Here is a 72,089-nt window from a genome sequence, read left to right as displayed (position 1 = left end):
CCATGAAGGAATGCGAATTCAAAATCAATGAATGTGATAAAAATTCACATAGAATGACTATGTCGTCTTATATATATATCAAATCCACTAAATACATGTTAAATTCAAGATTTAACATGAAAGACATGAGCCTAGATGATGTGATTCTAGGAATTAAAATTCTTAGAACAATATAAGGACGTGTTCTTAGTCAGTCTCATTACATGGACAAGATTCTTAAGAAATTTACCAATGGCGATACTGCATTAGTATGAATGCCAATAGATACTTCTCAATTAAAATTCTTAGAACAGTATAAGGACGTGTTCTTAGTCAGTCTCATTACATGGATAAGATTCTTAAGAAATTTACCAAGGACGATACTACATTAGTATGAATGCCAATAGATACTTCTCAACATCTATTGAATAATCGAGGTGAAAGTATCTCTCGTATAGAGTGCTCTTGAGTGATTAGAAGTCAGATGTACTTCATGAATTATACACGACCAGACTTAGCCTACGGTGTTAGTAAACTAATTAGATACATTAGTAATCTCAATGTTGAGCACTGGAAAGAGATAATAAGAGTACTAAGGAACTTGAGGTATATGTAAGTACCCCGTGATGATTTTGATGTGATCAACTAAGTCAAGTTAGGTCTTGTTATGGTTTGATGTCTTGTGTCTAAGTGTGCAAGAACTCAAGAGCACAGGAAGTTGAGCAAAAGATGTAGCTAGCAAGAAGGACAGTATGAGAGAGAGTCAACAGGCTCGGTGCGTCTGAGGGATGAGGCACTATGGAAGAGTATGCTGATGGATGAGAAAGATGCAGGCGACATTTCCGAGGGATGAGGAGTCAAAGTTGAAGGTTGCTAAAAAAGGCTAAAAAAATGGGTTCGAGTGAGCCCTATTCTGAATGACCAAAATCACCCAAGCGAGCAGAGTTGAAATGGAGAGAAATCTAACAGTTAATAGGAAGTTGACTGTCCAACCCGGTCTGAGTGCCCGGATCGGGTTCAAGCGCCCGAACCCCCGGGAACAGTCAGGGCGCCCTAGGCTCGCACCCTGGTCGAGGGTTGGTTCAACCTGGTCCGAGAGCCTGGACGGGGTCCAAGCGCATGGACCAGAAAACTCTATCTGCGCCATGCTATCATGATTCATTGCGATGTGGATAAAGTTTTATCTATGCCCAGGCACCTAGAACTCTTCTAGGCGTCCGGATTAGGTCTATAAATACAATCCTAATTTTAGTAGTTAGAATAACACTTATAAACAAATTCTCTTTTTGTTCTACTACTTTTGTGAGTTGTCAATGTTGTAGGGAGGCTACTTTGCCTAAAGGAGATTTTAGTGAGCTTCATTTGCCTTAGATTAGCAATCCTCTGATTGCAAACCAAGTAAATCTTTCTTGTCTCTATCTTTAAAGGAGGTATTCCTAAAAACTAATTTCAAAATACTTTTAATAATCAAGTATGGTTTTGTAGTTCCTAAGGATCAATAAGGACTGGAGAAAGAAGAGTACCTTTGGATGAAGAAGGAGCAAAGTGACTTCATAGCCAACAGCAAAGCGGAATATCACTTACTATGTGTATTACTGCCTTAAGAAGTCAATCGCATTGGAAGCTACACATCGGGCAAAGATCTCCAGGAGAAATTCTTAGAACTCTATGAAGGCACATCCGAAGTAAAGCTTGTATGATAGGACATCCTTTGGAATAAGCTAACAAACATTCGTCTGGAAAAAGGTGAGAAGGTAGTCTAACTACACGTGAAGATTAAGGAACTGATCACTGGAGTGGTCAACCTCGGCGAAACGATAACTAATCGGGGCACGGTACACTAACTCAATGCTTTTCCCAAAACTCCATAATAGACTTCAATAATAGATGCCTACTACATCTCGAAGGACCTGGAGGTAAGTACCCTAGAGGATTTTTTTCGACTTTAGAATTACATGAAACTAGATGTACATGTACAACAAAAGAGTCAAGCCAGAACCTAGCACTAAGAGCTACTAAGAAGGACGAACTCGAGTTAGACCCAGATCTCGAAGCAGACCAAGAAGCTTATATGGTAAGAAGTTTTAAAAGTTTTTTAAATCTAATAAATTTAAAGAAATGCAGTACAGGAAAAATCTAAGAAATAAAAGAAAGGTTTGATGCTACTAGTGTCAAAAAGGACACATAAGGAGGACTGCCCATAGCTCAAAAAGGAAAAAGACAAAGACCCAAGCAAAACAAGCACAAGAATCTCAATGCTACTTGGGATGAAAGCTCATCATCCGAGTCAGAAATAGAAGCATACGCCGGACTAACACTTATGGCTAGTCACGAAGAATAAAGCACCTCAGAAGCCAACATCGATGAAGGGGGAGCAACATCAGATGAATGCAGCAAAGAAGGGGGAGAATCAAGATTCAGATCTGACATGATAAGTGAGGTATGCCTTTTACCTCCAGATCAAATGTATTATGGTATTAAATCAATGTCTAAATCAATGTGTAAATTAAAAACTAAAAATAAAATTTTAAAAAAGGAGAATTTAGAAATAAAAAAATTGATAAAATCTTGTTTAATAAAGGATCTTGAAAAATTGAAAACTGAAAATGCTAATTTAAAGGAATAAATAGAAAATTTAAAAAATTCTGCATGCTCAAATTTTAGTTATTATCAAGGACTAAATTAGTATTATAGATTTCACAAGGGTCAAATTAGAAAAGTAATAAAAACATACATTTCTAGAAAATACTTGATCAATCTAGTAGGAAAGAACCTATATTGGGTTCTAAAATCATACTTAGTTTAAATTGTGCATATTTATAATTTTAATTTGATTTAATATTTGCTTTTTAATTGCCTAATTACTAAAATAAATTTCTTCATACAATTTCTATTCAAAATTAATTGGTATTAATTTTTCCGAAAAATAAGGTTTCATTTCTTATCTATAGAAAAATTTTCAAATTGTTTGACCATTGTATTATTTTCTATGAATTTTTCTATCAAATATTATATTTTTCTAATTTCAAAATATTTTACTGAGTTATTTTTACAAAATTTATTTTTAATAAAAACTTATGATATTCTTTGACCAAAAAAATATTTTTTAATTTTTTTGACCAATATTTAATTTTCTATGATTATCTATTCAAATAATAATTTTAATATTAAAAATTCTTGAACACTTAATTTTTGAAAATTTAATTTTTCTGCAAAACTACTTACTCTATTACCATCTCAGAAAATTTCTCAAGATTTTTCAAACCTCAAAGCTATTTTTAAGCATTTTTAAGGAAAATTTATCTTCCTATAGTAAATAATTTATTAATACTTAAATTGATTTTATTTTTTCATGAAAATTTTATTACTACTTTAGATATGTCTGCTTAACCTTTATAAAATATTTCATAATTTTTCAAAAAATAAATAATTTTTAAAATTATTTTTGTAGAAAATTACTTTTTAATCACAAAAATTAAAATTTTGAGAATAAATTTCAAATCTTTTTTTCTAAGTGTTAGTCATTGTTTGAGTATAACTTAGACTTTAATTTTAATTTAATTTAGTAAAACCCCTATTTTTAATGTGATCAAAGGGCGAGAGTTAGAAGTTAAGTTTAAGGGGGAGGTACATTTTTTTTAAAAAAAATATTGCATATCTAATGTTTTGAACTTGCATATTCGTTTAATTTAATGTATTGTTTTACCCTAACTTAAGTTGGGTTGATCCACATCAAAAAGGGGGAGATTGTAATTACCCTGTGGTGGTTTTGATATGATCAACCAAGTCAAGTTAGGTCATGTTGTGCTTTGATGCCTTGTGTCTAAGTGTGTAGGAACTTAAGAGCACAGGAAGTCGAGCAAAAGACGCAACTAGCGAGAAGGATGACACGGGAGAGTGTCAACGGACTCAGTGCGTCTGAGGGATGAGGCACTATGGACGAGAAAGAAGCACGCGACTTATCCGAGGGATGAGAAGCCGGAGCGGAAGATTATTTGAGAAGGCTGAAAAATGGGTTCGGGTGAACTCTATTCCAAATGGTCGAAATCACCCAAGAAAGCAGAGCCGAAATCACCCAGGAAGTCGAGCAAAAGACGCAACTAGCGAGAAGGATGACACGGGAGAGTGTCAACGGACTCAGTGCGTCTGAGGGATGAGGCACTATGGACGAGAAAGAAGCACGCGACTTATCCGAGGGATGAGAAGCCGGAGCGGAAGATTATTTGAGAAGGCTGAAAAATGGGTTCGGGTGAACTCTATTCCAAATGGTCGAAATCACCCAAGAAAGCAGAGCCGAAACGAGGAGAAACCGGACAGTCAATAGGCAGTTGACTGTCCAGCCTAGTCCAAGAGCCCAGACCGGGTCCAAGCGCCCGGACTCCCTGGGGCAGCAAGGGCACCTCGGGCTCGCACCATGGTCGAGGGCTGGTTTAGCCTGGTCTGGGCGCCCAGACCTGGTCTAGGCGCTTAGACCAGAAAACTCTATTTGCGCCACGCTATCATGATTCGTTGTGATGTGGATGAAGTTTTATCCACGCCCAGGTACCCAGAATCCTTCCAGGCGCTCGGATCAGGTCTATAAATACAATCCTGATTTCAGTACTTAGTGTAGGATTGGTGAGGTCGAGAGAGGGGATGAATCTCTACTTGTCGCTTTCATCCGTTCTTTCTATCAAAGTCGTTAGTAGCAGCAGAATATAAAATTAAGTACGGGAAAAATAATACTCACGAGATTTACTTGGTTCTCAACCCCTAGGGTCAGTACGTCCAAGGCCTACGCACTCAAGCGCGAGTCCACTAGTGGTCTCCTTTCCAAAAACTTTTCTGAGGCAGAGAAACCCGTCTTACAGTTGATCAAATATAAGCATAAAAGAATGATAAAGTAAATACAACTTGTAATAAAAGAAATACAAACAAAAACTTTGCTGAGTTGATCCGGAAGTCCTAAGCGTAGAGCACCCTTCTTAGAGCTTCCCCGGTAGCAAAGCTTCACATTGTAACCTTCCTTTTGAGCACACGGAATATGAGTAGTAGAAGAAGCGATGTCTTGAACGTAGAGCCTTCATCTCCTTTTATAGAGTTGATTAGATCCTTATCTGGATCAACTCTTATCTAGATGAAGTTATATCTAGATAAAGTATATCTAGATAAAGGAATATATGGATCAAGCCTTATCTTTATCTAAATCATCTGGCTTATCCTTATCCTCATCCAAATCATAAAGATAAACTAGATCTTTTATCACATCATCTTCCATATCAACATTTCACAACTTAGCAATTTGGACCAAGCCTAGTCGGTTTACCAAATCACTAGTTCGGTCTATTGAACTAGTTTGGATCCGGTTCAACCCAAGTCAGTTTCGGTTTATCCATTTGTATTTGTCTTCTCTCTGTTTTGCTTCTAGCTCTAGATTCTTGCAAAACGATCATACAAACACAAACAAGCAACCTAACCTATATTTGTAAGTCTACCTGACCCATTAGACTTACCTTTTGCTTGGAGGTCTCTTATCTAAGTCTACCATCTAAGGGTCAATCCCTTAGAATCAAGCCATATTCTTGTAAGTCTACCCGACCTACTAGGCTTCATGCTTGGACAACATCCAAGACTTTACCATTACCTAGGGTTACGCCCCCCTAGGATTTTCATTGCCTAGCTTCACTCACTAGGACTTCCACCACTTAAGGTTACCTCCCCCCTAGTATTTTCACCACCTAGCTTCACTCACTAGGCCCTAACTTCACTCACTAGGACTTCCACCACCTAAGGTTACCTCCCCTAGGATTTTCACCACCTAACTCATTCACTAGGGTCTAACTTCACTTACTAGGACTTTCACCATATAAGGTTGCCTCCCCTTAGGTTTTCTACTACCTAGCTTCACTCACAAGGACTTACCCTTGCCTAAGTTAGGACTTTTGCTAGTCATCTATTCCTGACTAGACTTCTCTCATTCAAACATTAAGACCTGTTTGGATAAACCCTTGGTCAAACTGATCAGACTTAGGTATATTGTCAAACATCAAAACTCTTGAGGCTGATTGCACCAACAATCTCCCTCTTTTTAATGATTGACAATTTTCTTAAGTTAGGTATTTGGTCTTTAGGGTTTTATACCAAATTTAGGAGTCAAAATATTTTTAAACTTAAGATTACTCTCCCCCTTTGATATACATCAAAAAGATTACCTAAGGTTCCCTTGATTTTGTACTAACAATTTAAAAAACACTTTGAGAAATCTTTGTGAAAGCATTTATTTTCAAACATTATTTTTGAAATAGGATCATTTTTGAAAATATCACTCAAAAATTATAGTTAAAAAATAATTGTCAAAAAGTTTTCAAACACAGTTTTAAAGAATTTTAAAATTTAACTTTGAAAAGTTTTTGAAAACTATTTGATCTTTTAATCAGGATTCCCTCTCAATCTGACACTTTCTTAGGACCTTGTTAACCACAAGGAATACATCCTATATATCTTAGAGGTTGATCCAAATTAAAAGATCAGTTAAAATATTTTTTTCAAAACATAAATTTTCAAAATAGTGTTTCAAAAGATTTTAAAAAAAATTAAGAAAATATTTCTAGATTTTTCAAAGAGTTTTCAAAAATTTAAAAAGAATTTTGAAAGAGTTTTTAAACTTATATTGATCTTTTTATAAGGACTCCCTCTTATCCTGACACATCCTTAGGACTCCTTGTTAACCACAAGAAAAACTACCTATGTGTTTAGGGGTTGATCCAAATTAAAAGAATAGTTAAAATATATTTTTTATTTTTAAAATATTTTTTAAAAAGATTTTATAGATTTTTCAAATATTTTCACAAAAATAATTTTTCAAATGCTAGATTTTCAAATATTTTTCACAAAAAATAATTTTTTAAACACATTTCTTTAAAATTTTCAAAAACACCTCCCCTTAACCTGACATACCCTAGTTATCCTTGTTGACCACAAGGAAGTCTACCTAAGTGTCTAGGGAACTGAGTTCTAATGTGAATTTCTAAGTATTTGTCAATAATTAATATTTTGTAAGTATATAGATTTTTCAAAATTTATATATAAATACGCCCAATCAAACATGAAATTCATTAAAACATTATTATTATGTTAAATCACTATTTTTAAAATAATTTTTAAAAAATTATTTATGAATTTTGAAAACTTTTTCAAAATATTTTTAATTTAGTAGTCCTTATCATCTCACTCATTCTAACTGTTTCAACATAATCAATAGGTTTTGTGAGATATTTTGTCAATTTTATCTGATTTAAAATTTAAGTTAGAATTTAAGGATTAATTTATACTTGAGTTAGACTACGGTTTGACAGTTAGTTGGTTAAATATGCATTTCAATAATCGATTTTCAAGCTGTGGCGAGACATGAGACCTTCTTAGTATTGGAACAACAACTACTTCTAAACAAAGTCTTTTAAAGAAATTGAATATGTAACTTTCTTTCTAAGAATCCTTGGTCTAACTAATCAAGTATCGATCAAGCCTAAGTCCTTAATTATTCTAGATTAAGCAAAAATACTAATATGAATGACATGACCTTTATCGATAATTTAACATTTAATAATGTATGTACATGGCAAGTATGCATGTGTCAAACAAGTCAAACAATTTATAGTTGATTTCTAAGGATGCATCAAATTCTTGATTTAATGCATTTCGTGTGAACCCATGAATGTGTCAACCCACTTTGACACATTTTAATTATTTTAATTGTTTCATTGAATAAGATTTATTAATTAGTCTCATAATTAATTTTGATGTAATTTTTTAATTTATACTTCTTAAAATTTATTGGTTTATTGAAATTAATTTCAAATTTTAATCTTAAATTTATAGCTTTATTATAAAGAGTTAATTTATTTAAATTATAATTAAAATTTGAAATTTTGTATTCTAAATTTTAAAAATTTTTTATTTTAATTTTGAATTATCATGTATTCTTAATATCGGAATTAATCAAATTATATTTAGATTTATTTTAATTATTAATTAAAATTTTATCTTGGTTAGTTAAACCATTAGATTAGTTTTATCTTGATTGTTGAATATTTTTTTTGATAATTATATCTGAATTTTTAAGATTTAATTTCAAATTTATTGTAGTTAAGTTAAAGTTTATCATTTGATTTGAATTTAACAAACTTTTATTTTATTATTATTATTATTATTATTAATTTTGGTCTACTTTGTAAAAATTAGTAGATTCTATTTCTATAATTTTTTATTTAAATTTAACTTTATTATTCATTGTTTCAAATTGAATGGTACATTATTATAATTGATTAGGTTTGAATTTTTTTGTAATTAAATTATAATTATTAATATTTGAATTTTTATTTCCTAAATTTTTAAGATATAATTTTGAATTTTTAAAACTTGAATTATTTATTTTTTCATAATTAAAGGGCACTTTATTATAATTAATTACATTTGAATTTCTAACATTAACATTTGGATTAGTATTCTTAAAATTTGTAGATTTTATTTCTAGATTTTTGAGTTTTAATGTTGAATTTTTAAGATTTAAATATGCAAGATTAGAATTTATCTTATCTTTTGAATTTGTATCTTTAGATTATCTTGATCATTAATTAACTTAACATTTAATTCTGAATTATTAATCAACTTTTGATTTATTCAAATTAAGTTTGTCTTGTTTAGTTGAAATGTTAATTAAGTTAGAATTTGAATTATCTTATCAAATAGATTAAAAATTTTATTAAGATTTTGTGTAATCTTATCTAGTTCTAGAATAATTTGGTAATTTTCTTAACTAAATATTTCTGATTTTTTAAGTTTAAAGTTTGAATTTATCTTATTATTTATTTTTGAATTTTTAATAGTTTTATTAATTAATTTATCTGAATTTTTAGATTTATTAATTAAATTCTTAGGGTTAATAATTAAATTTTCAAAATTATTATTTTTAGAATTATTAATTAAATTACAAGAATTATTAATTAAAATTTCAAAATTAATAATTAAAATTTTATAATTATTAATTAAATTTTTAGAATTATTAATTAAATTATCAGAATTATTGTTTGAATTTTTAGAATTATTATTTAAAAAATTATGATTAAGATCAGAATTCATGTTGTTAAGATTTGAGGTTTTATCTTCTAAGATTTTAATATTTAATTTTAAATTTTTAGAATTAAAGTTGATCAAATTATTTTTAGGATTATCTTGATTAATTTATTCATTATTTAATTCCAAGTTATTAAAATTTTGAGTAATGATACGTAGTGAGAAAAAATATAAGGAAAAGTTCAAAAACATACACATAAATTAATGATCCATCATTTTCATTTTCATGGTCTATCCTTAGCTTTTTCTTAAATTTTTCCTTTGCGAATTATTTTTCTAAAATTTTTAAGATCAGAATTTGAATTAATTAAAATTTTACCTTCGTTGATTGAATTATTAATATTTATTTAGTTAGATTTATCTTGATTATTAATTAAGTTATTTGAATTTTTCAAACTAGAATTATCTTCATCATTCTTACTTGAATTTTTAATTAAACTTGAATTAATTTTATTATTTAGTTTTGAAATTTTTAGATTAACTTTTTTTGAATGTTTCTTTATATTGGTTGAATTAAATATTTTATTAAGTATTTTATCAATTTCATCCATATTGACTTGGTCATTTTCTTTAGTTGAGTTTTTAATAATTTTAATTATTTCTGATTTTTTAAGATTTAATTTCAAATTTTTAGGATTAAATTTTTTAAGAATTTGAATTTAAGTTATTAAGTTTATCTTGATCATTATTTAAATTAATTTTACCTTGATCATTATTAATATTGAATTAGTCAAATTATTTCTAGAATTATCTTGATTAATTAGATTTGAATTTTTAATGTTAATATTTTTATTAATTAAATTTAATTTTGAATTATCACAATTATAGAAATTTAAATTTTTTACGTGAATATTTTTATTAATTAAATTAAATTTTGAATTATCAGAATTATTCAAAATTTTTAAATCTAATTTATCAAGCACAATATTATCTAATTTATTAAAAAATTATTCTCTAAATTATCATACATAGGGGAAGTTTAAGAAATAATATCTTCATACAAATTTATTAACCTATTTTTGAATGTACTACGATTAGATTAAAAAACATGGGATTTGCATCAAATATAAAATTACTAACATTTTTCATAATTTTTCTTCTCAAAACATTTGATATGATCTTGTAGTGATTCTTGTAGCGATTCTTGTAGTGTCTGAACTTTTGGTACTTAAAACATTTGATATGATCTTTGCTCCTCTGAACTCCGAGTATCGATTCCTCCTTTGACACTGATGGTGTCGTTCGATTCTTACGAATATGACACTTATTTTTATAGTGTCCTCTCTTCCTGCACTTGAAGCATATAATATGTAATTTAAAATTTAATATTAAATAAAATTACCTTTTTACCCTTCTCCCCCTCAATTTATGGTCTACTTGCTCTGTCGGTGGTTAGTCCAATCAGAGCCTTTGCTTTGATACCAATTGTAGGATCGATGCGGCTAAGAGAGCGGGGGGATGAATCTCGACTTGTCGCTTTCTTTTTGATTTCATTCGTTTTTTCTATCACAGTCATTAATAGTAGTGAAATATAAAATAAAGTACGGGAAAAATAATACTCGCGAGATTTACTTGGTTCCTAACCCCCTAGGGTCAGTACGTCCAAGGCCTATGCACTCAAACGTGTGTCCACTATTGGTCTCCTTTCCGGAGGCGGAGAAACTCGTGTTACAGTTTATCAAATACAAGCATAAAAGAATGATAAAGTAAATACAGCTTGTAATAAAAGAATACAAACAAAAACTTTGCTGAGCCGATCCGGAAGTCCTGAGCGCAGCGCACCCTTCCTAGAGCTTCCCCAGTAGCAAAGCTTCTAATTGTAGCCTTCCTTTTTAGCACACGGAATATGAGTAGTAGAAGAAGCGATGTCTTGAACGTAGAGCCTTCATCTCCTTTTATAGAGTTGGATCAGATTTTTATCTGGATCAACTCTTATCTAGATGAAGTTATATTTAGATGAAGCATATCTGGATAAAGCAATATATGGATCAAGCCTTATCTCTATCCTAATCATCTGACTTATCCTTATCCTCATCCAAATCATAAAAATAAATTAGATCTTTTACCACATCATCTTCCATATCAACATTTCATAACTCAGCAATTTGAACCAAGTCCAGTCGGTTTACAAAATCACTAGTTCAGTCTATTGAACTAGTTTGAGTCCAGTTCAACCCGAGTCAGGTCCGGTTCATCCATTTGTGTTTGTCTTATTTCTGTTTTTCTTTCGGCTCCAGATTCCTGCAAAACAATCATACAAACACAAACAGGCAACCTAGCATATATCTGTAAGTCTGTCTGACCCATTAGACTTACCTCTTGCTTGGAGGTCTCTCCTCCAAGTCTACCACCTAAGGGTCAATCCCTCAGGATCAAGTCACACTCTTGTAAGTCTACCCGACCTACTAAGCTTCATGCTTAGACAACATCCAAGACTTTACCATTACCTAGGGTTACCTCCCCTAGGATTTCCATTGTCTAGCTTCACTCATTAAGACTTCAACCACTTAAGATTACCTCCCCCTAGGGTTTTTACCATCTAGCTTTACTCATTAGGGTCTAGCTTTACTTACTAGGACTTCCACCACCTAAGGTTACATCTCCTTAGGATTTTTATTGCCTAGCTTCACTCACTAGGACTTACCCTTGCCTAAGTTAGGACTTTTACTAGTCATCTAGACCTGACTAAACTTCTCTCTTCCAAACATTAAGTCCTGTTTAGATAAACCCTTGGTCAAACTAACCAAACTTAGGTATATTTTCAAACATCAAAACTCTTGAGGCTAATTACACCAGCAGTTAGAAACAATACTTGTAAACGAATTCTCTTTCTATTCTACTACTTTTATGAGCTGACAACATTGTAAAAAGGCTACTTCACCTAAAAGAGATTTTAGTGAGCTTCATTTGCCTTGGATTAGTAATCCTCTTATTGCAAACCAAGTAAATCTTTCTTTCCTCTGTCCTTATTTTATAAATTTACTTTTTGTTTATAAACAAGTGTTTTTTCTAACTTAGTTTGAAAAGTCGAGAAAGGTTTGTTTTTCATTTCAGGGCAATTCACCCCTCTCTTGCCGGCCTCTAAGGGACTAACAGTATACTCATGAATATGAATTGCCCTTACGAGATATCTTGTTATGATCGAAGGATACAATAATACAAATTGGATATCTAACATGAAAGATTAGAAGTCTACTAGTGGGTATATATTCACTTTAGAAAGTGCAATCATTTCATAGAAATCTTCTATATAAACCATAATAACCAGATTTACAATGGAATATGAGTTTATAGCTCTTGACAACTATAATAGTTCTTAGAAGATGTTCCTAGATGGCTAAAACTGATGCTGACAATTTGCATACATTGTGATAGTCAATCAACAATTGGCTAGACATAGAGTCATCTGTATAATAATAAATCTAGACATATACGTTGTAGATATAATACCATTAGGCAACCACTCTCAACAGTAGTTATCACTGTTGACTATGTGAAGTCAAATGATAATATAGCAGATTTTTTAATCAAAGGATTAAATAGAGAGTTAGTTGTAAACTTATTGTGAGGGATGAGCTTGATGCTGATGAGAAATGTCAGTGCAAAGGAAACCCAATCTATGCAGATTGGAGATTCCAAGAACTAGGTTCAAAGGGATAGCTTAACTGCACCCTTAAAATTACTTATTATGGGGAACAACCCAATAGATCAGTGAAGGATGGAGGTTAAGCACATAACTTTTAATGATCTAGTCAAATAATGTAGATTACTCTTAGGAGATCACTTATGTGAGAAAGAAGTATGACCACTTCGAAGAGAATTAAGGTACAATTCTTAGAATTCTTCATAGAACCATGTGTGTTCATGGCTAAAAATGAATATACTTATGAGAACTGAGATATATTAAGAAGAGTCCTAGGTGAGATATGCTAATATTTACACAAACGATAGTAAATGTCAAGGGCATCATGTCTATTGTCAGTTGTCAGCTAATAAGTAAATAGATCTTCACAAGGGGAGATTCAAAGGATAAAATCTACTTATCTTATACTGAACTCAACTGCTGAATGCTATTAGATACCATGTTTCCATTCATTTAGGGGGGGGGGGAGGGAGAGGATTGTTAGAAATATGAATGGAAAACAAGAGGTGGAAGAAGGAGACTTCATTGTGAATGAGATTTTAGTCTCACATTGGAAGTTTTATGGATTTAGTGTTGGTTTATATTGTTTCACATGTATATATGATATGAACAAATGCATGGGGCAAGACTCTCTCTCACGCGTAGGTGCATGGGGAGGTGTGCAAATCTAGGATTAGTATTGCACTGAACCAAGTTGACTTATATATGAACATGACCTGCGTGCACGAAAATTGGATCAGTCATGGCAAAATTTGCTCAAGTATAACAACCAACATTTTACTACATGATTTCTTTTTGCTTGTTGCTTAAGAGGGCAACGAAAGCATTAAGTATTGTTAATGATGATTTCGTAACCTCTCAGATAGTAATGACCGATCATTGAGGGTCGACGGCTATTATTAAGTCTTGGGCATTGAATAACCTTTTCTCGGCTTTCAATATAAATGAGGGATGATACTCCTATATAAAGAGACCATAGTCTTGAGCAGGAGAGTGATGCAGAAGCGAAAGCTATAGCAAAGAAGAGAATCTCCATCCACCTTCGTTCCCCAAATATTCTCTCTATCTTGCATTTCCACTTAGTGGTTTGCCCATAATAGCAATCAGATTCTTTTTTAGTTCACTACGAACAACTAGTATTTGGTTGTGTACGTGGTCCTATAGTTGTATCTTGGGAAACTACCGTCCATCATAACCAAAAGTACAGTCAGAGGAGGACAAATCTGTTTTAAGAAAATTACTTGAAAGCAGACCTCGACATCTTCTTTTTCACACTTGGAGTCAAGAGTTGATAGTCGGGAGTCTGCGCTCGGACTCGACACTTGAACTCAGCAGTCGGGAGTTTGCACTTGGACTCGATATTTGGGAGTCTGCACTTGGGAGTTTGTACTCAGACTTGGCAGTCGAAAGTCTGCACTCACACTCGATACTCAGACTCGACAATCAAGAGTCTGCACTTGGGAATCAAGAGTCTGCACTTGGGCATACAAAGCGACCCAATTTTCTAGCCAACTTAGTCATCTCAAACAACTCTTTCTTCCTTGCTTGACGGTATGAGATTATCAACTCAGATCAACTTAACAGATAAGTCTGAATTTAGTGTTTTGTAAATTTAGATCTTTTACTTCTATCTCCGACTACAAGATTGTCCAACATTCTCTGTGTGATCTCGCGAAGAGTGAAGTTCTTGGATTTTGTTTCTTCGTTTAGTGGGCTTACATGTTAAGATTATAACACACGGTATTGTCAATAAAGTGATCTAATCGATGAATTATTATGAGTTTGGTTTAATAGATATGGATTATGTGCATGGAAATCCATTAATCGGTTTTTTCTATTCTTTTTGAACTTAGATTAAAAGTTATTTAATTTAAAAGCCTGCCGTCTTCGTAGGGTTAAGGCATCGATTCATCTTTCATCCCATGGGAGGGAGAAATACAATTGTCGTCCGCCGCTGCAAATCTTGTCTTCTTTCTTTTACAGATTGAGTGGCGGCATGAAGGCAGTGATGACGAATCTCGATTTACAATATTTAGCTTCCGTTGTTATAATTCTGTTTTCGCAAATTGCTATATAAATCTACAACAGGATCCTGTATTTGAATTGTTTGATTGATTAGAAAAATTCTTTCAGAAATATGACATGAAAAGATGCTAAAAGAATGAGAGACACATTCCAAGTGCGTTCCAAATTCTGAGCAAGTAATGAAGCCATCAAAGGTTTGACTTCAGCTCCTGACTGAATGGCATAAAGTGAAAATCTGAGTGAAGCTAAAGATTTGTCGCAAGAAACAACATAGCGATTGAGGTAAGCAAAGTTCTATAGAGATTCCAGGGATGAACACCGGATACCACAAAACCACATATAAAGTTATCGAAAATGTAGTAATATTAACAACTTCACCTGTCATCAGACTGTGAGTGTTCAAATCAGGGCATCTATAGGTCAGGGTGAAGCTGAAACTCTAAAAAGAAAAATAAAATGCGCGGTGTGAGTTGTTGATAGTAGCCTTGGCCTGTGAAGTTCTTCCTACAAAGTGCCAACATTGAACACCCGTGCGACGAATGGATGGTCTAGTTTAGTCGCCGAGGAGTGGCTCCATGGTCTCACATTTAACAAGGCTCATGCTGCATCAGATGGCATCAAAGCAACTCAACCTTCGATAGTGCATCAGATGGCATCAATATGGAATTTATCAATAATTACCTTTTCTATACTATTTGATTCCTTGTCTGCAACTTCATCTAGTCCTAGAGGTGGACTGCCTTCTCAATGGGTAAATCCGAAATCGCGAGCTGCTTGGTCAAGTAGCCTAACTGTTCGGTTCTGAGATTCGAATCTCCTAGAGCCGCACCGTGCCCGGGGGCGAATGAGAATGTCATCATCATCCATGTAGGCATTGCCATGCCAAATCGAAGATCTTGTAATTCCTAAGCCAGATTATCACAGTGACAAGTGAGGAATTGCAGGGGGTATTTTGACAATCACGAAAGCCAGAGCGTATTTTAAAAAAAAAATTGCAGGCGATCAATTGCTTTACCTGGCCAAGAAGAAGGCAGAGTCAATGGAAGAGATGCAGCCCTCAAACTCCATGGACGATTCCAATCTGCAGCAGCGGCTTCCTCCTTTGCATTGTGGCAGATTCCTCAGTTTCCAATTTGGGGGGAAAAAAAATCGAAATCTTGTTTTCATGGCCTAGAAACCTGGGCACTGGTGTAGGAGCTCCCAGAAGGCTCCGGGGGAAGGAATGTAATTAGGGCTAGTCAGGAGGTTGCTGCCCCAATTGGCGTTGGGATTCTCGTCGGCGAAATCCGGACTCAGTCCCAGAGAGAAGATGGGATCGGACGCCGAGGGCGAGAAGATGTTCGGCGAAATAGGCGGGAGCTCCGCGGGCATCGGCGAGAGAATCCCCGGGAACAGCGCCGGCTCGAGATCCGCGGGCGGAGAGGATTTCTCGAAGGAAGCGATGCGGGCGGCGGGGGAGATCGCGGAGTCCGGGCCGGTCAGCTTCTGGACGAGCGCCATGAACTCGCTGGGGTCAGCGTGGATGACCTTGGGGGAGACGGAGTAGATGATGACTGGGTCGCGGTGGGGAGGCGGCGGGGCGGCGAGGGGTTTCCTGATCGTGTGGGAGTCTTTGCTGACCTTGAGGCTGAGAGGCGACGGGCGGGGGCCTTTGAGATGCATCTCCTGCCGGGGCGACGGGCGGAGGTCGGAGGGATCCATGGATCGGAGGAGGCTGGCTGGCGATCGAAGAGAAAGAGGGACGATAAAGGAAGGATTTGGGAGGCAGTTTCGACGAGTGCAAGCCGCAAGTTGGAGGAAAGCGCGAGGAAGATTTGTGGAAGTTTACGTTTTTATTTATTTATTTATTTATTTATTTTCTATTTTCTAAAAGACAATAATTAAAAATTCAGATAATTTCTAAAATAATTAAAAATATTAGTAAAAAATTAAAAAAAACGCTGGTCTTTTGTTTTATTTTTTAAAAAATAAATTAACAAGACATCTAATATTTTAAAAACAACTAACTTCAAAATTACTAAAATTGTAAATTAGAGTAATTTTTATTAATATTTGATACAAATTTTATTAAAAAAATTTGAATGAGCTTGATAAATAAATAAACAAACTTAAATGCAGCTATAATTACATGTGCAATGACAGCATTGATGTTAATCAACTTTGTCAGAGTTAATATTTATATCATTATATATACCGAAGTATAATAATTAAAATCTATTTTAAAAATAAAAAATTCTATCCTAATTGATTCTCTCAATCTAATCTAATAGATGTAATTGATATTATACAAAAGGAAAAAAATTATATCACTAAAGAAATCAGCAAAAATAATGATAAATAAAATCGTTCCTAATTTAAATGGGGGCATTTTTGTTCTTTTACTAAAAAGAATATTTCTCGTATTTGATTTATTCAACATATCGCACTATTTAACGTGCAGGTTAAAACGGTTTTCCATTACGTGTAATATAACGTCGTATCTGGGATACAGCGTAAAGAGCCCGACACGAAGAGAGGCGAGGAGGTGGAGCAACAAGCCAACAAGTCGTGGTCGCCTTCTGATTCTTCTCCTCCCTAAGGAAGAAGACCGACGCTTCCACGCCCTTCCCCTCTCCCTTCCTCCCCCGTCTCTTCTTCTAGGTCTGAAAACTCCGACTGCCTCTACCGGCCCTCCGCCTCTCCGCACTGGTAAGGCGAGGCGATCGATCGACCGATCGCCGGTTGATTTGCCTCCAGTCCACAGGTCAGGAATCGCTCCTTATTCGGATAGGGCAAGGAGATCCAGTGATAGAGCGCTGCGATGAGACCCATGGAGACTCTGCAAGATCTGATCGAGGAGGCCAAGGTTCGCACCGTCTGCTGGGGCATCTGCATCTTCGCCATCTCCTACTTCTTGACCCGTATGCCACCTATTTTTATCTTAATTTTCCTTCATTTTTTTACACGGCATTCCTGATTTTGGCGATGTGGGACGAACGACCTTTGTGTAGCAGTTGGAGGATCGGCGATTAGAATTGAGGCAAGAAAGAGATGCTTTTTGGACTGTAGTCTGTTGATTTCTATCGAGAAGTCATTGCCTTGTTATTGTACTCTCAGGAATCTAGTCATGGTCATCTGCAAAAAATTCAAATATCACTATAAACTAATAGCCCAAAACTTGTGTTAGCATGTGGATTAGACCTCTTTTAAAGAATCTAAAATAAATTAGGAAACAATCAAATTACAAAATAGGAACAAAAGTAATCTAAATTAAACATCTACTTACCATTTTCCTTCTTTCCGTATATGCTGATATTCAGTTTGACCCTGACAAAAAATAGGGATAAAAATTGCTTCAGGTAATAAAATTTACAAAATAGTTGTTGAAAGGGACATATACATATTTGGAGTATTATTAGAAGATTATGTTCTTGATTGCATTTTCCCCTTAATGCTTTCATAAAAACTTCGTCTAGAAACTCTATGATTTCTCCATTGGTCCATATCTATTGTGAGAAAATTGATATTAATGCTTTTGGTATTGACTTTGTTGATTGAATATTAGTCTAGTTTGTGATGTAGAGAACTTATTGGTATCAATGGACATTCAAGCCTTCCTCTTTGTCTAATGATTTGACCATGCTTGTGCTTCTGCAACTTTGACCACATATGCTTCTCGTTGTGGTGAAATCGACTCCCCAAATTGAGAGCATAATTGATAGTAGACTAACTTCGTCTCATTGTTCCCCAGATGTTCGATTTTGATGCAACAATAAGTGCTAGATTTATCTCTTTTAGAGGCACCTTTTCACCGTGCACTGCGCACCTATTCTCAGCATTTCAAAGTTTGATTTTGATTATCTTGTTCTCCTACACAACAAAGTTGAGTTCTTCTTGGTGGGGAGAGATTACAAAATATGATTTTTGTTTTATTTGGTGTTTTTGATTTGTAATAGTTTATTTAGGTAGGTTCTCCTCTCCAGGAGAATAAATTTTTCAGGAAGACTTTAAGTTGCTAATGCTTTGGCTTAGAGTGTAGGGAAGTATTGCTACAAGTTTAATTTATATTGTTTATTTTCTTTTTTTGTGAATTATTTATTTCCTACTTTGTATTGGTCAAAATCTTTAAGAGGTCTGATTCTTTCATGTTGAATCATCTTTGCATAATAAAATTTCCGGTATTTAACTTTTCTTTTTCTGTGTACCATGATTTATTTGCTAATGATAAATTTTTTATCCCTTATGCTGCATAGAGCAGTATTAGACCTCTGCATGACTTTTTATCTGTTTCCATACTACATCAATGTGCCAAGAGTTATTAATAATTAACAAAAAAAAAATGATTAAGATGTAGTTGATGGAACTTTTGGACTTAGCTTCATATTATATGTATAATTTTAATGTACTTATGCAGTTTTTCTTATTTCGTAGCTTTATGATTAAAATTGACTAATTACACTCTTACTTTCTGCGTTTGTGGAATCAAGAAACTTGCATATCAGTATATGTACAATTTAATTTGATTTTGAATTCATTTGACAAACTCTTGTATGCAATCTATTGATTGGGACTTGTGGCTATGCTAATTAAATATTAATATCCAATCTCTCTAAGGAATTCATTCAGTAGGAGTTAGACTTTTGCGGGTTTTTACTTTGATGTCCGATATTTGCATTGTTGCAAACAAAGTGTCTTTGCATGAAAACTTTCTTACAAACTAATCTTCTGGGCGCAAATCTCATCTCTCCGCTTAAAGGGGGGCTGCTGTTATGGACCGTAGGTAAGCCCATCTGGAGCCCATCAAATACAAAAGATACACACACGATAGATTTAGAAAGAAGGGTGCATATTAAGAGAATTGATTCAGCTATAGTAATTGACTTTATTTAAGTCGAGTATCTTTTATTTTTAGTAGGATTGAGTCAAGTATCTTTTATTTTCAGTAGATTGAGTCTAGTATCTTTTATTTTTAGTAAGAATAAAACCTTCTTATTCCGTGATTGTTTTCTTTCTTTGTCGGGAAGGAATGTAAGTAGTTGTATTTAAATGGCTAGAATAATGCAATAAAGATTAGAGTTTACAAAAAGAAATCAAACTATCGAGAGGTTCTCTAATCCCAACGAGCCTCAAATTATCCCTATCGCTATAAGTTGCAAGGTCGTAAAACCAAGAAGACAAAGATTGATTTCACCGATCAGCTGGTAAACCGTCCCATTACGCGATCCAAATCTGAGGGCCATAACAAATTGGTATCAGAGCTTGTCGTGATGGGTGACTCACGAGCACTTCAATAACACTTAGATGACAAAACTGCCAATGAAAAATGGCAGCAGCTCATCCACGCTCAACTAGAGGAATTGTCCAAAGGTTTCTCTAAGCTACACTCGCACAACAATCATCCAGGTGAAGAAAGCAACTAGGCACCGCTCGAAAGGGTACCGTGGCAATGAGGAGGGATCCTCATATATACCATGGTATTCGAAACTGGATTTCTCACATTATGATGGTCAGTCTGATCCCTTGGGATGGCTCAATCGATGTGACCATTTTTTCACCATCAACACACTCCGAAGGAAGAAAATGTTGGCATAGCCTCGTTCTATCTTGAGGGAGATGACCAATTATGGTTCATCATACTAGAATGTGATTTACCTCATATTCAATGGGAGGAATTTAAAGATAAGGTTTGGGCTACCAATTCTTACAACAAATTGGGCGAGCTTGCCAAACTTCAACAATCAGGATTTGTGGAAGACTACCAGCGGAAGTTCAAACAATTGATGACACGAGCGAGTTCCTTAACATCAGAATAAGAAGTTCAAATATTCATTAGTGGCCTCTAAGATCACATTGCCGTGGAAGTCGAGCTTCATCACCCACAAGATCTCACATTGGCTATGATTTTTGCCCGTCTATATGAACACCGCCCTAAACGATCTGAATCTACTGTCACACCGCGGTGCGCCCCTATCCAGCCGTTGAAGCAACCATTTATCAAATGATTAAATAGGGAGGAAATGGAAGAACGACGTGCCAAGGGCCTTTGTTTTAATTGCGATGAATTTTACACTCGTCTTCACCGTTGCAAATGTTTTTTCTAGCTTGAGGGATTAGAAGATTCTGATGAATAAGACCACGTCGAGAATGTTGAAAGTTCCCTCAATGCGATCACAGACACCCGCGCTCCTCAAATCATGCAGATCATGGAAAGACGCAGTAACTATCACAGAACATGGTACTCATCATTCGTGTTTATTGGCAAACCCGTTTTTCAAGGAGGGAGTAATGTTATGGATCGTAGGTGAGCCCATCTGGAGCCCATCAAATACCAGAGATACACACACGATAGATTTAGAAAGAAGGGTGCATATTAAGAGAATTGATTCAGCTATAGTAATTGATTTTTATTTAAGTCGAGTATCTTTTATTTTTAGTATGATTGAGTCTGAGTATCTTTTATTGTTAGTAAGAATAAAACCTTTTTATTCAGTGTTTGCTTTCTTCCTTTGTCGGGAAAGAATGCAAGTAGTTGTATTTAAATGGCTAGAATAATGCAATAAAGATTATGACTGAGTTTTCAAAAAAAATCAAACCCCCTAGATCGAGTAGTTCTCTAATCTCAATGAGCCTCAAATTATCCTTACTACCATAGGTCGTCAAGGTGGTAAAACCGAGAAGACAAAGATTGATTCCACCGATCAGTCGGTAAACCGTCCCATTATGCGATCCAAATCCAAGGCCATAACAGCTGCATACCCTTAGATTGAAGTAGTCAGTCTTATTGCTAGGTTCCTGTTTATAGACATTCTATATTTACCTGATTACTCGATGTGGAACAATTCAGGATTAATTGATGCAAACAATTTAGTTATTTGCCTTTTTTACTTATTTCGTATGTCCCACCTGTTAAGTCAGCAGGTACAAGTTAATTATCAAATGCCGTCAATAGTTAAACAATTTAAAATAATTGATATATGCAAATTTATTGATGGATCATCATACAAAACTTTCTTTCAGGCATTTTAAGTCTAGCCGATAATATAACCTCATTGATCTGTTTTTTTATAAAATTGGAGCATCCGCCTTAAGATCTTATTTTGGTTATTAGTTATTTAAACATGCCAAAGTTTGTATTCAACAAGTCAATTTTTGTATTTTTAGTAGAGATGCAAACAGGGCAGCTGCTATTGTATCACTCAGAATCAGAAGTTACATTATTTTAATTAACAAGAAAATATGGTAAATAATCATGTATAGGGTTTTTTCTTAGTGTTATGCCTTATGAGCTGTCAATTTGCCAAATAGCTCATATGACGAAGCAAAAGTTCTTTATTTGTTTATCTATAAAACATTCCTGTTAATTCATAAATCAGATTTATCTATTGAAACTGATGCTTCTGACAATGACTCCAGGATTTAAAATGATTAAACTTAACTGATTTTGATGTTCCGTACATATGTATATTAATTCTCTTTCATTTTGTATAAATTTCAAACCGTGGACAACTTTTGAATCCTGCTTTCTTTTTCCTACAGACACTAGCAAATCTATGTGGACAAATATCCCCTTATCTTTTCTCATTCTAGCAGCATTACGTTTTCTCTCATATGAGGTTGAGCTCCGTTGGAGGGTGCGGCCAATTCCTAAGCCAACATATTTATCTCATTTGGAAAAGAAGCAGTTACAACTTGATGATTCTCATCTTTCTACCGTAGTTACCCCTTCAAGATGGAAGAAGAAAATTGATTCACCTCTTATTGATAGTGCCATTGATGAGTTTATTAGCAAAATTCTACAGGATTTTGTCATAGATCTCTGGTATTCATCTATAACTCCTGATAAAGAGGCTCCGGAGTTAATACGCTCTTTAATCCTTGATGTTCTAGGTGAAATATCTGGAAGACTTAAAGAGATGAACCTTGTCGACTTGTTAACTAGGTATTTTTTTAGTTACATTTTCTATTCACCAGCAATTTCTCTCTCTCTCTTTTTTTGGGTTATAGATGTGTTCAGCTAATGCAATACTTCTATTGCTTTTTAGGGATCTTGTTGACTTAATAGGGAACCAACTCGATCTCTACAGGAAAAAACAGTCTGAGATAGGTGTGAATGTTATGATAACTCTTTCTTCAGAGGAAAGGGATGAAAAGTTAAAGCACCATCTAATGGCGTCCAATGAACTTCACCCTGCTTTATTTTCACCAGAGAGTGAATACAAGGTACAATTATTAAGTCAGAGATGCTATCTCATGTATATTTCTGCATCACGAGGCATTGGCTTATTTAGTTTTAGTGTCTAGGTAATTCAACGCATTATTGGAGGAGTTTTAGCTATATCCTTGAATCCACAAGAAGCTCAATGTCCATTGGTCTCTTGTTTCAGTCGGGAGTTGTTGACCTGTTTGGTCGTGCAACCTATTTTGAAGTTTGCCAGCCCTGGGTAAGCTAATCAATTTCACAGATTTTCAGTAAATGCATTGTGAAGACAAACATCCACAGCTGTTATTTGAAAAAGTTTGATTAATTTACTAAGAAGCTGGAATTGGAATTATCTATCAACTTGACGGTTTTGAATGTCTCCATTATGGGTTACTGCCTTTTTTTAGGTATGATAGTTAGACAATCCAGTAATGTTGGAAGTTTGTTTTCTTGCATTGTTGGAGGATGTTGTATGGTGTTAATTTTCTATTAAGGAAATCACAGTTTTATATAATCATTTAAGCCAAGAAGTCTTGGAATTTAGTGTTAGTGGCTAACTATTCTGCATGTGTAACAAGGTTAAATAGTGTTAAACAATCCAATGATACTGGAAATTTATTTTCTTGACTTGCATTATTGGATGTTGTATGGTGTTAATTTCCTACTTAGTTGCAGCGTTGTATGATCGTTTAATCCAAGAATTCTTGGGATTTGTTGTTGTTTGCTATCTATTCTGCATAAGGAAAAGATTAACTAGTGTTACTATTTTTTTTCAGGTATATCAATGAATTAATTGAATACATGTTTCTTAACAATACTGATAGCAGTAATATGGTGGTCAAATCTGATAGTTCGAATAAGGATTCAGGACAGAATACTCAAGATGGTAAATCAGAGTCAAGGAAAACGTCAACCAACTTCTCCTCTCACTCGGCATTAGTTCACAGTGGCGCTGAAAAATCAACAGAGGTTTCTCTTCAGGGTACCCAAAAAAATTCTGTCCATCATTTACCATCTCGTCCTGCAGATTGGGCCGTGGCACTGGAGGCTACTACAAAGAGGAGAACTGAAGTTCTTGCACCTGAGAATCTAGATAACATGTGGACTAAAGGCAGAAACTATCAAAAGAAAACCGCCAACCTAATAAAAGCAGGGGCATTACTGGGATCTGTAAATGCTACTTCAGGATTGGTAACTCCTACTCCCCAAGCAGGAAGTCCAGGGAAAGAATTAGTGGCCAACATGAGTGATAGTATCAAAGGTATAGACGAGAACTATATGGTTCACTTAATGCATGGAATAGCAAAAAATGAGTGTCATATTTCCTATGATCCAGAGAAGAAGCAATGCATGGAGATGTCCCTCAGTTGTCAGAATGAGAAAAATACTGGCAAATTGGTTACTAGTAATAAGATTCAACTTAAACGGTCAAGCAGTACATCTGATATGGATACAAATTTTCTAAACAGAAAAGGTGAGAGTACTAGTTCCAAGGAGAACAATCGGCAAGATAGTGCTAAACTTACAGATGAGGAAAGTGCTAGAGTGGTTCCCCACATGGAAGGATACCCGCATACTCCTAAAATCAAATGCCGGGTGAATATTATTTATTGCAATATTACCATTTCTTTCTCAAGGATTTTTTTGCTTCATTTTATTTTTCACTATTAGAAAGTCAAATTCCATGTGACTAGTTTTTGATTGTTTGACTTTGATAATTTATGCTAAGATCATGTTCAACATTGGCTCAACATCTAGCTTGCAGTCGTGGCACTTTAACCACTTTTTATAATTGGCATGAATGATCCCTTTCCTCCAAATTACGTCATGGCGTTTGTTAGCTTCTTCATTAGAAAGGATGATGCTTCACAGATAATTCATATCTGTCATGGCGTTTGTTAGCTTCTTCATTAGAAAGGATGATGCTTCACAGATAATTCATATCTCATAACAATTTTTTTCGTGTCATCTTGTTTGTTGGAATGTACATTTCAATATGGAGATGGTGATGTAGTAAGACAATTTCAATTCCTTTCATCAAATTTAATTCTTCTTATTAGGGGGAGTATTACAAAAGGGTACTAGTTCAAATTAAATAAACTTTTTAAATTAAAGAAATTGGTTTTGAGACCCATATTAATATATTTATTTTTAACTAAACTTATGCTACGTTCCATGAATTGTAATAGATTGGGTTTCTTGTAATGCATATGTAAATGTCTTAGTATCATTGTCGAAGATATTTAACAATTGCAACGTTCTGTTTGTAATTATTAGAAGTTTCTCTTTGATTCTCTACAAGTTGGCCCGACTGAGGCATGCAGCTTTCTTGTGAGATTGCTAACTAAGATACACGATCTTATTTCCTTTCACTATTCTTTTCCTGATCCTATGCTGCACCAATAGGCTTCATGTAGGAATGATCATTTGATACTGTATTACATTTTTATGTAAAGAGCAAAAAGATCTCTTTTTGATTGAATTTATTTTGCTATTTTTAGATTATTCTTTTAACCATAAGTCTCTCTTTTACTCGCAAAATTTCCTTTTTCTAGTTGTCTAGGGGATTAGATCTTCGCTGCATTATTGTGCATATTTACTTCTGAGAAGGATGCAATAATATTTGTACTATTGGAAATTTATCTGACACATGTTTAGGCACCCGATTATGCACATGAGTCAGGGAACATGAGATATATTTTGTTGGTGTTTGTACCCCTCACACTTCATTTATAATGTTTTTGCAGGTTGTTGGGGCATATTTTGAAAAGATTGGTTCAAAATCCTTTGCAGTTTATTCAATTGCTGTAACTGATACTGATGGCAAGACATGGTTTGTGAAGAGAAGGTATTCTTTAATCGCTTGCAAACTAAATATATTCTAATATTACAATGCTAAGTAGTTTTTTCCTGATGTTTTATTTCTCATCTCTCAAAATTATGGTGCCTTCTTTTTCTGCAAATTGATTTTATTATAGTTTGTGTCCATAAGCTGCATCTTTGTATAGACTTTTGTTCTCCAGTAAGTGTTATCATCATTGCTGTTCCATGAATTTCATCAAGGAGGGAGAACTGTAATTTTTCTTTATATTTGCTGGAATCCTTGTCAATTGAAGTTAATATTAAATGAATTTTGTTTCATGACAGTTTCTACCTGCTCATTGTTTGCTAATCCTTGACAAATGAACAATGTATAACTTTCTTTATAGTATATTAAAGAGAGGTCAATTCTTAAAGAAATTGTTATTGACCTAATTTTAACCATGTTTTTTTGCTATCCTTATGTTTTCCCTTTTGAATCACAGATATCGTAATTTTGAGCGGCTGCACCGCCAACTCAAGGATATACCTAATTATTCATTACATTTACCTCCAAAACGGTTTCTTTCATCCAGTATTGATGATTATTTTGTGCACCAACGTTGCATCCTTCTTGACAAATATTTGCAAGTATGTTTTTCAACTTGCTTTAAAATCTTTTAGTCTGGATCACTTCTCTTAGATTTTTCTTTTTCTCGTTACAGGATCTACTTTCAATTGCTAATGTTGCGGAGCGACATGAAGTTTGGGATTTTTTAAGTGTTTCTTCCAAGGTAACTATAAATACAATCAGTACCTTTTGTTTCGGAAACACATGGAACAGGCTTTGAATCTTTTGACACCTGCTTCTTTCGAGATATTGATCCTCTTTTTTGTTTATTTTTCATTTTTGAAGAATTACTCTTATGGAAAATCTTCATCAGTGATGAAAAATTTGGCAGGTAAGTTCATATCTCAATTTTTCTTTACTTGTTAGCTTTTACCTTTCTCATTCTCGTTAGAAAGATAATGTTTTAATCAGTGTTTCTTGCTTCTCAGTATCACTCTTTATAGGTTCCAGTTCACACAGAAACTTTGATTAGTGTCTTTATGACAATGATTTGTATTTCTTAATTAACCAAAAGTTAAGTTCTTTTTAATTTTTTCTTCTGTCTTTTCTCTGTTGTGGACATGTTTGATACAAGTCTGTGTATGTTTTGGAGATTATTATGTTGCTAAGAGATTTTTTCTACTCTTCCATGAATAATACTAGAGAACCTATGATGGCATCTAGTGTAGGCTTGGGAAGAAGACAAGAGAACCTACTGATCTTGTTTTAAAACTAATATTTCTGAAAATTTTTGTACGCTCCTTGTCATGTTCACAAGGGCTGCTAACCGAGCATCTCAAATTGTTTAAAATCATCAACCATGTTTAGCTCTATTACCCAGTTATGCACATGGGATCAGATAATGGGTTATCAATAGTTTGTTTGTTGGTTGGTTAGAGAAAACCCAATATTCTCTAGCATTCATTGAGGGTGAGATTTGAGACTACACCATACCTTAAATGTTCATTGAATGAGAGAATACTGATCTCCTATTGATTAGGGTTTGAATTATCCTTTTTCCCTGATGTGCTTGATGCGCATCTATAGATTTAGCACCCATCACTACAACAAGAACACAACATGCAAGACACATCTCGATAACTTGGTGATTGCTCCAAGTTGACAGCATAATAGAGGATTTTTTTCAAATGAATTCCGTTGGAATAAGTACAACTAATTGTCTTTGTAACTAATGATCCAGTCACAAGCTTGACCATTTAAATACTCTTTTTTTCACAAAGATTTGCCATCTTATAGTAGGGAATGAAAGCATTTACAAGGAGTGGAGGTTTAACAAGGCATTCTCATCTCAAGCACTGAGCTTAACTTCTCATTAGCCCATACATGTTGAGCTTGTCCCTTGTGTATGCAATTTATTTTATTGGCCAAATTTGCATTTGATCATTCCAAATCATTGGGGCTTCCAGACTCTTTACTTCTCCTCTAGTTGACACTTCTTCCAGTTATGTCAATTTTTTCATGTCATTATGCCAGTCAATGTGGACGATGCAATGGATGATATAGTTCGCCAGTTCAAAGGGGTTTCTGATGGTCTCATGCGAAAAGTTGTCGGCCCACCGTCATCTTATGTAGTTTCTCCCTCACTAGATGACAAGAGCTTGTCATTGACCTGGAGTCAAGAAGACATGAGCAAGCAAATCCCTAGATTTAGAAGTATGGAAACATCACATAGCTTGTCTGAGGACGAGGGACATGATGATGATACTGTAACAAATAGTGGATGGCATTCAGATAACGAATTGAGCTCCAAAAGCTTTCCTCCTCGTGTTGTCAAGCGCACAAAAGTTCATTCAAGTATAGAATATCAGCAGGGCCAAGGCTCAGAGAAGTTTGACAGGATTGGCTCAGATACTTCGAAAACCTTACTACCTGCCAATTCTTTTGAAGATCCAGTTGGAATGCCATCTGAGGTACAACTCACTCTTTTCTTCTCCAAACAAATGAATCAATTTTTGTTCATTGCTTTATACCAATAATCATTATACATAATGATTATCTTGTTGCTTTGTGAAGCTGCAATTCTAGCAACATAAGCCAAAGACATCTGGCAAACCAAAGATACATGGAAAAAACCAAAGTATGCATATGTAACTAATATATAAACAGGATTGGTGCCAAACTTCATTTTATTTAGATGGGTTTGGGAAGATGTACTTATTATGACAAGAAGTCTTAACAATCCAGGTACAATATAATCTGTTAACTTTTAAGGTAAATAATCTAAGACATAATCATGCTCCACAGTAGCCAATAGCTATGAAACTGAAGCTTTGACCACATGCTGGTAAAAGCAACTGTACATATCTATATATAGAATGTTTTGGATTACAAGCTTTGTTTCAAATCAGAATCTTATTGGATTAGGTTCTTGGATTATAACCCTCATTGAGAATCACGCTACTCAGTTCATCGCAATCTTTCTTGAGCTTTAATTTGTAATATTGTTAAAAAAACTGATGCTCAACCATTTGAGCTTAACACAATCATTTAAAAACAGAGAAGAGAGAAACTGAACTTCATTTGATCAATATTGTATAGTTTAAAATTTGGAAGTTTGATTAAGTTATGAACATAACCTAGTCTTTTAAATAAAAGTGATAAGCACATCCCTTTGCCTAGCTGTGGGGCATGTTTTTTTTTCGTTGGTTAATTTATTAATCTAGCACAACCTTTAATTCAAATCTAATATAATGTTTAAAATTTTTCATATTGATTTTGTTTTAAATATAAGACATATTAAGTTTTAATCTTCTAATCGTTAAAATAATGGCATGTCAGAAAACCTGTATGTCAGCTTGAAATGCTGGACATATAATCTCCTTGTTTAGATCTAATTTAATTGTAGATCAGATTACACAAAAAATTCACTTTTGAAAGATTTGATTTTTTGACATGCATACAATCTATTTGTTGACTTGACATGACGCCATATTAGCTCTGCATTTAACAGGTAGAAGATGTAACCTTAACATGTGCTATACTTAAGATAAAAGAGTATGGCTATGCTAGATATGAACAATTTTAAATGGTGTGCTGAATTTGAAACTTGATGTAAGGATTGTGTTAGATTAATTGATTAACCAGTATTTTTTCTATTTTCTTCAATGGTGATCATCCTTTCAAGAAAAAGTTTCACTAATTCTCATATGTTTTCTCCTGATTCTTTTTTCAGTGGACACCACCAAATGTTAGTGTGCCGATATTGAATTTGGTTGACAAAATATTTCAGCTAAATAGAAGAGGTTGGCTAAGGTGTGTTTCACATGGTAATTAATCATTTATCATATCTTGAAGATGCTTAATTCAATTGGTGCAGATTTGGTTTCTATGATAGTAATATTTAAATTTCAGAATAATTGAGATGCTATTTTAGCATGCCAACCTTTGTCATGTACATGTACAAGAGAAATGTAAGGTTTCAACATATCAGTATTCATCCTAAGAAGTACCCTTGAATAATCATTCATAAAAGTCTACAAGGTGCAGGATCAAGGTTAAGGTTTAAAATATCTCTATCGAGTCTGAATGGTATGGTTTTGATAGTTAACCTTTCTGATACTTGGCACACTTCAACAGGATAATTGATATTTAATATAATTAAAGTTTAACATATTAATATCTATCTTTATATTTTCAACATTTTAAATCATAAATATTAATACAACACAAATATTAATATATATTGCTATAAAAATATTATGAATCATAATATTACTTATAAGTAAAATCAGTACAAGTAATAATAATATTAATCGTGAGCCTTAGCGCAACGGTAAAATTGTTGCTATGTGACCAAAAGGTCACGGGTTCAAATCCTGGAAATAGCCTCTTGCAAAAAGCAGGGTAAGGCTACGTACAATGGATCCTTTCCCGGGACCCCGCATGGCGGGAGCTTCGTGCATAGGGCTACCCTTTTTTTTTAGATGTTTTATAAATTATGCATATTATTTAACTGAATGCTAATATAAAATTTTAATTAAAATATAACTTAAATATCATTAAGACAGGAATTCTATTAAAGGTTATAGATAGTTATTCGATATACCATTCTATGTGAAGGAAGAGCATAAGACAACTTTGACATGACTTCTAACTTCTAAGCCATCATCAGTTTTGCTTTCATTGTTATGTGTATCAATGTGGCAAGACTTTATCTTCTTGATCATTGTCACATGTTAATTCACCTTGGCTGGCGTCTGTATGTCCGCATGATAACAATTTCCTTCTTCCATGTCATATAATCGTCTTCTTGATCAATTGGCCAGACTTTCTGCCTTTATACCTTTATTGTGCACTTAAAAATTATTCCTTTCTTCTTTTATAATTACTTTGATTTAATTTCTAATATCTTTCAGCTAATTTAATATCTTAGATGATTATATTTACTTTTAATTTATTGGATTTAACTTTTTTTAGAATCATATAATGTTAGATTTTAGATCAAAATGAATCGCCTTGTTGTTGTTGTTGTGTTTTTTTTTTTTTTTTTTCAATTTTTGGTTCACATACAAGAATCATATCATTTTACATAAGAGTCATAATGTATCATATGATACAAATCATGAATCATATGAGTTTGGCAACTATAGCTAGTATATAATTGCATAGGCTGACCTCTTAAGCTTTTAATATAAGCCAGCCAGTCAAATTTATCAAACAAATTTTCTAATCAAGCTTTTGAAATTTTGCTAACATGCTAAATCAGGATTGAGAATAATGTTTCAATCTTTTTGAAGTTTAACTATTAGCATGTGACATGATGTTTTCGCCCCTACAGGAGACAAGCGTACTGGATGTCAAAACAAATTTTGCAATTGATAATGGAAGATGCAATTGATGATTGGATTTTGAGACAAATCCATTGGCTAAGGAGGGATGATGTTATTGCTCAAGGAATTCGATGGGTTCAAGATGTAAGAATTTATATAAATAATAGTATGTTGTACTATAGTTGGCTTATTTTGGAAAAGAAGATATATATATATCTACCTGTGGTATAGAGGAAAATGATTTGAACTTGTTTCTTTGTTTAATTTAACAGCCTATATTTCCTAGAGAAAAATAAAAACAGGTCAAGCCTAATATTTTTTAATATCTCAAGTATTCTATAACTCCAGCGAATTCTCTTGTGATCATTTTCCAACTCTTCTTGGTCAATGCTCATTTGATTGATTATCTGCATCATTTTATTGAATTGTATTCAATACAGCTTTACTCGACTTGGGTAATGAAGGAATGGACTTTATCTACATCATTTCATTTCATTGAGACTTAATGTTATTCGAAGTTTGATCTCCTTCTCCCTTTTGCTACTTCATATGTGCCCTGTTTTCGTTCATATTTAATTCCTCATAGATCTTGTGTAGGCCTTAGGCCTTCTATTTCCTTAAAATATTCATCAAATTCTCCTAAATGTTGTAGAATAATACCCCTTGATGTACATAAAGAAATTCACTTATTTTAGTCACATGAGGATTTCTTAAGTTTAAATAATAATTGTTAGAATTGTACAATATATGATTCATATCATATAATAAGTTACGATTCAATTGTAAAATGTTAAGATTCTTACCGGAGTTGGCATTTTTAAGAGATTCAGTTTGATTTAATACAATTTAGCGTAAATCTTACTTTAAAAAGAAAGAAAATATATTAAAAGTGAAATCTGACCAATTAAATGTAAATCTACCCCTCCAAGGCATTAAATTAAACTCAATATATTGAAGTCGTTCTAAAAGAAAGAAAGGCTTAAAGAAACACAGCGAGGGGAAAGGGGTTTGCTTGCCATGGCAAGGACAATGATCTTCTGTGCAGCGACCAGACAAGAAGCAATGACAGTCGCATGCAGCTGCCTCCAGCACTCCTATGGCAGCTGTGGCGAACAGGGAGTAAGTATGTGGTGGCTGTGTTTTGAGGAAGAATAAAAAAAAAAGAAAGCATGGGTGAATAGGAAGAGTAGGTTAGGAAATTATTGGACATTTTTGCAATAGGTTCATTTTTCAAAAATTACAGTTAGTTCCTTGTTTTTTTAAAAAAATGATTCAATTAAGTGACACTTTCATGTAATGCTATATTCAAGGAAAGAGAACATTCTATACATTACATATTTATGAATTAATCAGATCCAAGTTTTGCAGGGTTCAGTTTGGTTAACCTGTAAACTGATGTGTTATTTTAGTGGAAAGCATAAACCAACAATATATCATGCATTGTCTATTTTAGTTTATTGCCTCTAGATTTCATATAAACAACAGTTTGCTCCCGCTTTGTTTTTTTTCCAAACAGATTCTCTGGCCTAATGGTACATTCATAATCAAGTTGGGGAGCAGACAAGAGGTGGATGATTTTGAGCTTGATCAGAAACCTTCTCAGGGTAAAAGTAAGATGAGTGGTGGTAAGGCCAATAGCTCAAGCTCTTTTCAGGCCCAGCTTGAGGCAGCTCGCAGGGCTGATTATATTAAGAAAATGCTACTTGGTGAGTCATTTGCTTTCCGTGTCCTTTATTAAGTGTGCATTCCTGTTCTGTTAGTTGGCATTTCTTTCTTTTTCCATTTGATGCACATTCGTTGGCATGTCCATGACCACATTTATTTGATCTTTTCTTGTTATCTTTGTTCATTATCAAAACATTGAACGAAAGTCTTCAAGTCAAAATGCTAATCTATCAATGCTGAATTTTTTCTGGTCAATATAATAAAAAAATATTTAAATTTGGATATTGCTAATGATATAGCTTTGCATAAGGCATAAGGCTCAATGGAGGGATAAATTCCTTAAATCGTTATGGAACAAGTATAACTTGATGATGATAGCGAAGATGATGATTTTATGTAGCTTCATGGTTCATTCATGTTGTGAAGGGTTAAGGGTTACTTATGTCTTAAGCTCAAAATCAACTTTTCTTTGCCAGGAACAAAGCACTGAACTCTTTGGCAGGGACTAACCCGAGGGAACCCCCTCATAATACTGAGAGAATGGATGATATGTAATATTATAAGATTCCAATGAAGATATTCTTATTTAACTATTTGGTAGGATTAACAATGGGATTATGATTTAGATTTTTGTTGTACTTTCTCATCACAATCAATGTTGTTTTTTCATCTCTGGTTTTAGCTTTCAATAAGGCTATTCTTGTTAATTGCATACTTCTTTCTGAGAGTATCTCATTTATTTCCTAAAATAGCCAAGGCATAATCTAGATCTTTTCATCTCAAATTGTTCTTCCTGGTCTTTTTGTTGATTGTGTGATACTTTCTAAATGACCGAGAAGTGCCTCCCCAAGTAGGGTTTGACCTGAGGAATGTATTTCTTCTACCACTTGAAATTATATCTGGATAGTTTTAGCTGAGTTGGGTGCTATCCTTGTGGTATTTTTTCGAATATCACAATTTAACCAATTGAAAGTTTAGTGAATTTCATGTGGCACACATTTGTGTACAAGGATGTATGACCTTTGTTGTTAGAAATATGATAATCAAAATCCATCTATTCATTAAAAAGGTTTATGATTAATTTTATTGCACTTTTAAATATCTGATGATTTTTACTCAAGAAGTAATTTGTTGCCAGGTGGAGCTCCAACTGCATTGGTCAGCTTGATCGGATCAAACCAATATCGACGGTGTGCTAGGGATATCTACTATTTTCTGCAGGTAAGTCTTAACTCAGTTGCATAGGGAGTGCATTCTTTGTGGTTAACCATTTATCTTATGGGACTGCGAACTTGTACCTTTAACCTTGCCCTCACATCTGACCATGTTTACTTGCAGTCCACCGTATGCATTAAGCAGCTCGCGTACACTATCTTTGAAATGGTAATCGTTTCAGTCTTTCCAGAATTACGCGAACTGCTGATTGATATACACGAGACTGCACGCAAGCAGTCCTTTTGATTATGGTTCAAAATTTCACCTAGTTGCCTCAGCCCTCAATTCGTTCAATCCGACAAATCGTTAGCAGGATTGCAGATTATATAATTTAATACCAGTTGACCTTTTTTTGGCGTGTCAACGTTCTCTATCAGTCGAAAGATGAATCAGAAAGGAAGGTGGGTGGATACTAGAGTTCTGTACATGTCCCTGAGCCACATGAACTTGATCCTAGCAGATAAGAAGCTGTATATGTAGGAAAAACTTCGTTGTCCCTTTTGTAAAGTCTTCAGACTCAGTTTGTAAAGTTATTCCTTAATCCTTTCCAACTGTGTTTTCTCACACTCTACTAAGAAGTCTCATTTTCTTAACGTTTTGGGATATTTATAGGCTTTAAGTTGAATATCGACCATTTTTCAGCCATTAATGATATGATATGATAAAGAGGAGTTTTAGCTCAATGGTAAGATTATTACTGTATAATATTGTGGTCATGGTGGATTTGAATCGTGGAAATGACTTTTTATCATGCAGGATACGGTTACTTACAATAAATTTATTTTTTTTCTAAGATTTTGGATTGACGGGAGTTTTTTATATTTTGGATTTGAGTTGCGGAATGCTTGCTTGAATATTTTATTTCACTGTTATTGTAGCAATTGCGGTCTCTATTTTTTTTATAAATATACAAATTAAGAACTACGAGGTGAATTTATTTTGTAATTTTTAAAATACATATATGCATTGGGAGTGAACAAAGTGTTACCAAGGTCAATTGGCTTCATCACGACTAAACGTTTTCTTTTCTATTCTTTTTACCATTTTAAACTTTTTTAATAAAAGTTGTATTTTCTTTTAAAGATGCGGTATTCATTTTGAAGTAGTGTGTAGTCTTTATAATTTTAAAATTTCATCAAATTTTATTATAAATATTATTAACCAATAGAATAAAAAAATTCCTTAGATCAATTAATTACAGTAAGCAATGATTAAATTTTAAGGTATCATCAAATTATATGAAAGGAGATAAATTATAAAATTAATTTATAGTTGATCATCAAATAACTAAAGGATGGAATGAATTTTTTTCACGCCGACTAAGAATTGATTCCTATCTTATTATAGTAAATTTGTTATTCTCTAGCTAATAGGACACCCTCACGGGAACACCTTCAGATCAATTAATGTTTCTAAACAACATGAATAATTAAACTAATTGGATAGCTAACTTCACCTTGCACTTGCTTATTTTTTCTAAACTATTGTTATATGTTCGATCAACCTAAGGGTTTAATTTAAATTACCATGTATAATTTTAAATATATGATTATCAAATAATCACATAATCAAAATTATAAGAATAAAATATAATCTAATATTGTTTAACATAATTTTAAGTAATACAATAAAAATATATTTATTTGAAAGTTTTAATTAATAATTTAATTTAACAATTACTATATTACCCTTATTAAATACTCTTAATCATTTCTCAAAAATATTTTTAATTCATATATTGACCTCTAAAATACTTATCCTTAATAAAATTTAAATTACACTCCTCTAAATTATTTCTCATAATATTTTTATAATATTTTGATTGAATGTGGACTATTAATTTTTCATTGCCATAAAATGTTATAATAAAATGATTTCATTCAAATCAAGAAGATGCGTGTGAGAAAGTCAGCAAGAAACTTTTTCATAACAACAAAAGCAAATAAAAGACTAAAGAAGTGAAAGTTCATTATCAGCCTTGAAGAGAATCTAAACCAATCAAATAAATAATTTTTGCTAGATAAACAAAATCAAATCCCAAAATCGTCCTGTTAATTAAAGAACTACCTGTGAAGAAGGCGAGTGGGCAACGCCTTTGCAAATGGGGGACGCCTTCGAACACTACTAGGATTCTTCGCGAGTGGGACGTCTTCACGAGTGGAATGCCACAAAGATGCTTCACGAAATGGGATGTCTTTGAACGCCGCTAGAGTTTTGCGAGTGCCGATGATGTTGAACGCCTACTATTTTTCGTGATCGTGAGTCAAAAAAGCCTTTGCGAGTTTTGGTTGGTTATGTTGGGACAGATTGAGATTTGTTAGATTTATTAGGATATTTTTATTAATATTGAAGGTTAATTTTGAAAAAAAAAATCAATAATTCTAGAATAATTTTTTTTCACTGTTCTTAAAATTTTCATTATGGATTGCATGTCCTAATATAGTTGGTTCTTTAATTCACTTTTTTTTTTTTGTATGTTTGAATTATTTATTTATTAAATAAATTCATAGTACACTTTATATACTCAAAAGTATATTTTTAAAATATTCATTCCATTTAAAATATACTTTTTTTATTTATCTTTGGGTAAATTCCAAAGGCACACTTTAGTTTGGTTTTATCTAAAAGGCACATCCAAGTTTGATTTGCATCTAATATTTAATCTCTTTCATAATTTTCCTCTCTTTTCCTTCTTAGACAATTAATTTAAACTATACTCTAAATTTGTGTATTTTTATTTTAAATTTAAAATTTAAAACTTTAATAAAAATATTTAAAAAATATATAAAAGGAAATTAATAAAATATCAAAAATATTTTTTTTTAATATCTTCTATTTTTAATATCTAATTATAAAAGAATAATAAAATAAAATTAATAAAAAATAATTTTATTAATAATAATAACAAATAAAAATAAAATAAAAATTATGTTGGTGCTAGTCTTCATAAACTAGCACCATAACTTAAATATTAATATTATTGTGTTGATAGTGAAGATCAACACCACAGTGTCATGAAAATTTCAAATAATTGAGTATGATTGATAATGATTTAAAACTATAAACGAGAGTTTATTTGGACTCAGATTTATCTAATAAATATATAGAAGTTAGAATAAATCACATCAAAATTAAACTTAAGAATGAAACTTGGAATCAAGTGTGCCTTTGGTAGTTGTCAGAGATGTAAAATTGGAATCAAGCGGGCTTTTGAGAAAAATGAAACTTGGCTGTACTTTTGGACAAAACTAAACTTTAAGTGCACCTTTTGAAAATTTGTCGTTTATCTTTTGATGTTTTACCATCATATCCAACTTGTCGGAGTATTTATTTATCGAGATTAGGTGTAAACAAATCAAATATGATCATGAGTTTTTCGATCCGATTCGAAAAATATTTAATTTGTATTTAAAATTATTGAATTGAAACCGAACTCAAACATGCTCAATAATTCTTTTGAGTTGAATTCGAATACATAATATTTTATTCGATTATTCACAAGCCCAAACTCGAATTGAACTATGATTAATTTTTATATAATTTTAATTTAAATATGATTAAATTTAGATTTGGATTCGAGTAAAACTCAAACTTGAATTTTATTTTGAACCGAGGTCCAACCAGAATTATCTATATTTTGAATCGAATTTGAATATCATATATATTTTTTAAAGTCAAACTCAAATATTAATAATTTTAATTATGTTAGTTTCCACCTAATCTAGATATTGCTTCATATTTAAGGAGTGATTAACATATTGATATGGGTATATAGATATAAAATTACCATTAAATCCTTATGTAAACTTAAATATTTACATTCAATCCTCGTGTCAGTATAAATTTGTTCTAATAATTGACCAAACTAGTTTATTTGTTTTAGCTCTTTAATCATGGTGAAATTTCCATATTACCCTCGTTTGGATTTAAAATGCACAACTGCTCCTTTCTCTCCCAACGTCCAACGCATCACTTCGCGACTCCAAACCTCGGTGATGCACTCTGCCTCCGCGACTCCAAACCATGGGTGACGCACTCTCAAATTTCATCCCTAAACCATCTCCATCGATGTTGAAGGCAAAAATTAGAGAGGCAACAAAACTCGACAAAACCATTTTAAACCCTTGAATCATCTATAAGTAAAATTTATGTGCCCTAGATTTCAACTAATTTGTTACTTGTTTGTGAAAAATTGAAGTTTTAGTTCATGAGTGTTTTCGATTTTGTGAGGTTGAGGTTCAATAAAATTAGGTTTAGGCGTCTGCATTGTAATTTTATGAATGAATTTGTATTGCATCTTCTTCAATTCAAGGAATGTGAGATATGTGCAAATTTTATAGTGATTATCAATAAACTGAGTAATTTACTCAATTTAAGCACTTTGATGCCCAAAATATGTAGGGTTGTACTTTATGTTGGAGCAATCCCAATGGTCCGTGTGACCATGTGTTTTGGTGTTTGGGCAAAGGGTTTAAGTTAGGTTCACCCTTGTATTTGATATGTGTATTTGAGTTTTGCAAATTTACAGGATACACATATGACTCAGGTTGATAGCTTCGGGTCTGGTGAAGGATGGAGCATCCGAGGTACCGTGGATAAGGCAGCAAGGACAAGGGTCGAGGGAAGTGACTTCAAAGCATACGTGAAGGATGTCATTGGGATAAGCCGTCGGCTTGGGTGCATCCGAGGGACGAGAGCCAAAGGAAGTAGGTTTGAAGGAAAGAGGTCAAAGCTGTAACGAAGAGTCAAGTGAGTCATAAGGGTGAGGGTCCGAGTGCTGAGAGATTGTACTCGGGTACCAATTGATTGGTGGTTTCATCAGTCGACTGGGCAGTCAACTGGAAGCGAACAGAATGCTTCTATTCGCTTGACCAGTATGAAGCAGTCGACTAGTACTTTTACCAGTCGAATTATATCGTGCCATTGGGATGTAACAGTGGAATCTCCACAGAGGCAGTCGACTGATGGTTTTTGTCATGCCCCCAAGGGTCCCAGCCGGCGAAAATCTGGCAACATCTCCCCTGTACCGGTGACAATATGAATCTAAAAATACATAGCCCTCAAAGGCTCACAATCCTCAGCTAACACAGCTGGAACATATACCATAAAGTAAATAAAATATTCCACGTAGTTTAATAAAGACAACCTTCGGCTGACAACATACTATGAAAAGATGTAAAACGGTATTAAAACATCACAGATATATTTAATACCTACTCCACTACAACGAGGAAAAACCAACCCACCTAGAAATTCTTCGCAGCGGAAAACGAGGGTAGCATACCCAACCTTAATATAAAAAAAAGTTCTAGGAGTGTAAGAACTACACATCACTAGTTATAGGTCACATAGTAAGGAAACAAAAGACCAAAAATAGAAACTGTCACGACATGGAGAGGGGACTAGCAGTTGGAACCTCCTGACGGCATCAACCTGAAATAGGAATAAATTAGTGGAGTTAGTTTAATGAACTCAGCGGGTATCGAGTAGACATGCATAGTAATATAACTATCAGTAATAATCATGCAGTACAATTTCCTGAATAATAATAGATAAAGCAAACTGAACAACGAAAGAACTGTAGTCACCAAGACCTCCTATCCTGACATAAGGGTGTGAACCATACAAACAGATGCAGAATCATCAGGCTAAATACATAATGTCTCTTGTATGCGTGCCAATCATATGCAGCCACCAAAATGCAGCAACCACACACAAATAAATACAATTCATACATATGATGCAAATGACATGGTCACTCCTGACGCCAGTCAGCCACCGTCATCGCGATGATGAGGTCAAGTGGGTGGGGCTATGACAACTGTGTACTCTGCCGTCGCTACTCCTGAGTGACCGAGTGGACAGGATGCTGTCGGAGTACAACTATCCTCCTACCCCAACTAAATGGGGGAGGCGAAGCTCTCATTTCCCTGTGTCATAGTCAAGAGGAGGGATCCCTGTCCGCTACCACGCTGCGTCACTACTATCCATGAGCGACCGAGTGGAGCCCTGACAGAGCAACTGCACACACTTTGCCTGATGTACCACTAACTCATGAGTGGTTGTGTGTGAAGATCATGTAACTGGTGATGTGCTCAACTACAAAAGCGCCGACAATCGCTCAGCATGCAATCATGCAAGATGGTGCATGACACTAAAGCATGTAACACCTGACAATATGTGCCTCCATCTAATATGTACCAAAAAGAACAATGAAGCCATAACAATAAACTAGGTATCATAATGTCTTGGTACACATGCCAGGTATAACTAGTAGCTAGTCTTGTACCCAGTAATGCATCGTATGTTGCTACTTCTATGAACATAATTACACATGACAAGAATCAAGATGATATAGGCCTAAATGCATAACAGATAAAAATAAAAGTATACCACCGGTATCAAGTAGTGACATACGATGACAGGTATAAACATAATAATTACTACTAGATATAACATATTACTTGCATATCGTAATGACAATATCAAAAGGAGATAAGTCAAAGGTACCCGCCTTTATTGTAGATCATGCTAAAACAATTCTCACGTCGAAGTGCCCATCTCGAATCAGAGTCCTGTAACCAATAGTATAGTTTAGCTACTTACATCATGTATCAACTAGCCAAACTAAATCCTAAATCCCAATAGATACACCTATTCCCTTTAATCATGTTAGGGTTTTATTTATAACAACCCTAATACATTCATTAATTGGTCCATATGTTGACTCTCTCTCAATTACATGCTTCACCCATATAGGAGATATTAATCTCATCCTCAATTTAATGATTCAATTAATCACAATCTCATTTCAACTAACAAATCCAATGCAGGAATTGAAATATGATACTAAACACATCTTCCCATCATTAACTAATTAATCAATCTCATGAACCTATAAACTCATTTAATCACACAAGTCATTTAACCTGATGTTTCAATCAACCATGAAAATGAATCTACCCACTTATTCCACAAACTGAAACAATTAGGTTTACACAGCCTTAGAAATCAAAGGCAACAATTACCTTATCCAGCCACTCCCTCTCCGAGTGGAGTATCGACGGTGGATCCCTGGCGACAGTACACAACAGCGACAACAATGAGGAAAAGGGGTCAGTGATCTCACTACAACAAAATCGCTCATAGACATCGGTTTTCCACCGGTGTCTATTTGATTTTCGACCGATGTCTATGAAGCCGATGTTAAAAGTCTGCCATTTTAGACATCGGGTTAAAACCGGTGTAGTATTACTTAACGACACCGGTCTTCGAATCGGTTATTAACCGGTGTAGTATCACTTAACGACATCGTTTCATCAACGGTGTAAAACCGATGTAATATTGTATGTTAATAACACCAGTTTTGGCAGCGGTAAATGACCGATGTAATATTACTTTATAACACCGGTTTTACATCGGTGGAAAACCGATGTAATATGTATATTTTTTAACAGCACAGATTTGATTTTAAAACCGACAATAACAAAAAAAAATACACAAATATTCACAAATTGTACAAATATTCATCATTCAATAATATCCATAAAATACACAAATATTCACAAATTATATAAATAATCTTCTTACAACAATATCCATAAAATACCCAAACATTCTTTTTACATCAAAAGCTAGCTAATAGATATCAAAATCAAAGTATAACATTCTGTTAACACATCAATGTACAACTATCTCAAATGTAATCTAGCATGCATTCAGCCCACTCGAACCGCACTTCATCAATTTTAACTCTGGAGTACTTGAGATTTGTAAACTGTAAAAACACATAAATCCACCATATGTCAAATAACTAAAACAAATGTGTGCATGTATCAAATAAAATAGAATACTGAGTTTTTAAAGGCTGCTGTGGAAGATAACGAATATAACAGTGAAGGAAGCATAGAAGAACAAAGAAAATGTTCATAGTTAACAAGCAAATGAAGAGATATACTATTTATTGTACTACCTCTGATGTCATCTTCCAAATCTCATAAGCAAGAATGCAACTGTGCCCTTTGTATACACATGGCTAATAGACATAATACAATAAGGAGCAAAAGCTATAAAATTCACCATCACCACGCAATCAATGAAGCAGGCAAACACAAGGTGGGTTGATATGCAGTGAATCAAAAGGTAACTGTGCCCTTTTTTTGTGGCTTTCATCTTTCCCAGATAATTCCTTCAGTGATTTTTGCTGCTAACTTGGTTTCTGTTTTTTCACATCTTTGTATTAGCGGAATGGATTAAGATTATAAAACCCTCTTACATTTCTTTTGCAGTTGGTTGATTTTGAGAGCTGGAAAATTATTTTCTCAGAATCTAAGAAAAGTGCTGGTTACTTCAGTAGAGTCTCTCTTCCAGAATATAATGTTCCTCGAGAGCAACAAGAAATGGAAATTCAAGCTAACATCTTTGCTTTTGGAGTAGTTTTACTGGAAATAATCAGTGGAAGACCTCCATATTGCAAGGAAAGAGGGTGTCTGATAAATTGGGTAAGATGCATATTTGAAAATATTTGATACTCAAAAACAACATCGACTTCTTTTAACAATTACTGAGGGCATAAACCCAAATTTGTTCTTATTTCCTACAAACTTCCGATAATCATTTGTTCCATGTAGTTTAGAAGCTTAATTCTCAACAAGCCCTCTAATCAGTTCATACAATAGTCAGGGTAAGTTAAAGGTTGTATTACCTCTATTTAGCTACCTTATCACATCCCAACTGAGGAAACCATGCCTCGCTGCAAATCACAAGTTTCTTTCAACATTATCTTCCCTTTGGAGATTCATTAGTTGGAAAAGACATAACATTGTTTGCCCTTTGGGTTTGCTAGTCTCAAGATATATCCTTCTTGATCCAACAGTTTGTGATTCATATTAGTAGATTCATGCTATATATCCACGGCTCATTGTTCTTCTATGTTATACAGGCCACAAAGTATCTTCAAAACCCACAAGAGATAAGTAAACTAGTAGACCCTGAACTGAAAAACACAAAGTCAGAAGACCTCGCGGGTTACAGTTAGCCATGTGCATGAAGATGGGGGGTCTAAAAGTGTATATCTGGTTAAGTAGGGTCATACTTGATGGTAGATGTACAAAAAAAAATTGGTTCTCAAAATTCAGAAAATACACTTAAACAATAAAAAAAAAAACTTAGTTTAGAGTCACAAAATGAACCTTTTGCTATGAAACAGGAGCCCAACATTTAAACAATCAAAATAAGGATTAGTATTGATTACCCATTTATCTTAATAGGTTAGGTTAAATTCGAGTATCAATCCTTTAATCCTAAGGTTACCATTTAAGATAGCTTATCTAGCCACTCTACTCACTGCATCTCCTAATCTCTATTTCCTTTCTTCTTAGGCAATCATTTAGTCTCCAACTAGTATATGGTTTGTAACAAAAGCATAGCATTCGGTTTGTATAAAAAAAATCATTGTAACAAAAGCATAGCATCCGGTTTGTATCAAAAAATCATAGCAAGCACGAGTTTGTAAATCACGAATAAGTATTGGCAACATAATAGGCAATGAATGAGCCATATTGGAATTCAAGCAGGACAAATTGAACTTGAGATTAAGTATTGCATAAAGAAAGAATTGGATTTACCATATCCTTCCATAGAGATAATTTGTAAATCACCACCAAAATAGCGAGCATAGAGACGACTAATTGGAAGCCCATAACCATAACCAGCCATAATTACTCCATCTGAGCTTCCTTCATCGTTTTCCTCGAGTGGATTTTTAGCAGTGCTATAGAGATATGTGAAAATCTTTGGAAGACCACTTCTTGGTATGCCACCCCCTTCATCTGATATCTGAAATAATTGATAGCATATCAAGATCAGTATTCCAAAGCTAGAAAAACTAGATGATTGATATGTAACAAGAAATTCCTCGAACCATGAGTATTAACAAACAGAGAAATGCCATAAGATATAATTTAATGATATTAAGAAGAAGATAAATTACAAAAATTAGAAAATTTTTGCATTTATCCGGGTGTTATACTTGTATCAACAGCAGATGCTGATATACATGTTGGCAGTAAAAGATTTTCAACAGGCTCTGACGTATTCTTGTATGCATATAGTCAGATATAGACAAAGTGGAAGACTCTTGGATTTCACATAATCATTGTCTGGTTTAAAAATAACCAGTAGCAATGAGCCCCAAATTCATGAAATATTTGAGAATTTCCCTAACTTTCATTTGTAATAGTTTTCTGATAAATCTGATTAACCACTTTAAAGAGTGAGGAGTTAGTCCAATTATGTTCTTCAATGTATAATTGTTCTCTGTCTTGCAAATCTACATCTGGTGGTTCTGCAGTATCAACACTTTTCAAGAAATAAAAAATGCCTGCAAGACATCAGTAACTGTCAAGAATTCCCAAAGAAAATATAATTTAAATTCATATTTTTCATCTTCACTACATCTAGTTTCTATTTTCTAGAGTACCTAGTATTCTGTGTTAAATTCAAATTCTGCAACTTGCCAAGACAACATGAATTTTTAACTAATCCTTTCTTATTCTTGAAGTATTGCAATCTTGCTTACCAAGCAGAATAACAGTAATTGAAGATTAAGTATTTATTGGTATTGTACCTTTATTGTAACATCTTCAATCCCATCAGCGACAATAATTCTAACAGGAGGGGCATTCTTATCAGAATTCATAAAACATTCTTGAACCGCACGCAGAGAGTTTTTTACCAACTCAAAGACCATAAGGTGCAAATGAGAAGGAACATACCTGGTCCACAGTAGCAAGTTGAAAGAAATAATCAGATAAGTCATAAATATACAATATCATCAAAAAATTATTTATACAGTAAGGATGTGAACCTCAAACAAAAAGAAAGTTATAATCATATTACTCTGAAACGAGAGGATTGGTTATACTAATTCCTCCTCCTCGCGCTCTCCCCTGCCTTGTGTCTCTTGGGGAAGCACGAGTTTGGGATGAGGATCATGGCCTTCGTGACCTTCTGCGGGCTGAGGACGGGGGACCTGAGGCTGATCGCTAGGACTGTGCTGTCGAAAATTTTCTTGGAGAACCTCCATCTGCATGCATGCGAGGTGCTGAAAGGGAGGCGAGCTGTTGTGCTCACCACCTTGCCGAGGCTCATGGTGGAGGGATTCTTGAAGGAGTACTTAGAGGTGGGGGAGGTGGTGGGGGCGGAGCTGCAGGTGGTGAAGGGCTGCTACTTCACGGGGGTCATCTCTTGGCCTGACAAACAGAGAGCTCTCAGGGACATGGTCAAGGCCGGTGCGGCCATTGTGAACCTCTCCAATGTCCACCACCACCAACTCTCGGCCAAGGTTGGACCTGCATTTCTTTCGATTCCACGTTAGTCGATCAAAGATATGAGTTAAAAGTGATTGTTTTATTTTTCAGGAAATTTATGTCGTGAGAGAGGAGGAATCCAGGAGTGAGAGCAGCAAAATGCCGAGAAACAAGTACCCGAAGCCACTTGTGTTCCATGACGGAAGACTGGCTTTTCTCCCGACGCCATGCGAGATGATGGCGTTCTTCATGTGGATACCCGTGGCAATCCCTTTGGCCGTGTTCAAGATCGCGATGGGGATCATTTTCCCTTATAAAATATCCATCTTCATCGCCGCCGTCACCGGAATCTGATTCCGGAGGGCCGGAGATGGGAAAGCTAACGGGGAGAAGAAGGGGGTGGTGTACGTGTGCACGCACCGGATGCTGTTGGACCCGGTGATGCTGTGCTCGGCGCTAGAGAGGACGGTGCCGGCCGTGACGTACAGCCTGAGCCGGGTGTCGGAGGCATTGGCGCCGATGCGGACTGTGCGGCTGACCCGGGACAGGGGACGAGATGCGGCGACGATGCGGCGGCTGCTGGAGGTGGAGGGGGGCCTAGCGGTGTGCCCAGAGGGGACGACGTGCCGGGAGCCGTACCTGCTGCGGTTCAGCCCGCTGTTCGTGGAGGTGGCGGAGGAGGTGGTACCGGTGGCTCTGGACGCGCGGGTGGGAATGCTGTACGCTACCAAGGCCTCCTCTTCTCAACCAAATGGAGGAGTTGGAGGAGATGCGGTGTGGTTGGACGGAGAAGCAAGTTCGTCGTGTCTTGATCCTGATCGGGAGAGGATCTAGGAAGGGGGGAAGAGGGAGATGAGGTTGAGAGAGATGGTCGGAGGTTTAGGTTTAGGCTGAGAGAGATGGTCGGATGGTCGAAGGTTTAGGTTATCGCGAGAGAGATGTCGTGCGGAGGAAGGGCGGGATAAAGATTTAGGTTTGGAGGGAATTCACAGTGTGCAGATTTTGGCTTGTGGGGAAAAATTAAAATATTATTTGGGTTCATTAACATCAGATTTTAAAAACCGATGTTAAAATCGGTGTCTATTAACCAAAAAAAGGGCGCTCATAGACATCGCCTAAAAAACCGATGTCTATGAGCTAAAATCTGCGCTCATAGACACCGGTTTTTAGAAAAACCGGTGTAAAATACTCAAAGACATCGGTTTTAGCCTAAAACCGTTGTTGTTCCACTGATGTCTATGAGCGATTTTGTTGTAGTGTCTTCTCACAGTGAGGTTTTGTCTACAAGCGTGGATGGACGAAATAGGGAGGAGTTGCCTGCGGTGGTGGGTCCAAGACTAGGGCGCGACTGAAGGGACAACGGTGGTGGATCTAGGGCTAGGGCACGACGATAGGGCTCGACTTCCCCCATCCTTTTGGACAAAGATCTACCCTCATGGGGCGGCGACTCGGGGAGAAGTACAACCGCTGGACGGACCTAGGCGATCGGTAGAGGTGAAGGGTAGCTCGACCGGTGGTGGGTTGGCGCTCAAATCAAATCAACGAAGCTACAAAGGGAAGGTGAGGGCGGTGGTCAGTGATGAGGATGGGAGGCTCAGCCGGCATGGGGTGACCGACACCGGCGAGCTCGATCTCGTCGCGTCGACACGATCGCGGTGAGAACAGGGAGGCGACGTCGGGAGCAAGGAAAATAATCGGGAGGAGAATTAATAGGTTAGGTTCTATAGAGATGTATAAATACTTAGGTTTTGCTTAATCAAACCCTAAGTACACTCCTAAATCAACTCCCATTAAATTTCTATTCCAAATAGGGTTTTCCCGAGCCTATAAATTCATCCCTTCAAAATACGTCATACGAACTCTGAAAAATTCCTAGAAAATTTTTCGAAATTCCTAAAAATTCTGGTAAGGTTATTCGTCCATTAAACCTTATTATTTATTATTATTTTGTGATGGTATTTTATATTTTCTCCACTAATAAAAATTCGATCCCCAAATTTATGTTCTTTACCATCTACAAGTACTAACAATAGATAAACAGTATAAATGCTGAACGAAAATATAACCCACATACCTCAAGTAAAAAGATGAGGGTATCGAGCTCGAATCATATCCTCGAGCTCCCAGGTAGCCTCCTCGTCAGAATGATACTGTCATCCCACTTTAACCAATCGGAAAGTCTTGTTCCGCAGCTGACACTTTCTGTGGCCCAGAATCCGTACCGGAACCTCCTCGTAGGTAACGTCAGGCCAAATGGGAATTGATATATCTGACAGAACATGTGCTGGGTCGGGTACATATCTCCTCAGTATGGACACATGGAATGCATCGTGAATGCCTGCCAGAGACGGTGGTAGCGCTAGACGGTAAGCTACCGCTCCAACCCTCTCGAAAATCTGGAAAGACCCAATGTATCGTGGAGCTAGCTTACCTCGAAGGCCAAATCTCTTCACTCCTTTCGTAGGTGAGACTCTTATAAATACATGGTCGGCAGTAGAGAAGTCCAGGGGTATCCGTCTCCGATCAACATAACTCTTCTGACGGTCCTGCGCCTCAGACATCCTCCGTCTGATAGCGCGGACCAACTCTACCTCCTGCCGAGCTCTATGAGGTCCTAACAGCTGGGCCTCCCCAACCTCCTCCCAGAGGGTGGGTGTCCAACAAGGCCTACCATATAACACTTCAAACGGTGTCATCTGGATAGCCAAATGATAGCTGTTGTTGTAAGCGAACTCTACTAATGGAAGGTGGTCCTCCCAGCTACCTCTGAAATCCATAACGCAAGACCTCAGCAAGTCCTTTGATGTCTGGATGGTCCGCTCTGACTGTCTATCTGTCTGCGGATGGAATGCTGTACTGAAATGGAGTTGTGTGCCCAAAGCTTGCTGCAGACTTTGCCAGAACCGGGACGTGAACTGTGGGTCTCTATCTGATATAATGCTCAAAGGAACACCATGCAATATGATGATCTCCCAACAATACAACTCTGCCAATTGATCCAGAGAATTGGTCTTTCGAATCGCTAAGAAGTGCGTGGATTTGGTTAATCGGTCAACAATTACCCAAGTCGCATCATGGCCTTGTCGTGTCCTAGACAATCCCACTACAAAATCCATAGTGGTGTGCTCCCATTTCCACTCCGGAATAGGAATCCTCTGAAGTAATCCAGAAGGTCTCTAGTGCTCAGCCTTCACTTGCTAATAGACTAGACATCTAGCTACAAACTCTGCGATGACTTTCTTTATGTCGTTCCACCAATAGGAACACCTCAAATCTCGATACATGTGGGTTCCACCTGGGTGGATAGCACATCGGGAGTAATGAGCCTCCTGAAGTAACTCCTCTGTAACTGGGTGAGATTGAGGTATGCATAATCTACCTCGGAAATAAATAATACCCTTGTCATCTCGGGTGAACTCCGTCTGCTACTCGGAAGCTATCTGGCTGCCAATGGACTGTAAGCGCTGATCACTAGCTTGGACCTCTAGAATCCTTGTCCGGATCGATGATTGAGCAACCATGGTAACAAGGATACTCTGCTCTGTCTGTCTCTACTCCTCAAGGCCCAACTCGGAGAAACCCTGAATCAAGTCCGTGACTAAAACTCGATGGCAAGCTAAAGTCCCTCTAGACTTCCGGCTAAGTGCATCGACAGCCACATTAACTTTCCCTGGATGGTTGCTAATGGTATAGTTATAATCCTTCAGGAACTCCATCCATCTCCTCTGTTGGAGATTGAGTTCCTTCTGGGTGAAAAGATATTTGAGACTCTTATGATCAGTGAGAATCTCAAATATAAATACCATACAGATGATGACGCCAAATCTCCAAAGCGAAGATAATGGTGGCCAACTCTAGATCATGTATTGGATAGTTCTTCTCATGCTCCTTCAACTGACGAGAAGCATAGGAGACTACCCTGCCGTACTACATCAAAACCGCGCCCAAATCTTGTAGAGAAGCATCGGTGTAGAGTACAAATCCGTCCTCTCCAGAGGGAAAAACCAGAACTGGCGCCGACACTAATCTCTGCTTCAGCTCCTGGAAGCTGGTCTCTCAAGCTTCTGACCATGTGAACTTCACGCCTTTCCTAGCCAGGCGTGTCAGCGGCATAACAATGCGAGAGAAACCCTCAACAAACTATCTGTAATATCCGACCAATCTCAAAAAATTATGGATCTCCTGAACTGATTTCGGCTGCTCCCAACTGGTGATAGCCTCGATCTTCTGAGGATCTACCGAAATACCTCCGCTAGAAACCACGTGTCCCAGAAAACTGACTAAGGGTAGCGAAAAAACACACTTGCTGAACTTCACATATAGACGATGTCGTCGAAGAGTCTCCAAGACTATGCGAAGATGCTGTGCATGTTCCTCCTCGGAACGCGAGTAGATCAAAATGTCGTCGATGAAGATGATAACGAACCGATCTAGATACTCCAGGAAAACACGGTTCATTAAATCCATAAATACCAATGGAGTATTGGTAAGCCCGAATGACATTACCAAAAACTCATAGTGTCTGTATCGGGTACAGAATGCTGTCTTCTAAATATTAGAATCTTTGACCCTCAGCTGATGATATCCGGACCGCAGATCAATCTTAGAATACACTGATGTACCTCTGAGCTGATCAAACAAATCCTTTATCTGTGGCAAGGGGTACTTATTTCTAACGGTCACTGCATTCAGCTGTCTATAATCGATGCACAACCTCAAAATACCATCTTTTTTCTTGACGAACAATATCGGAGAACCCCACAGAGATACACTAGGGCGAATAAATCCCCTGTCTAATAACTCCTGGAGTTGAACATTTATCTCGTCCAACTCTTTCGGTGCTATACGGTAAGGAGTTTTCGATGCCGGCGCGGTCTCCGGAATCAGATCAATAGCAAACTCCACTTGCCTTCGAGGAGGCAAGCCTGGTAGCTCATTTGGAAATACATCCACATACTCTCAGACTACTGGAACGTCTGAGAGCTAAGAACTACTGCTTTCGTCAGGATTAATCAACGACAATAGAAATCCCTGACAGCCATGTGACAGTAGCTTCTGAGCCTGAATTGCAGAAATGGTCGATATACCATCATCCCTAATGTTAGTGAAATCCCACGAGGGTTGGTTCGGAGGTCGGAATGTGACCACCCTCGTTTGGCAATCACCCATGGCATGATATGTTGACAGCCAATCCATGCAGAGGATAATGTCGAACTTGACCATTTTCAGTACTAATAAATCTACAGTGAGTATAATGTTTTCAAAGTCTAACGGGCATCCTCTGACCTCCTGAGTGACATCCAATGTATCACCGGACGATAGAGAGACGGTCAGTCGCTGCGACCTAAGAGTAGATAGTCTACCAATCTCCCTCATAAATACACGAGAAATAAAGGAATACGAACTACCAGTATCAATTAGCATATCAGCTGACAATGCATAAAGTAAAATCGTACCACAGAAGACGGATCCGTCGACCCGCTGTGCATCCTCTCTAGTAACCCTGTGGATTCGTCCAGTCTCTAGCGGGGGTGGAGGTGGTAGCACTGCCAGAGACTGTTGCGTCTGAACTTGAGTCTGCCACTGAGGCGGTGCCGGATACTAAGCCAGAGATGGGTATGAGGGTTGCGACTGATACTAAACTGATGGCTAGGGCTACAACTAGTGCTGAACCAGTGACTGAGGCTGCAGCTGATACTACACTAGTGGCTGAGGCTGCGACTAGTACTGAACCAGTGGCTGAGGCTGCGACTGATACTGCCCTTGCGTCAGATACCGAGGTCCTGAAATAGAACTCTGTTATGTATTATGAGCACTGGAGTGCTCCTGTCTGTGCATGCCATATGCATCTACTACAGGGGGGCTATCCTCTGCTGCGATGTGAAGATTGGGTTTTCTGCCCCCCTCGTTGAGTTCCTGTCTGACCGAACTGTCCTCCCTAAACAGAAACCCCGGAAGCCACATTCTGAGCCTTCAGTGAACAATCACGGCTCATGTGCCCAGGGAGTTTGCAATAATAGCAAACTGACTGTCCCAGGGAGTAGGCTGATGTAATGTGATCTCTGGACCCACATCAGGTGTAGTGCATGTCACGGGTGGACTGTTTTTGATTCTGCTTAGAAGACCGGAAATGTCCTGATGAAGTCCGTCCTGACTTCTGAGGTCGGCCAGATACCCAGAAGTACCCTGACCCAACTGACTGTGACCACTCTGATGTTATCCGATAGCCTGTGGCTACTGGGTCTATTCTGAAGTCCGATCTATCTGCTTCCTTTTCTTGTCCGCATTTGCTCTCTGCTAAGTCGCCTCAATCATAAGGGCTCTATCCAATGCCTCTATGTAAGATGAATTACCAAAACCTACAATCTTTACTTGAAGATATCCATCTAGTCCCTTGACAAGTTGGAGCATACGGGACCTGCGCTCAGCAACTAACTCTAGACAAAACCTGGCTAATCGATTAAATTCAGCATTGTATTCCATCACTGTGCAGTTGTTCTGTCGAAAATTCAATAAATCCTGACGGCGCGTCATCTGATAAGACTGTGGAAAATATTGGCTCTCAAAGGCCTCCCTAAATCTCACCCAGGTGATGTGCTACTCGCCTATGATCGAGCGCTGCGTGTCCCACCAAATATCGGCCTCGTCCCGTAAATGGAAAGCAACCAGCTCTGCTTTCTCCCACTCGGAGCAAGCCATATAGAAGAAAGTTCGCTTCATCGTATCTATCCAAGACTGAGCCACGCTTGGGTTAGTCTCCTCGTGGAATAGCGTGAATCGACTTTTCACCGACTCTGCCAAAGCTGGGATCCGAGCTCATGTCACAATCATATCAGTAGTGTGAGAAAGGATTGTGGAAGAAACTGGCGGAACCACTGGAGCTGATACTATGGGTGGTACCGTTGGATAGGTCGGGGAAGGTACCCCTGGTGTTCCATAAGCCGGGGTAGATACCACTGGTGGCACTGCAGGGTCAATATAGGTAGGAGTGGCTGGAGGTACGGTAAGTTATGGTACCGGATAAGGAGTAACTAGTACTACTAGTGTGGGTGTCGGGTATGTAGTAGCAGACACCGGTGGCGGTGGTGCCGGGTATGTCGTAGGTGTGGCTGGAGGAGGTGCCGGGTACTCAACAGCATGCACTACTGGTGGAGGGGCCGGATATGCCGCTGGTGGAGGGGCCAGGTATGCTGCAGGTGGTACCGCTGGTGGTACAGTGAATACTGTAGGGGTGGGTCTGACGGGTACGGTTGAGGTGGGTACTTCTGGAGAAGGAACTGTCAGAATCTGAGAGCCTGACCCATCTGTAGTACCATGAGGAGTCTGTCCCTGACCGACAAACTCGATCCCTGCAAACCTCTCTAGTGACTTCTTTGCCAAAGATTCCAACACCCTCTTGTGTGGCCGTCCTGCACCACATCTCAGCGCGAAAACACGTGTATTTCGCTTCATATCTATTAAATTATTACCCAGGTATTAATACAAGTACCAAAATTATAAAACTTAATCATTTTACCTATTTGCCATCTGGAGATGTTCCGTCTCCGCCAAGTCTCCAAATATGACCTCGTCAAAGAATACCTCGAAATTCTGAAATATAAAAACCGACAAAAATCCATATGAATCCAAAAAGTACCCAGATTGACTCGCAAAACCTCGCTCTGATACTAAATAAATTATCACGCCCCCAGGGGGTCCCAGCCGGCGAAAATCCAGCAGCATCCCCGGCAACAGCGCCAAAATTTGGTGTCGACCTTTTTGCATGTCACATGACACATCAAATTAATTAAAATTGAAACTCATTAAAATTAAGACAAGTGTTATAGTAACGAGTCCCAAGTCATATTTTTTTCCCAAGGATAACTAATTAATGTGTGTTAATTCTAGAATTAATTCAAATCGAATTATTACATCAACAAGGCCTATTATTCATTTCCTTTCAATTCTCATTTCAACTTGAACACATCTAATTCTCAAAAATTTACTAGAACAATTAAAAAAGGAATTAAAGAAAGGGAAATCTTATCTAAACATGAACCACTTCATTTCATTCAAATTATCAACAATTAAATTTAGATTCTAATATATTATTAAATTCAATCAATCGATTCCCACATCTTCAACTCACAATAACAGTAATAACTAAATTAAAAGCTCAAACTCAATTGTAGAAACCGAAACAATATCCAATTCCTAATCACAATCAACTCCATAATCAAGCACATTAACAGTCACAACAAAATCCAATGAATCAAACAAGGGTTTTCTAAATTCATGAATTGAAACTAACTCTATCTTATAGAAACCGAAACAAGAAATTCCAAGTAGAAAAGAAATTGCAATCTAGCTAACTATCAATTCATCAGATATGAGCAAGTTCAAGAACAATTCAAAGACAAAGTAAAGAAAACAAAAACCTAAAGCATTCCACAACCAAACCCAAACTCAAACTCCTTCATCTCTGTTGTGTCACTGAGTTTTCTTCTAGGAGCGCCTCTCGAGCAAACAACAGCAACCACTGAATCCCTAGCGCACTCAGAAGATGTCCAAAGCTGTTGGGAACACCTCTCGAGGTCGGAATCATCTGAATTCTCCAGCCGACGAAGAATAGAGCACTCTTGTTGCTCCTGAAACGCAAGGTGAAAATGAAGATGGATTGGACTCTGGAGAATCGGGGAACGCCCTCAAATATCCGAGAGAGAATGGCAAAAGCTCAGAATGGGGAGCATCCTCAAATCTGGCTTGGATGAAGCTCACGGACAGCAGGATCGCGAACGAGGAACACCCTCAAATTGTAGCTTTGCGCTTCGATTGCTGGTCGCCGGTTTGACCTCAGCTCGCCGAAGATGAAGAGAGTTGAAACTCAGATCTGGAAGTGGAATGGGAAGCTGCAGCAGGGACGAAGAAGAAGAATGAACAGTGGCGGTGTTGCGAGGAAATGTCGAGCTCCAAAGGGCACTGTAGCTTCTCGAGGCTTTTAAATCCTTCTCAAAACTGATCAGACGGCTAAGAATGCTCTGATCTTGATCAATGGTGGAGACATCTCAGATCAGAATAGAAAGCTCTAGATATTCATCAACGGCTGAGATGTGCTTCCTCTTGGCTTGGATGGACTAGATCCTTGACGGATGGCTCAGATCTATCCGATCTTCAATGGATGGCTACAATTGTTCTGGAGCTTGATCGCCTTGTTTCGCCCTAGATTTCATCATAAATATGGTCTTATTTGATCGGGTCTATGACCCTTTTAATGCCTACAAAATAATAATCAAATATTAGCATCAAATACCATAATTATAAGTCAATTTGTAATTAAGTCTAAGATCAAATGCAAATTGTGAAATGTAAAGTAAATATGAGATTAAGCTATGAAAAGATCATTAAAAAAATATGCATTATGAATCAAACTAATGTAGCAAAATCATGGTTATCAAATCCCCCACACTTAGTCTTGGACGTCCCGTGCAAGTAAAGAAAAACTAAAAATCCTACTTAAATGACACCCCCTAAACAAATTCCTAAACATAATTAGAAAATAAAGAAAGTAAACCATGTAAGATTATCACATTCCAAAATCTCAAGCATTCATGGACTTCAAACTTTACTCTTGGTTAACAACATAATAATTTCCATCTATCATGAGTAAATTGAAATTGATTTCACACTAAAAAGCTCACAAGATAGAGTTTTTGTGGCCCTCATCCTATTTCACATGTAATCACAAAAATGGAGGGCACTCATGCTACTTGTGCTTCTTGCACTACTATATGCTTGCTTATCTTCTACTCTCTACCATGATCATGGATATAAATCACAATATGAAGGTTAATCATGAAGAAATAGGAGATATGAATTAAGTGCACATCAAAGCATTAGTTGCAAGAAAAGATAAGAAAAGGAAGAATTAGCTCAAAGAAAAGATAAGAAAGAAAGATTTAGCTTTAGTGGAAGACATGGATACAAAGAATGCTATATAAATGAATACTTGGCCATACTTCCTTCTCTCTCTTATTCCTACTCTCCTACAATTGCATATCCAATGATTCCTCAATTCAATTCTTAGCCTTCCCAAAATTTGACACAAAATCTGCATTAGTAGAACTTAACCTTCATTGCATTTATCTCCTTCTTGTTTTAGCTGCAAAATTCACTATACACTTCCCTTTTAATTGTTTCTTTCAAGTTATAACTAATGATCCTACTAATCCTTGAACTCTAAGACTTTTCCTTCTAAATTTTGACCATTTGTTTCACCTTACATCACTGATCAATTGCAAAATAACCCTGAATTTCAGCTCTGCAATTCCAATTTCAGCTCTTGATTCAACAAAATTCTGTCAAATTAGTTCGCAACATCATGGAAGGAAAATACAACACCATTTGTTTCAAATAATGCAAGATCTTCACTACTTTTCCCTCTGAATTTAAACACACTCTGATACAAAATTCTACATTCTGGAATTGACTTCAACATTTTAGTATTTCATCAACCTTCTTGTTCACTAATTGTACATTCAATCAATGAGACAATTTGGATCATACCTTACCTCCCCCACACTTAGAACTTTGCTCGTCTCGAGTAATGAAACTCAACAAATGCTCAACTAACTCAAGAATTTTTTGCAATTTTCTGCAACTACAAATTAAACCTGAACTTAGTATCCAGATTTTGATATAGAGTGATTTCTGCAAAATTTTCCAGAAAGTTGATCTTAATAAGATGGTACGTTTGGTATTTACTCGAAAGACTTTGAGTTCCATTAATTTAAAATCAGAAATAGCAAAGAAACTTAACCCAAATCTATCTTCTTGAAATTAGAATCAACTTCCTGTGTTGATAAATTTCAGCTCCTTTTCCATTATTTTTACATCCTCTATTTCTGTAGCTTTCCTTCTACATTTAATCCACAACAAGACCTAACCAAATTCATCTCGAAATATACCTTCAATGACTGCAGATTCAGAATTCTAACTCAACTGCCAAATGGACAAATTCAGATCTTAAGTTCTAACTTCCAGTTTCCAGCTTTTATCACTATTCTGTATCAAATTCTCACTCTAAAATTTAGCTAAACTATGGAGATGCAAGGTCTTCTTTTATCAACACTCTACAAACAGCTAGCTCCCAGATTTCCAATGAACAAATAGCTTTTAATTCTAGTTGTCACAGCAAATGCAGATTTTCTGATTTCTGTATAGTTTCTAAATTTGTATCAACTCATCATCATCTAGCCTTCAAAAATTCCTATTTCTTTACATTTGGCCTCTTAAGATCCTCATCAAATCATCCTCCATAGATTTCTGAATTTAAGCAACTTAAGCTTGCTACAACTCATTTTTTAAAATGCAGAAATGCTTCATTCAGTTTTCAGCCAGCACACTGTTTGAGTATCAAGTACTATCCTTCCCTTCTTTCTTTTCAGATTAAATGATTCTATCTTCAAGTACTTCATGAGTGTAAAGGTTCTTATTAATCAAATTTCGAATTTTTATCCATTAGATCATATTACCAGCAGATGCATTCAACTTGCTCAAACAGTTCACAATTTCAAATTAAGCCTTGTGATGCTTTCAAAATTCTATTCACAGCATTTTGTGAAGAAATGGAAAGCTAAAAATTTCTATTGATCCGAACCTTACATCACAAATCCACAGCTATAACAGCAAATTCAGAAATCAAAGTCAATTAATATTGAAGGAATTCAGCTACTTCAGGTTTCAAAGTTGCAGAAATCAAATTCAATGAAGTTTAAGGAATTCCTGCATTTCCAAATTTGGAAAATTATCACTGTCTGCCATTAATTAACAATACAAGGTCTTCAAACAATTCCTCACGAAATTTAACAACTATCAATGCCGAGTTGATGCATCTTTAGCATCATGAACAATCACAAACAGGATCTCAACAATTCACTCTTCGTTCTTGCAATTGCAACTGCAATTGCAATTGCTGAAGATTAGAGTTCATTACTCATTGAATCAATTCCAGTAGCACCTTAATTATGTTAAATTGCTCATGATACAACTCTTTCATTTCCCTTTTCAGACTTCCAATGTTCATCCAAGAACCGTTTATTTGTCTTCAGAAATCTTCTCTGCTTGACATCAAATCTTGATACAAAATTCAACACTCCATCCTGAGCAAGTAAAAATCAAAGTGCTCAAAGTGCATCAATACTTTTAGCTCTAAAATTCCACTAAGCAACTCAACACAAGGACAATGTACCAAGCTTCATGAAAATTTCCAAATCGTGCAAAATCTTCCCCCACACTTCAACTTTTATTCATCTTGGCCAAGTCATTCATCATATAGCATTCAAAATATCCTCATCCAAGATATTAAATGAGAGAAGATAAAATGATATGATGATTAACAAGAAATATAGCAAGAAATTGTGTTGGAAGAAAGAAACAAATAGATTAACCTTCATAAACATGATTTAATATATTAGATTGTGGTTTTGAAAGAATCAAAGCAAGTTCTAGAGTGCAATGACACAAGTGCATCACTCAATTAAGGCTTAAACTCACTAGGCATGAAAAAGTATCAATCCAATTCATCAATCAAGTATCCATCATTAAGTAGAAACCTTGAGAAAATCAAAAGTCCATTATTGACATTAAGCCCCAAAAATAGATTCTTAAATCTAGCTCACAATCTCTACTTCTAACATGTTATAGAAAAATTACTAGGGGTGCCATTTTCTTATTCACACTCAAAATCAAATGCAATAAGAAAACTACCAACTGTAAACATAACTAAATGCAATAAGAAAATCAACATTTGTATTCACAAGATTTATTAAAGTGAAGACTAAACATAAAGCATGAATTGAAATGCAAAAGAAAGCGAAATTGGAACCAACTCCCCTTTAATTCTCGGGGTTGAAGAAGATTTAAAAGAAGAAGCCACCCCTGAAGTGGAGTAATCATGGATATAGACAAATCATTTTTATTCTTCATTTTTCCATTGCAAATTCTTTCTGGAGGACGGAGGCGGTTCAGATCAAGTAACCATTTCAAAATCCTATGGCTACCTGCAAGATCAAAGAAAAACACCTCTTGTGCACTCTCATGATTAGGAGAAAATGAAATGCAATTAGTGTCTAAACCAAATGGATAAAAATGAATATCACATGCTATAAAGTCAAAAATAGGTACCTTAAAGAAGTTTCCTGGAAAATCACAAAAAATACTAACCTTATCATGTTGAAAGGTACCTAGAGTGGTGTTTATTACCTCTTTCTCATCAAGTAATGGCTCAAGTTCTGGTTCAGGAGAATGTACAACCAAAGGTAGTGATTCTTGGGTACTTGGCTCCATAGCACAAGTCCCTACACTCTCTTCATCATCATCAACAAATCCATGTGATTCTTGAGGTAATGCTTCCAATAAGCATTCCCCTACACTTAAATTATCTTCAACATCAATACCTGCATCATTTCCAACATCTAAAGCAACAATATCAGTAGAATCAAAAGTATGTTCAACTACATCATCACAACAATAAAAAGTACTTAAAGAATCTAGTGAAGTAGTAGATGCAGTGTCAAGCCTGACAAAAGCTCCACAATCCACCTCCTCACTGACGCTTTGTGTTTGTAACTGGTTGATGGATGATGCAATTTAATCCAATTGATTCTGTATATTCTATATCCTTGAGAATTGATGCTCTTGACGCTCTCTCATTTGCTGCATAATCTCCTTTAATTTCCATGTTGACTCATCAATTTGAAGATCATTCTGTTGATAAGGATGTGGCATAAAAAATGTTGAAACCTCTTGAAACCCATATGAATTCTGGTAAGCTGGATATGACTCAATAAATTTTCCTTGTGCACTTTCATACCTGAAACATGAATGATCCACCAAATTATCATTATAAGCATTTGAAAATGACTCATACATATTTTGTTGATCCATTGTTGGGTAAAATTGATACTCAGGTTGAAAATACTGATTTTCTATTCCACCTCCAAAATTTTGAAAATATGGATCCATGCTAAAGAAATCTCTTGTTCTTTCAATACAACACTAACAATCAATATTAGAAGATTCAAGAGCATAAAATTTCAAACACATGAATATGTGAACATTAAGAACTTAACAATTTAGAAATTAGCCAACATGAAAACACAAAAGATAAGCAATCAAATCAAGAAAATAAGATCAATCAATGCACAATCTAAAATACACACACACTACTAGTTATGTTCCCCGGCAATGATGCCAAAATTTGGTGTCGGCCTTTTTGCATGTCACGTGGCACATCAAATTAATTAAAATTGAAACTCATTAAAATTAAGACAAGTGTTGTAGTAACAAGTCCCAAGACATATTTTTTTCCAAGGATAACTAATTAATGTGTGTTAATTCTAGAATTGATTCAAATCGAATTATTACATCAACAAGGTCTATTATTCATTTCCTTTCAATTCTCATTTCAACTTGAACACAACTAATTCTCAAAAATTTACTAGAACAATTAAAAATGGAATCAAAGAAAGGGAAATCTTATCTAAACATGAACCACTTCATTTCATTCAAATTATCAACAATTAAATTCAGATTATAGTGTATCATTAAATTCAATCAATCGATTCCCACATCTTCAACTCACAATAACAATAATAACTAAATTAAAAGCTCAAACTGAATTGTAGAAACCGAAACAATATCTAATTCCTAATAACAATCAACTCCACAATCAAGCACATTGACAGTCACACCAAAATCCAATGAATCAAACAAGGGTTTTCTAAATTCATGAATTAAAACTAACTCTATCTTATAGAAACTGAAACAAGAAATTCCAAGTAGAAATGAAATTGCAATCTAACTATCAATTCATCAGAACTGAGCAAGTTCAAGAACAATTCAAAGACAAAGTAAAGAAAACAAAAACCTAAAGCATTACACAACCAAACCCGAACTCAACCTCCTTCATCTCTGCTGTGTCACTGAGTTTGCTTCTGGGAATGCCTCTCAAGCAAACAACAGCAACCACTGAATCCCTAGCGCCCTCAGAAGATGTCCAAAGCTGCTGGGAACGCCTCTCGAGCTCAGAATCATCTGAATTCTCCAGCCGATGAAGAACAGAGCACTCTTGTGCTCTTGGAACGTAAAGTGAAAATGAAGATGGATTGGACTCTGGAGAATCGGGGAACACCCTCAAATACCCCAGAGAGAATGGCAGAAGCTCAGAACGGGGAACACCCTCAAATTTGGCTTGGATAAAGCTCACGGACAACAGGATCACGAACAGGGAACGCCCTCAAATCGCGGCTCTGCGCTTCGATTGCTTGTCGCCGGTTTGACCTCAGCTTGCCAAAGATGAAGAGAGTTGAAACTCAGATCTGGAAGTGGAATGGGAAGCTACAACGGGGATGAAGAAGAAGAATGAACAGTGGCGGTGTCGCGAGGAAACACCGAGCGCAAAAAGGCACTGTAGCTTCTCAAGGCTTTTAAATCCTTCTCAAAACTGATTGGACGACTAAGAATGCTCTGATCTTGATCAATGGTGGAGACATCTCAGATCGGAATAGAAAGCTATGGATATTCATCAATGGCTGAGATGTGCTTCCTCTTAGCTTAGATGGACCAGATCCTTGACAAATAACTCATATCTATCCGATCTTCAATGGACGGCTATAATTGTTCTGGAGCTTGATCGCCTCGTTTTGCCCTAGATTGGATCATAAACGTGGTCTGATTTGATCGGGTCCATGACCCTTTTAATGCCTACAAAATAATAATCAAATATTAGCATCAAATACCATGACTATAAGCCAATTTGCAATTAAGTCTAAGATCAAATGCAAATTGTGAAATGTAAAGTAAATATGAGATTAAGCTATGAAAAAATCATTAAAAAATATGCAACATGAATCAAACTAATGTAGCAAAATCATGGTTATCAGCCCCAACCGACAAAAATCCAGCAGCATCTCCCCTGTACCGGTGATAATATGAATCCAGAAATATATAGCCCTCAGGGCCTCACAATCCTCAGCCAACATGGCCGGAACATATATCATAAAGTAAATAAAACATTCCATGTAGTTTAATAAAGATAGCCAACACATCTGGAATATATTTAATACCTACTCCACTACAACAAGGAAAAACCAACCCACCTAGAAAATCTTCGCAGCGGAAAACGATGGTAGCATACCCAACCTCAATATAAAAAAAAATCTACGAGTGTAAGAACTACACATCACCAGTTATAAGTCACATAGCAAGGAAACAAAAGACCAAAAATAGAAACCGTCGTGACATGGAGAGGAGACTAGCAAGTGGGACCTCCTGATAGCTTCAACCTAAAATAGGAATAAATCAACAAAGTGAGTTTAATGAACTCAACGAGTATCGAGCAGACATGAATAGTAATATAACTATCAGTAATAATCATGCAGAATAGTCTCCTAAACAATAATAGGTAAAGCAAACTGAACAACGGAAGAACTATAGTCACCAGGGCCTCCTATCCTGACATAAGGGTGTGAACCATACAAATAGATGTAGGATCGTCAGGCCAAATACATAATGTCTCATGTATGCATGTCAATTATATGTAGCCACCAAAATACAGCATCCAAAATGCAGCAATCACACACAAATAAATGTAATACATGCATATGGTGTAAATGACTTGATCACCCCTGACATCAGTCAACCACCGTCATCGCGATGATGAGGTCAAGTGGGTAGGGCTATGACAACTATGCACTTTGCCATCACTACTTCTGAGTGACCGAGTGGACAGGATGCTTTCGGAGTATACCTATCCTCCTATCCCAACTAAATGGGGGAGCCGAAGCTCTCATCTCCCTATGTCATAAGCAAGAGGAGGGATCCCTATCCGCTACCACACTACGTCACCACTACCCATGAGTGGCCGAGCAGAGCCCTGACAGAGCAACTGCACACACCCTGCCTGATATACCACTAACCCATGAGTGGTTGTGTGTGAAGATCATGTAACTGGCGATGTGCTCAACTACAAAGGAGCCGACAATCGCTCAGTATGCAATCATGCAAGATGGTGCATGACACTAAAGCATGTAACACCTGACAATATGCGCCTCCATCTAATATGTACCAAAAAGAACAATGAAGTCATAATAAACTAGGTATCATAATGTCTAGGTACACATGACAGGTATAACTAGTAGCTAGTCTTGTACCCAGTAATGCATCGTATGTCACTATTTCTATGAATATAATTACACATGAAAAGAATCAAGATGATATATACCTAAATGCATAACAGATAAAAATAAAAGCATACCACAAGTATTAAGTAGTGACATACGAAGGCAGCTATAAACATAACAATTACTACTAGCTATAACATACTTGCATATCATAATGACAATATCAAAAGGAGATAAGTCAAAGGTACCCGCCTTTATTGTAGATCAAGCTAAAACAATTCTCACGTCGAAGTGCCCATCTCGAATCAGAGTCCTGTAACTAATAGTATAGTTTAGCTACTTACATCATGTATCAACTAGCCAAACTAAATCCTAAATCCCAATAGATGTCTATTCCCTTTAATCATGTTAGGGTTTTATTTATAACAACCCTAATACATTCATTAATTGATCCATATGTTGACTCTCTCTCAATTACATGCTTCGCCCATATAGGAGATATTAATCTCATCCTCAATTTAATGATTCAATTAATCACAATCTCATTTCAACTAACAAATCCAATGCAGAAATGGAAATATGATACTAAACACATCTTCCCATCATTAACTAATTAATCAATCTTATGAACATATAAACTCATTTAATCACACAAGTCATTTAACCTGATGTTTCAATCAACCATGAAAATGAATCTACCCACCTATTCCACAAACTGAAACAATTAGGTTTACATAGCCTTAGAAATCAAAATCAACAATTACCTTATCTAGCCACTCCCTCTCCGAGTGGAGTATCGACGGTGGATCCCTGGCGACAGTACAAAACAGCGACAACAATGAGGAAAAGAGGTCAGTGATCTTCTCACGGTGAGGTTTCGTCTACAAGTGTGGATGGACGAAATAGGGAGGAGTTGCCTGCGGTGGTGGGTCCAAGACTAGGGCGCGACTGAAGGGACAACGGTGGTGGATCTAGGGCTAGGGCACGACCATAGGGCTCGACTTCCCCCATCCTTTTGGCCAAAGATCTACCCTCATGGGGCGGCGACTTGGGGAGAAGTGCAATCGCTGGACGGACCTAGGCGATCGGTAGAGGTGAAGGGTAGCTCGACCGGTGGTGGGTTGGCGCTCAAATCAGATCAACGAAGCTACAAAGGGAAGGTGAGGGCGGTGGTCGGTGATGAGGATGGGAGGCTCAGCCGGTGTGGGGTGACCGACACCGGCGAGCTCGATCTCGTCGCGTCGACACGATCGCAGTGAGAACAGGGAGGCAACGTCGGGAGCAAGGAAAATAATCGGGAGGAGAATTAATAGGTTAGGTTACTATAGCGATGTATAAATACTTAGGTTTTGCTTAATCAAACCCTAAGTACACTCCTAAATCAACTCTCATTAAATTGCTATTCCAAATAGGGTTTTCCCGAGCCTATAAATTCATCCCTTCAAAATACGCCATACGAGCTCCGAAAAATTCTCAAAAAATTTATAGAAATTCTTAAAAATTTTAGTAAGGTTATTCATCCATTAAACCTTATTATTTATTATTATTTTGTGATAGTATTTTATAGTTTTGATAGTCAACTGGTAGGCGGAGTTTTCTAACCCATGGCCTATATAACCAAGGCTTGGGAGCTTGGTTATGTTGGAGGATCGGTGGCAGGCTTGAAGGGGGGTTGGATAGACGGCACCCCCAAATACTCGCTTTCACCCTACACTTGTTAGTGCGCAACGGAAATACAAACTAATACAAACAAGTAGAAAGCTAAACACTATAAGAAGGAGCAAGCAAACCGCTAACATGTTCGTTTAACGTGGTTCGGAGATTAGGGCTCCTACTCCATGGCTTGTCCTTGAGGTGGACGATCCCTATCCGTCGGTGGATTAGCCCCCGGCAAACTCCGGCTATCTCAAGTCGCTCCTTGTGGGTGGAGAAACCTCACCACAAACTCACCAAGACCTCTTGGATTACACAAGCACTTGAGAGCTCTTGTGACTACTAATTAGGCTTTAACCAAGTCTAATTTCATCGCCTTGGCCGGCCATACCAAGCTCCTTCTTATAGAGCTTGGAACAAATCAGAACCTGATTTGCCCGTTACCAGTCGACTGGTGCCAGCCCAACGACTGGTCCCAGCCGTTTTGGGCACATAGAGCTTCTGTGCTCACCACCAGTCGACTGGTCCCAGTACCAGTCGACTGGTACAACCCTAAACTTAGGGTTTCCCATCCCGAGTATATTTCACTCGCACTCGGATCCTCACGACTCACTTGACTCTTCTTTGCAGCCTTGACCTCTTGCCTTCAAGCCTACTTCCTTTGGCTCTCGTCCCTCGGATGCATCCAAGCCTGCGGCTTGTCCCCAATGCCATCCTTCGCGTATGCCTCGAAGTCGCTTCCCTCGGCCCTTGTCCTTGCTGCCTTGTCCACGATCCCTCAGATGCATTCAAGCCCGTGGCTTGTCCTCAATGCCATCCTTCATCGGACCCGAAGCCGTCAACCTGAGTCACATGTGTCACCTGCAGTCCTGCACAACTCAAGTACACATATCAAATAACGAGGGTAAACCTAACTTAAACCCTTTGCCCAAACACCAAAACACATGGTCCCGCGGACCATTGGGATTGCTCCAACAATCTCCCCCTTTTTGGTGTTTGGCAATACGTTTAAGTTAGGGAAAACATATAGCAAATAAACATGCTAAAAAAAATGGACTTACGATGCCAAGGCTACACACTTGGACTTACTCCGCCGAATGGACTTACATTGCCAAGGCTACACACTTGGCAACTGCCGAATGGACTTACGTTGCCAAGGCTACACACTTGGCAACCGCCGAAACAAAATGTAAACATGTATTGGAACTTATCATAAGGCTCCCCCTATACCTACGCTCCCCATTGAGCTAGGATTTTGCCACGGGCTTTTTAAGAACCTATCCCAAGGCTCCCCCTACGCAAAGGCACTTAAGGTTTTCCCAATTTAAACCTTAATTCTCCCCCTTTGCCTAACATCCAAAAAGTTCTCCAACAATATCCCAATTGTTGAAAACTTATCATCCAAACTGACCCTAAACTCATGTATTAATCCCCCTTGGATCCCATACATCTAAGCGAGTTGACATGGTCACAAACCAATGCTGAAAACAGTTTCAGACTGGTATTAGTCGACTGCCCCAAGTGCCAGTCGACTGCCCCCCTTCGACAGAACCTTACAGAAACATTCTGTGGTCGAAAAATACTGTTACCAGTCGACTGGTATCTGCACCAGTCGACTGGTACCATTTTTCTGAAAAAATCAACCTTTTCAGGCCAACTTCAGAAATGCACCAGTAATTCCCTAGACCTCCAAAAATTCCCAAATTTTGTGGAGAAGTCTATTGTACCAGTGTCTACTTGGGAAAAATACATTACAAAATGTATCTATCACCAATCCCAAGATTGACACAAAATCCAAAACTAGCTAAATGGTTCAATTGAACCTTGACCTAAAGTCCTAGTTTTGGCTTCCTTTTGATGTATTTGCCCATACCAACCCACAATGCATCCCTAGCATTAGTTTATATGACATCTATACATCCAAAACCAATTATCATGCTATATAACCCCAAATGTCATATTTCTTGCATGAAACACAAACCATGTGTGCCAAATTCCTAGGTTTGAGACTCAAGTCCATCTCTAAACCACTTGGCACACTCCATAGCTCCTCTAGACCCCCAAGTAGAACCCACCTGAGATCCATTGGCCATGGGTCTCAAATTGACTCTTGGAGCTCCCCCTAGAGCTCTTTACCTTAGTCACCTCCCTAGGTGACTCATCTATTGTGACCAAACCACAATGATGTCCCTTAGAAGATCTCCTTATCTTCTTGACCTTGGACACATCATCCTTGCCATAATCATATGCAACCCTAGCATATTTCTTCTTATTGGCCTTGGATGACTCTCCCTTGCCCTTATCATGTGCCACCTTAGCACATGGTCTCCTTTTGACCTTGGAGGGACTAGATCGGTATCCCAAGCCCGATCTATCATTGTTGGGTCTTTGGCTACCCAACACCATACTTAATCCCTTAGATCCAATAGTGAATCTCTTAAGGAATTTCTCTAAACCATCAAGCTTTGCCTTCAAAGCTTGATTCTCCCTTTCTAGGTTCCTAACCCTAGAGTCAACATGTCCACCTTGGACATTCCTAGACCTACCCTTTCTAGGCATGTCTCCCCTTCTTGGGATTAATGCCTTGGGTCTCCTTAGGTCTACCATTTCTAAATTTATCATGCATAGATTTCCTAGGGTTATGATCCACATTTACCCTACTCCTATCATGATATCTAAAACCAAAATTTTGCATGGGCATATAATGATTAACATTATTTTTCCTAGCATGCATGGAGGAGTTTAAATTTGATTTCAAATTTAAATTTGGGTTTACCTTACCCTTTACCTTTGGAGCTCCCCCTTGACATGAGCCTCCATTCTTCCTCCACTTCTTCTCCTCCTTCTTCAAATGTGCCAACTTTTTGATCTCTTTCTTCTTTGGGCATTTGGTGTGATAATGACCCCGCTCACCACACGTGAAGCACACTATGTGCTTTTTCTCCTTCTTCTTCCTACAACTCAAATTAGATTCAAAATGAATTGAATTGAGTTTAGAAGCTACCTCTTTCTTACCCATAGGACATCTACTCTTATAGTGTCCCTTCTCATTGCACCCGAAACAAATGATGTGATCTTTTGACTTTGCTTCGGTGGAGGTGCTCACTAGGTTGACTTCTTCCAAGATTTCTTCTTCTTCTTCTTCACTTGTCTTGGATTCTTCTTCAACCATTGAGGATGTAGATGCTATATCTTCCTCATCCACACTTGTGGATGACCTTTCTTCATCCTTTTCCTCAAATGTGACCAAATTTACTTCCTCTTCTTGAGCTACTAATCCCATCTCCTTGGGCTCCACATCCGATTGGTCCTTCTTCTCCTTTTGGACCACTTCGTCACTTTCTTCGGATTTTTCTTCTTCTTCTTGTGTAGGCAAAAATTCCTCCCATGGAAATTTCTTTATTTTGCTCCACAAATCGTGGGCATTCTCATATTTACCTACACGGCTTATCACGTCATTAGGCAAAATATCAATCAAAATAGATATTACCTTATCGTTTGCCTTTGACCGTGTGGTTTGCTCCTCCGTCCAATGTCGTGATCGGAGCTCCTTCCCTTTCTTGTCTTTTGGGACTTCGAACGGTTTCTTGATCATCATCATGATATCCCAATCCGTGTTGAAGAAGGTCTCCATCTTCATCATCCAATAGGTGATGTCCCCAAGGCTTCCTCCTTCGAACTTTGGAGGGACAATCAACCCGGCCATCTTCTTATGCGTTGCTCTTCTCGGCGGTTAGTCCGATGAAGTGCGTCCTCGCTCTGATACCAATTTTTGGAGGATCGGTGGCCGGCTTGAAGGGGGGTTGGATAGACGGCACCCCCAAATACTCGCTTTCACCCTACACTTGTTAGTGCGCAACGGAAATACAAACTAATACAAACAAGTAGAAAGTTAAACACTATAAGAAGGAGCAAGCAAACCGCTAACAAGTTCGTTTAACGTGGTTCGGAGATTAGGGATCCTACTCCACGGCTTGTCCTTGAGGTGGACGATCCCTATCCGTCGGCGGATTAGCCCCCGGCAAACTCCGGCTATCTCAAGTCGCTCCTTGTGGGTGGAGAAACCTCACCACAAACTCACCAAGACCTCTTGGATTACACAAGCACTTGAGAGCTCTTGTGACTACTAATTAGGCTTTAACCAAGTCTAATTTCGTCGCCTTGGCCGGCCATACCAAGCTCCTTCTTATAGAGCTTGGAACAAATCAGAACCTGATTTGCCCGTTACCAGTCGACTGGTCCATGCACCAGTCGACTGGTGCCAGCCCAACGACACTCCAACGGCTATCTATCAGTCGACTGGTCCCATGACCAGTCGACTGATCCCAGCCATTTCGGGCACAGAATGCTTCTGTGCTCACCACCAGTCGACTGGTCCTAGTACCAGTCGACTGGTACAACCCTAAACTTAGGGTTTCCCATCCCGAGTACATTTCACTCGCACTCGGATCCTCACGACTCACTTGACTCTTCTTTGCAGCCTTGACCTCTTGCCTTCAAGCCTACTTCCTTTGGCTCTCGTCCCTCGGATGCATCCAAGCCCGCGACTTGTCTCCAATGCCATCTTTCGCGTATGCCTCGAAGTCGCTTCCCTCGGCCCTTGTCCTTGCTGCCTTGTCCACGATCCCTCAGATGGATTCAAGCCCGCGGCTTGTCCTCAATGCCATCCTTCATCGGACCCGAAGCCGTCAACTTGAGTCACATGTGTCACTTGCAGTCCTGCACAACTCAAGTACACATATCAAATAACGAGGGTAAACCTAACTTAAACCCTTTGCCCAAACACCAAAACACATGGTCCCGCGGACCATTGGGATTGCTCCAATAGTTATAGTGACAAAATTGGACTTGGTTAAAGTCTAATTAATAGTCTACCAATGCTCAAGGTTTCTCTTGTGTTTAAGAGGCATTGGTGAGTTTGTAGCGAGGTTTTTCCACCCACAAGGAGGTTTGAACTAATCGGAGTTTCTGGGGACTAATCCACCGACGGATTGAGGGATCATCTACCTTACGGATAGACGTGGAGTAAGAGCAAGCTATCTCCAAACCACATTGTATCAACGTGTATTGGTTTGCATTTCCTTTCTTAGTCTTTAGTCTTTACTCTTTAGCTTTCATATTTGTATTTAGTATTAGATTTCCACTACGCAACTAACAAATACATAGGAAGCGATTAATTGGGGGCATGACTATTCAACTCCCCTTCTAGCCAACCATCGATCTCCTATAAGTGGTATCAGAGCGAGGATGCTCTCCATCGGACTAACCGTCGAGGAAGCAAAGATGACCGACTTGATAAATCCGCCGAAGTATGAAGGAGGAAGCTTATAGGACATCACCTTTTGGATGGTGAAGATGAAGAACTTCTTCGAGATGGATTGGGACACAATAATGGTGGTGGAAGAGCTATTTGAAGTCCCAAATGATAAGAAAGGGAAGAAGCTTCGATCACGACATTGGATGGAGGAGCAAATCACATGATCAAAGGCAAATTCAAAGGTAATATCAATTTTAATTAATATGTTATGAGTCATGTAGGTAAATATGAGAATGCCCACGAGTTGTGGAATAAGGTAAAGATGGTTCTAGGAGAAGAACTCATGCCTACACATGAAGAGGAGAAATCTGAAGAACCGGATGAGGTGGCTCAAGTAGAGGAGGAGCAACCGGAAGGTGACGAGCGCTCAACTTCCGAGGAGGAGGAGAAGGATGAGGAAATACCATCCACAAGTGTGGATGAGGAAACATCCTCAAGGATTGAAGAAGATTCCAAGACAAGTGAAGAGGAACTCTTGGAAGTCAACCTTGCAAGCATCTCCACCGAAGTGAAGTCAAAGGACCACATAATATGCTTCAGGTGCAATGAGAAGGGGCACTACAAGAGTAGGTGTCCATTGGGTAAGAAGAAGGTAAATCTTAAACCCATTCAAGTTAATTTAAAAACTAACAAGGGTTGTAGGAATGAAGAAGCTCAAAGGAGGAGAATTGCATTAGATGCTTCACGTGTGGGGAGAAGGACCACTACCACACCAAATGCCCTAAGAAGAGGGAGATCAAGAAGCTTGCACATCTAAAGAAGTGGGAGAAGAAGAAGAGGAGCTCGAGTCGAGGGGGAGCTTCAAGGATGAGGTATACCCTAATTTGAAGTGTAATTCAAATTTAAATTCTTGCACTCCCATGCATGCTAGAAATAATTGATATTATTTACCCATGCATAATTTTGGTTTCAAATATCATGATAGGAGTAGGGTAAATGTCAATCATAATCCTAGGAAACCCATGCATGATAACTCTAGAAACGGTAGACCTAAGGAGACCCAATGAATTAATCCCAGAAAAAGGAGACATATACCTAGAAAAATGGGTAGGTCTAGGAATGTCCAAGGTGGACATGCTGACTCTAGGGTTAGGAACCTAGAAAGGGAAAATAAAGCTTTTAAGGCAAAGCTGGATCGTTTGGAGAAAATCCTAGATAGATTCAATGTTGGATCTAAGGGTTTAGGTATGGTGTTGGGTAGTCAAAAACCCAACAATGATAAATCGGGTCTAGGATACCGATCTAGTGTCTTTAATGCTAAGGAAAAATCTTATGCTAAGGTTGCATATGACTATAGCAAGGAGAAGTCAACAAATAGCAAGGGAAAGTCATTTAATGGTAAGAAGAAGTTAACCAAGGACAAGGTGTCCAAGGTTAAAAAGGTTAGGTTTGTAGGCCAAGTGTCACTGGAGGTGCACTGATATGGCCTAGCAATTGTGGATGAGTTACCTAGGGAGGTGACTAAGGTTAAGAGCTCTAGGGAGCTCAAAGAGTCAAATTGGAACCCATGGCCAATGGACCTTAAGTGGGTTTTACTTGGGAGCCTAGGTTGGGTCATGGAATGTGCCAAGAGGTTTGGAGATGGACTTGAGTTTCAAACCTTGAGATTTGGTGCAATTGAGATGTGTTTCATGCTTGGAAATATGACATTGGGGTCATATTACATGATAATTAGTTTTGGATGTATAGATGTCATATAAACCAATGCTAGGGATGCATTGTGGGTTAGTATGAGCAAATACATCAAGAGGAAGCTAAAACTAGGACTTTAGGTCAAGGTTCAATTGAATCATTTAGCTAGTTTTGGGTTTTGTATCAATCTTGGGATTGGTGATAGATATATTTTTGAATGTATTTTTCCTAAGTAGGCATGGGTAAAATAGACCTCTCCATAAAATTTGGAGATTTTTGAATGTCTGTGGAATTTTCTATGCATTTTTGAAATTGAGTTCAGAATGTTGAAAAGTGCTAGAAAAGGGTGCTAGTCGAATGGTACAGTTACCAGTTGACTAGTAACAGTGTGTATCGAACACAGAATAGTCCTGTGGATTTATTTTGATAAGGGTAGTCGACTGGTACTTCTTGCAGTCGACTGATACCAGTTTGAAACTGTATTTCAGCATTGATTATGACCGGATCAGCTCGTATATGTGTATGAGATCCATGGGGGATAAATACACAAGTTTAGGGTCAATTTGGTGATCAAGTTTCTAACAATTGGGATATTGTTGGATCTTTTTGATATTAGGCAAAGGGAGAGAAGTAAGGTTTAGTTGGGAAAACTTGAAAATACCTTTGCAGTGGTGAAAATCCTAGCTCGGGAGCATAAGTGTAGGGGGAGCCTTGTGATAGGTTCTTAAATAGCCCTATGGTAAAATTCCTAGCTCAATGGGGAACATAGGTGTAGGGGGACCCTTGGGATAGGTTCCAATGCATGTTGCATTATTTTTGTTTCAGCAGTATAAGTCCAAATGTGTAGCCTTGGCAATGTAAGTCCAATCGACGGTGTAAATCTAAGTGTGTTGCCTTGGCAACGTAAGTCCATTGTTTTTAGCACGTTTATTTGCTATTTACTATTTGTTTTCCCTAACTTAAACATATTGCCAAACATCAAAAAGGGGGAGATTGTTGGAGT

The 72,089-nt window shown here is 37.0% G+C and overlaps 3 protein-coding genes and 1 pseudogene across 5 annotated transcripts; 2 read left to right on the top strand and 2 right to left on the bottom strand.

The window, feature by feature from the left end:
* Positions 1–15,035: 15,035 nt before the first annotated feature.
* On the bottom strand, positions 15,036–16,552 carry LOC122041220 (protein MKS1-like). The gene is made up of 3 exons (XM_042600835.1): positions 15,774–16,552; positions 15,440–15,663; positions 15,036–15,360 (listed from the first exon to the last, which is right to left on the bottom strand). Exon 1 carries the CDS (start codon positions 16,457–16,459, stop codon positions 15,929–15,931), a length of 531 nt encoding a protein of 176 aa, XP_042456769.1. The 5' UTR covers positions 16,460–16,552; the 3' UTR covers positions 15,036–15,360; positions 15,440–15,663; positions 15,774–15,928.
* A 680-nt stretch (positions 16,553–17,232) lies between these two features.
* Positions 17,233–34,587, top strand: LOC122041219. Of its 3 annotated transcripts, XM_042600833.1 has the most exons (16): positions 17,234–17,658; positions 22,274–22,676; positions 22,780–22,957; positions 23,039–23,178; positions 23,714–24,198; positions 24,274–24,533; positions 25,685–25,785; positions 26,243–26,387; positions 26,462–26,530; positions 26,653–26,698; positions 27,841–28,277; positions 29,540–29,619; positions 31,145–31,280; positions 32,653–32,842; positions 33,940–34,022; positions 34,140–34,587. In XM_042600833.1, exons 1-16 carry the CDS (start codon positions 17,559–17,561, stop codon positions 34,260–34,262), a joined length of 2,976 nt encoding a protein of 991 aa, XP_042456767.1. In that variant the 5' UTR covers positions 17,234–17,558; the 3' UTR covers positions 34,263–34,587. The 3 variants fall into 3 exon arrangements, 2 of the variants coding, with proteins under 2 accessions (XP_042456767.1, XP_042456766.1); XM_042600832.1 differs by having other exon boundaries at positions 23,714–24,533; XR_006128899.1 differs by lacking the exons at positions 33,940–34,022; positions 34,140–34,587 and having other exon boundaries at positions 17,233–17,658; positions 23,714–24,533; positions 29,540–29,633; positions 32,653–32,792.
* Positions 34,588–43,408: 8,821 nt separating this feature from the next.
* Positions 43,409–44,809, bottom strand: LOC122039710 (pyruvate dehydrogenase (acetyl-transferring) kinase, mitochondrial-like). Its single transcript, XM_042599180.1, has 2 exons — positions 44,644–44,809; positions 43,409–43,853 (listed from the first exon to the last, which is right to left on the bottom strand). Exons 1-2 carry the CDS (start codon positions 44,764–44,766, stop codon positions 43,584–43,586), a joined length of 393 nt encoding a protein of 130 aa, XP_042455114.1. The 5' UTR covers positions 44,767–44,809; the 3' UTR covers positions 43,409–43,583.
* Positions 44,810–45,478: 669 nt separating this feature from the next.
* LOC122043705 lies at positions 45,479–51,903 on the top strand (annotated as a pseudogene).
* Positions 51,904–72,089: the final 20,186 nt, after the last annotated feature.

This window comes from Zingiber officinale, chromosome 2A (assembly GCF_018446385.1).
Source record: "Zingiber officinale cultivar Zhangliang chromosome 2A, Zo_v1.1, whole genome shotgun sequence".
Taxonomy (NCBI): Eukaryota; Viridiplantae; Streptophyta; class Magnoliopsida; order Zingiberales; family Zingiberaceae; genus Zingiber; species Zingiber officinale.
This window is presented reverse-complemented; position numbering and strand designations above follow the sequence as displayed.

Bases quoted from the DNA above. Each gene is read 5' to 3' on its own strand.
- LOC122041220 (XM_042600835.1), bottom strand. From the start codon at position 16,459: ATGGATCCCTCCGACCTCCGCCCGTCGCCCCGGCAGGAGATGCATCTC.
- LOC122041219 (XM_042600832.1), top strand. From the start codon at position 17,559: ATGAGACCCATGGAGACTCTGCAAGATCTGATCGAGGAGGCCAAGGTT. The intron at 25,786-26,242 runs GTATTCTTTAAT...TTTGAATCACAG, and splicing joins ACATGGTTTGTGAAGAGAAG to ATATCGTAATTTTGAGCGGC. The intron at 31,281-32,652 runs GTAAGAATTTAT...TTTTCCAAACAG, and splicing joins GAATTCGATGGGTTCAAGAT to ATTCTCTGGCCTAATGGTAC.
- LOC122039710 (XM_042599180.1), bottom strand. From the start codon at position 44,766: ATGGTCTTTGAGTTGGTAAAAAACTCTCTGCGTGCGGTTCAAGAATGT. The intron at 43,854-44,643 runs GTACAATACCAA...CAATTATTTCAG, and splicing joins TTGAAGATGTTACAATAAAG to ATATCAGATGAAGGGGGTGG.